General features: G+C 44.0%; 2 protein-coding genes across 4 annotated transcripts in view; both read right to left on the bottom strand.

Moving 5' to 3' along the window:
- Nucleotides 1-3840: 3840 nt before the first annotated feature.
- znf704 (zinc finger protein 704) lies at nt 3841-42490 on the bottom strand (the record flags this gene model as incomplete). Of its 2 annotated transcripts, none has more annotated exons than XM_079176492.1 (9): nt 3841-3964; nt 4601-4692; nt 4798-4932; nt 5684-5978; nt 6400-6500; nt 9553-9830; nt 11149-11252; nt 36617-36804; nt 42227-42490. In XM_079176492.1, 9 exons carry the CDS (start codon nt 42488-42490, stop codon nt 3850-3852), a joined length of 1572 nt encoding a protein of 523 aa, XP_079032618.1. The 2 variants fall into 2 exon arrangements, with proteins under 2 accessions (XP_079032618.1, XP_079032619.1); XM_079176493.1 differs by having other exon boundaries at nt 3850-3961.
- A 4299-nt stretch (nt 42491-46789) lies between these two features.
- pag1 (phosphoprotein membrane anchor with glycosphingolipid microdomains 1) overlaps nt 46790-56333 on the bottom strand; it is a 38944-nt gene continuing 29400 nt past the window's right edge. Inside the window, exons 6-10 of one of the 2 annotated variants that reach the window (XM_079176625.1) lie at nt 53683-53779; nt 53068-53246; nt 52374-52805; nt 47507-47566; nt 46790-47248 (exon numbers count right to left, since the gene is read on the bottom strand). In XM_079176625.1, the coding sequence (XP_079032751.1) occupies nt 46886-47248; nt 47507-47566; nt 52374-52805; nt 53068-53246; nt 53683-53779 (1131 nt within the window). In that variant the 3' untranslated portion in view covers nt 46790-46885. The remainder of the gene's footprint in view (nt 47249-47506; nt 47567-52373; nt 52806-53067; nt 53247-53682; nt 53780-56333) is intronic. The other variant, XM_079176626.1, reaches the window with a different exon arrangement.

The following is a 56333-nucleotide window of genomic DNA, read 5'->3' as shown; positions in this document are numbered from 1 at the left end:
TCCAGAACAAATGGTAAAACTCAATCCACTGATGAAGACTGCGTTATATACGGTTGAAAGCTCCAGAACAAGAGAGTAAATGGACCTCAACCTGAAAGTCTAGAATAAACTGTTTGCTTAGTATTGAATATCTTTGTTGTTTGGGGTATAACAAAAAAAAACATAACAAATGAGAAAAGCAGGAGAGAAAACAGAGGTTTCGGGGCGACGCCCTCACTAACTCGTGTCTAGAGACTTGGTAGGCTTGAGGCAGGGTGTTTTTATTTTCATGTTCTACAGCATAACATTGTGTACAAAATGGAGTTAATAGGATCAGATGACAACATGGGAGAAACAGCACTGGATGGAAATATAGCACCTCCATTTCTCCCCCGCCGAGGCCACAGCACCGGTACGCACAGTGTGCAAAGACAGACCTGGGCCGGGTGTCTTTATAAGTCCCTTACTGCTAAAGCTACCCATTGGCAGTAAGTGGGACCAAGATGTTCCCAGTATAACGATGCAGGCCAGGCCACAGTCCATAAACAAATCCCAGAGTTCCTGGACAGGTTTGAGAAATATGGCAGCAATTATCCTTTTGAGGATTTGGACTTGCCCTAAACAAGGGTGTGAAATTAGCTTATTTTGGCTAAATCTTCTTACTAGCCATTTGGTTGACACACCACTGAACACGAATCAGCATCAAGAGAGAGCTTCTTTTTAAATTAGCTGCCTGGGGATGCTGCCACATACAATATCCAGTCCTGCCAGAACCTTCTGAACTGAACTACAGTAGGGACTTGTTCCTGGACAGAATCTGATTGGCTGCCAGATTTTTCCACACACCAATGGAGGAGATGGTCCGAAGAGAAACACGAAGCACCACAATGATGGAGAAATGGCAGCGGGAAGTACATGGAGTAAAAAAAACCCCCAAAAAAACAACATCAGCGACATCCAGCCACTGACGTCTGGACCAACAAAAACATCCTCGAACCACAAAGTGTCGGTTTGTCAGGAGCCTGACAAGGAAACGCCACAGGCCATTTATGTGGGGGGGGGGGGGGAGCAGAGCACCGTGCTTCAGCGGCGGCCCGCATACTTTGCCCCGGGGCTCCTTCACGTTCCTATACAGAAGACGTGTGTGACAGCACACATGAGCGCAAACACACACCGGGATGTCGATCAAACTAATTGCAAGTGGGCCTGCGCGCCACCGAGAGAGGAGAATTGGAAATAAGATAACGGCTTTAATCAACAGTGGAATTCGACCGCTTAGCGGGGCAGGCAGCGGGGAGGGTGACGTGAAGGAGCTCCAGGCGGGAGCGGGCGGGTCACACTCGCTATAAAAGACAATAACAAGCTCGGCTTGCAGTGAGAATTAAGCCCAGGCTCCCTCCTACAGTTAGCCATAAAAACAAAAAAACCTTCAGCAGAACATGAAAACAAAATTCATAAACAGTATATATATATTCATATATATATATATATATATATGAAAAAAAAAAAAACAGCCAAATCAATGTCTCTTTTTCTTTGAATTTAAGTATATATAGATTTGTCTTTTCTTAAACAATAATACGTTCACATAATACAATGGCAAATCAGTTTGTAGATACTCTAAACTAAATATTTCTAACTGAAACATCAATGTAAAGACATAGAAGAAGCATAATGATTTTTTTTTTTCAGAAGTGACTTTAAGGCTATCCCTATATTCCAAACAATAGAAGCGCGACAGGCTGAATGGTACATTATTACCTCGCGCAATGTCGAACTTGAACCTGTCTTGTTCGTAAGGTTGCAAATATAACGACGGAGGTAACTGGTCCGAAACATGGAGCTTAGAGATAATACAATAATTACATGTATACATGAACAGAGAAAAACAAAACAGCTGAGCAAACATGACAGAGCTACGCTCTTACGATCAGGTGTGGAAGTACTGTGCTGTATATGAAATGGTCCAGCACGTGGGTTTATTAGCTTCTGTTGGCTTTGAATAATTCCTGTGCGTGAGACAGAAATATCACATAATGCAGAGAGTAAATGCAGAAACAAAATCACCGAGTGCCTGTACATTTCCATCAACATCAGTACATCGTAATTTAAGTAGAGCGCAGCCCCGGGTGATCCATTTATGAACATCTGTAAACTGTAAACTATTTGGCCTTGTGATTTTGTTTCCTGCCTTTGAGCCATGAAGGCTGGAATTCAAACGAACAAATCAGATATTTTTTTTACCAATACCACTCTGGACTACATCACAAGGACTCTTATGAAAGCTTTAGTCAAAGCTTTTCTTGCATGTTGCCAAGTGAATAGGTGTTGCAGTGCACATTTAACAACAAAGCAATGACCTAACCAAGTGCTTTGAACTTATCTCACCCCTTTTGCTCTTACTTCCTTTTATAACCAGTTCAGTTGGACACGAAGAGGGCTAGAGGAAACATTTCAACTCAACAGAAGTAACCAAACGTGTACCAAGTGCTCCGTTACACACACACACATACAGTGCAAGTGCCTCACTTTTGGTTTTCAGCCCCTCCCCCTTTGGTGAACAGATCATCGCACGGAAACACAAAGATATTTTCTTCCCTTTTGGGAAGGTGTACATGTTGGCAACCTGTCTCTCTCTGTATGTGGGGAAAGGTGTTTATCTTTCTGTGGCCTTGCAGGCTGCTGGCTTCATGCTTCCAGTGCTGTCAGGAAGGTCTTTTTAACACACGCTCTTTAGCAGGTGGTCGGTAAACAGTCGCCACAAGAGAGGAAAAAAAAAAAAAAATGAAAAATACATCAGCAACAGTAAACATTGTAAACACCTTAACAAAAGAAACATAACGAATAAGATATAGAGTTTTTGGTTGCAAAGTTGTGTAATGAAAGAGAAGCTATTGAGACTCTGCTGTGTTCAGTATAACTCCATGTTTTAGCTGCTGGTTTTTGCTTTCTTTAGATTCACATCCCTGATAAAAGATAAAAGAAAATGAATCAACGGGATAAAAAAGCGACATAGAAAACTGTCTTCTGCTTTGATTGTGTGGGAATACCTGTGTTTGTTTGTTTGTTTGTTTGTGTGAATGCTGTTGCGCTTCTTGTCTGGTAAATCTCGGGCATGGTCCATCTGCTTTCCCTGACTGTACATTGTATCTTTTTTTTTGATCATTCCCCATGTGTGTCTCAACCTGCCGTACATTCCCCCTCAGAAAGCTGTCAGGAGTGAAGAACAAGCGAGGAACCGGGAGAGGCTGTGATGTCGGAGATAAAAGATCTCCTCAAAAAGTCCAGAAAGACAAGTTGAAGGAAGAACAAAAAAACGGCGAGTTTTTCCTCCATGCGGTTTCATAACGTGCTTCAAAAATTGCAGCAAAGGGGCCCATTCTTCTTCTGGATTAAAAATGTGAAGATGACAAAATACACAAAAAAGCTTTTGGCCTTTTTTCTGGACCCCTTCATTGACTGGACTTTTCCTTTAAAAACCAGAGCTTTACAAAACATAGAAAGATGCAACACTTAACAAAAAACAAAAAAAACAGGAGAAACCTTAGATCTATTTTTTCTTTACACTGTTTAGCTGCACTGGGGATTCCCAAAACTGGGAATGGTGGGAATGGCGAGGCAGTGCTGGGAATCCCGGACGGCAATGTAGAAGTGCCTCTGCTGTCCTTTGGTTCCTTCCACGGCTGGAGTTCAGTGGAGGTGGAGGGGGGGGGGGGGGGGGGGGCATGGGCGGAGCCGGGAGTTGACGGACAGTTGTGACTTTTAGCTGAAGAAAACCAAATGCATGCAAAATGAAGCCCCTCCCCTCTTATCTGGCGAAAGGCAGCAGTGCCCGTTGGTGTGGCTCGCTGGGAAGTCGGTGGGGAACGTTCAGTCGGTAAATCTCTGGCAGGCCTTTTTCCAGCGGCAGGCGGTGCACCACATGTCGCGGTTCTCCATCCCGTACACCTTGCGGCACTTCTTCCCTTCACCGCGCACCTTCCTACTGAGGAGAAATGAAGAAAGACTGATGACAACTGACATGATGGAGAAGACTGTGTTTGACCTTCATCATGCGCTCTAGCATCAATCTCACAGAAACCTGTGGAAGATCGACTTAAAGAGCCAGGCTAGCCGTTTCCATTCGTTATGCTAAGCTCAGCTAGCCGACTGCTGCTTTATATTTATCTACAGACATAAGAGTGGAAATCTAACTTCTTATCTAACTCAAGAAAGCAAATGATGAAACTATTCTGTTAAGTAGTGTAGAAAGCCTTTTCTAAAAGCAGCTAAACCACCATCAACAGACAACAATGTCTTAATGTGGTAAATAGGAATCACCACATAAATCATACAGCGTCAAACAGCTTGGCTCCTTATTGAAGTGGATTAGGCAAATCAGAGGATGAACCGAGCTGATTAGTGATGACTTTTCTTTAATTAAGAGTCATTGAGCTGATTTGTGAGAGTCAATATTTTTCACCTTTTACCACATGGCGTCTTTTACTCAGTCAGGTTTAATTGAAGAAGAAAATCATATTAGATGCATTGGCTTGAATAGGAGTTTACGTTTAAGTTTGTTGGAGCTTTAATTAAAGCTGCAAAGGAGATGTGAGGTAAGCGTGCTGTGAGGATCCAGTACCTGAGGGCAGTGGTGGCTCTGGGAGGGGACGAGAGGACGGCGATGGTCTGAGAGCGCTGCTCCCCAAAGCCCGGGCTTTTACTGGGGGACACCTGAGAAAGGCAGACAAATGTATGATTAGAGGAACCCAAATGTACATACATGTATGCGGCTGAGAACAAATGCTTGGTTTTGTATGTATGTAGACGTTTTCCCACCACGGCTCCGGTGAAAGTGACGGGTGGGGATTGCCAGGAGATGCTAAAGCTGGAGCTGTTGGTGGGAGTGAAGCTGGTGGAGGCGGAGCCGGTCGAGTTACTGCTGTTGGACGGGATGGATACCGGAGCCGTGGCCTGAGGGCAGAGGTCAAAAGTGAGAAAGGGGGTATTTTCTACCTCAATAGACCATTGTACATGGACCAGGAGTACTTCTATGGCCTCTACAAATCATTTTTCATTCTCAAAACCCTAACGTTCTAAATGACGTATCTTTGTATCGTTTGTAACTGCTGCTTGGTTTGGCTCTGTGCAACGGTATCTAGTGCTGTGTATCTGCTTTTTATTTTACAATTCTTCATTTGACTTTAAAACAATTTTTCTCCCTGAAATTCATCAGTCAACTTAGTAAATACAAGTGAGCCTCAAACTGAAAAAGTGGTTGTGTTTTTTGCAGTGAAGGTTTTGAGGTATCTCACATTGTAAAAACTCTTTAATTAAATTAAGCACTAATAACTAATGTTTTGCTGTTATGTGGCTACACGCACGTTGCCGTCCCATGAATTGATGGATTGGGTCATTATTTCACATACAATTCATTGTTCAGACCTGCTGCTGTGTGTTAATATACAACAACTGTTAGCACAGCTGCTAACGGGAGCATGGGACCATTAAGTCGCCATGACATCATTTTTTTTGTCAACGCTGTGACACATAATCACCATAATGAAGACCCTGATAGTAGTGTGTGTGTGAGAGAAAATATGTGCATTTTGTGTAGCCTGATTAGTGTGTCGTGGTGTGCATATTGATCCAGAGAGGGCATCGATCGTGTTGCACACAGACCATAATCTCGCCTGTGTGTGTGTATTGCTGCACACCCGCTCACCTGGTAGGCGTGGTCCGTGTGGATGAGGTAGAGTGCGCTGGGCGCAGAGCGGCTGAGCGGGGTGGCGCCGCCACCGTGAGGCTCCATGGCGTCGGACGGCTGCAGAGGCCTGTGGGAGTCCGACAGCTGGCTGAGAAGCGGGTGAGGAGCGGGGTGAGGGTGAGGGGGAGAGACGACGGACGGGGACACGGGGGACAGGCTGCTCAGCCCGTCGGCCACCGAGTCCGTGTTGAGCTTGATCTCCGTGTAGTAGAAGTCCTCCTCGCCGTCACTGCAGTCCGAGTCACAGCTACGCCTACAAACAGACAAGAGGAAACAAGCGGAGAGAGGAAAATAAAGACAAGTGTCCCCGTGAATGCTGAATTACTCCACATCTGCAGCGCACAGCATCAGGTCACAGTGCAGTCACGCGACCCCTGCTCCCCCTTCAACATTCATGTCTTTCCTCCGACCAACTAAACACTGTCATCTGCAATTAATCAGCGCAGGACCTCAGTTTAATTGAATGTCAGTTTAAATGTGTGATTCATCCGATATCATTGTTCTCCTCCTCCTCCACCCGCTCTCCCAGAGCAAGAAGTGTCACCGTGGCGATAATCCATCAGCAATTAATCTACCCTTTTTGACAATGAAGCTGGTCGGAAGAGGGGAAGTGAAAAGGCTTCTTTCTTTGAGTGGACTTTCGCTTAGGTAGGCAGTGTGTGCTGGTGTCTTACCCCAGGTGGATGGTGCGGATGTGTCTCTGGATGCCGGCTGCGGTACTCAGCACCTTGCCACAGTTCTTCCACAGACACTTGAACATCACCTTCATGGAGTTCTGCAGGAAACACACAAAGTACGGCAGCCACAGTCAGAAAACACAGCGGCTCATGAATGGTTTTGTGTTGATGGAAATATACGGATGTTTTTTTTTTAAAGCAAACGTTTGCTGTCAAGTCAGGATTCCTTATACGGTATAACAACCGTGTTTGGTTCACGTTTAAAATAGCATTCCTCTTTCACCACAGAGTAAGTAACAAGCAATCAGATGTGTGCAGTTCAACTCCCCGAGTGGTTTTCTCATGATATATGCATTAAACTCACTGGCTCATTTCATTTAATCCATCTCTATAACACAGAAGGTGAGATATATCTGGTATTTCCCTCCAGAGTTGGTCAACTATCCTAAACTGCATCATTTCTCCCTCATTATCAAGCAGGTAGGAGAATGTTTCAGGGCTCTCAAGTGACTGCGTAACATGCAAGCATATTGATTGCTCAATGGAACTGAGGCAACTTTTCTCTCTCTCTCTCTAAGGGGGCAATTTAGAACTTTATGTATTGATTTGTTTTTTTATCTTTACTATTATTACATGTGGATTTGCTGCCATGTGTAAAGATTAGATCATTGCTATACTATGTTGGCGTATATATAGATTATTTTATTTTATTTATTTTTCAGGTGTCAATTTTCTTTGGAATATAACCACATTTTTAACAGTCCATTCATTATATTTCTATTTTTAAATGAGAAGCCAGTAGTATTTCTCCATCAATATTCTTGGATGGCGGGAATGATTCATCAAAGCCAAAGAACAATTCAAAGCGTATTGCTTTATTAAAGCGGTTGTTATGCTATTGAAACATGTGGATTATGTTTGTGATGTCATACTGCCTCTGCTGTCTAACTTCACTTCAGTACAGACTGTGAATAATCACTGTAAGCTGACGACAAATGAATGAAATAATTTCCCACTGAATGCACTTTCATCTTGAACATCAACATTACTGTAACATCTTTGTGTGAACAGGAGCTGAGTGAGGCCAAATCACAGTGGATGTTTCTCCGGTTGTGAGCTGGTGAGGCTCCTGTATCTTCCATCCGTCTACTGTAACCACACCACTGGCCTCCTAGAGAGACGGCACTTTGTTTTTCATGGAGTGTGAAGCCCTGCGTGCTTTCTTCCTGCCCTCCCGCTTCCCCGCTCGGAGCCATTATAAATGGCCCTCTACAGTAGGCCTGTCTGTCAAACTATTGTTGAGGGGGCTGATTTAATTTCGACAAGATGTTTCTTTCTTTTCTTTTTCATCCTTTTTTTTTTCTTTCAGAAACGCATCCACACACAACAATCATCTGTCGCCCCTGTGCATTGTTTTGTGTCTGGTTAACAAAAGCATGTTTTGTGTGTGTGTGTGTGTGTGTGTGTGTGTGTGTGATTCCTTTTTAAAGACGCGTTTCACAGTTAATTAAATGGTGAGCTCCAAACAACATTGTCTTGCCAAGAGAGACGCGAGAGCACAAGAGGAGCGTGTAGATAAATCTATGTGAAACCTTGGCATCATACATATACCATGTGTGTGTGTTTATGTAAGTCAACTCCATTGTTATCCAAGCTTATTAGAAAATCTGCTTTTGTCTCCATCCACACTCTATTCTCTCTTCCCTTTTTCTGTATTTACCGTCAGGCCTCCTTTAATTCTTCTTCCTCTCTCTCTCTCCTTCACACTTCTAAATGTCTCTCTCCCTCTCGTTGCCCTTCTTTGTCACGAGTCCCCAAGCAATACAGACCGATGTGGAGCTCAGCTAAGAGGCTTTATCGATTCTTAGAGGAGACATGAGGCCGGCAGGATCTTTATGTTTACTGTAGTGGGTATTAAAATCATTACTGCCGTTGTGAAGCAGCTGCATGTGAAGACTGATAAGTAATTATGAAGGGCAAATGTCTAGGGAGGACACACACACACACATACATATATATATACAGAACGAGGGGAGAGGGGGGCGAAAACATTGGCGAGAGCTGGAGAGGAAGTGGGGAAGAAAGGGGGAGAGAGAGTGAATGGAGGAATAGATGGATGATACCGACAGCCAACGACAAACCAGCAAGTAGGAGTGCTGATAAGGAGAGAGAGAGAGAGTTAAAAAGGGAGAGCAAAGCAATATAGATCTGAAAAAATAATGAGTGACACTGTGCTGTGGATGTGATGAGCTGTCAGTGGAGTGTGGAAATGAGACGAGGCAAAATGATGAGTGAGAAAGAAACAGTGTATACGTGTGTGTGTGTGTGTTGTGCTCATAACATCTGTGCAGCAAAGACAAAACGACCACTGGAACAAAAAGGCTGCGCGTCCTTTCCTGTCCCATTTTCATCTCTGCCAATCAGTCAGTCAGAGTCTCGGCTACGCCCGCAACCTCGGAGGTTAATATCACGGTGCGTTGAAGGAGGGAATCATCAAGCGGCTCGCGTGCTGCTGACAGCTCCTTATTGAGAGAGCCGCCTGTTATCAGGAGAGCTGCTGCCGTTCTCCCTCAAGGCCCTTTAATGTGCGACCACACAATGAAATAAAAAGACAATTCTTACAGTGCTGTTGCGACGCTTAAAAGGGCACATACGGTCATGATCACAAAACTATTTTTAGTCCTAGAAAGTGTGAGGACTGAGGAAGTAACTGGACGCTTTAATAGGAACTTGCAGCCTGAGAGAAAATAAGGTATATTATTTTGAAAGCTACTTAGACCGTGTCCACATTACCAAGTGTCATGTTTTTCTGCATCTACTTTTTAGTTGATTTTGTCAGACATTGTCTTTTTGTGCTTAGACAAGTGTGTTATAAGTCGGTTGTTTTATGACGGTTCAGCTATTTTAAAAAGACGCCACAAGTGATCATGAAGAGCAGGAAGGGACCGAGTGGAGGTTTAAACAGCTGAGGTTTAGTGGAGTAAGCAGCTGTGTCTGTTCCACTTCATACCAGATGATGGCCGTCATGAACAAGAACACGGAGAAGAAGAAACGTAGCCGTTTGCTTACGGTCTGGTGTTTCAGGTGTGCAACGTCATTTACAAATGCCTAATTTGAAATGCCTCCAATTACGTCGTCTACAGTATTCACCTTGCGCTTGCGAGGGATGGGCTCGTCGAAGAGCAGGCTGCTGCCGTCCTGCTCATCCAGGCTGGGGTCCTCAGGCCCTGTGGGGCCGGGTCCCACACCACCCATGCTGGGCACACGGAAGGGTTTGAAGTTGTCGGCGGACAGCGGTGGAGACGGTGTCGAAGGGTTCGACTGGTCACTGGCGGCAGACCAGCTCCAGTAGCCCCCTGAAGAGCTGTTGCTGGACGGGGTGAAGGGACCAGCTGAGCCGTTGTCCTTCCACGAACCGTTTAGGCCTTCTAAGAAGATGGACAGAAAGGTGAGAGGCACGGGGAGGGAAAGAAGGAGAACATAGGGAACAGGAAGGGGAAGTGAGTAAGATCAAACTCCTTCAGTCATATTTGTAGATGATACAACCCCAGGAAACTGTGCCGGTGTTCCTCCGTCAATGACGGGAGAGCACGACATTCAATTAAGTTCAAACCGCTTTATTTGTGCTTCACACAAAAGAGCCTCCCACCACCACTCTTGTCTGTGACACAATGAAAAAAAAAAAAGGTTACTTTTTTCGTTCTGTGTTTCCGCTGAGACACGTCCACGGTCTTGTTTTCTTAGATCAAAGAAACGTTTCTTTTGAATATCAGCTACAGAAGACATTTCACTTTGTGAAGGTTGCAGCTGGGGGAAACTTTAGAGTGTGTACATATCTGAGAAAGTACGCGTGTGTGTTTTAAAAGATATGTGTGCGAGTCAGAGAGAGCGAGAGTTAAGAGCAGACCTGGTTTGTTTGGTTTAGTGAAGCTGCTTCTTGCTTCTGTCTTCACTTTAAGTTTCACATGAAAGAGGAAGTGGCTCACCAACAACAACAAAGCTGCTCTGATATGCATTTGGTTTTGTGGTACAGAAATTCTTTTTTATTAATAAGACAACTCAAGACAGTTCAATGAGAGTTGAATTTAAATTGAAATGTCAACCATGCTGCTGTATGCATGACAACCTACTGTGTGTACTGATGTAAATACACATTGTATGATCTCCGACTTGTGTGCATCTGTTTGACTACATTCAGATAAAACTGTACAGTTGGTATTTAAAATCCACTTAGTGCATGTGAGCATGATGTATGTGATGTACATTTCACATCTGACCATGTCTGTGTGTGTGTGTAAATGTGATAACACGTGCATGGTGGTTGGAGGGTTGGCTGAGTGTCTGCTCGGTTGACTGAACGGTCGTTTGCACAGACTACCCGAGAGGTTTGCGTGTGACGGCGGTAACGGGGCACTTTGGATTTCCGCCACCGTGTTTGGTGGCAGAGATCCAGACTCATTGATGAGCGACTCCTGAAGCACAGCAGGTGGCGGTCATTTATCAACCTACGCTTGCACATGCATTCACCAGAGAACAGCTGTGAGGGAATGAAAAGTCAGTGTCTAAGCAGAACATACAAATTACAGACTTGGGCCGCGCTACTTTTTTCACGGGCTCGTTTTTCATAAAAATTCGGGGAGGGAGGGAATGATTCATCAAAGCCAAAGAACAATCTAAAGCATATTGCTCACTGTGTCAAAAGAACATCCCGCACTAACTGAGTTGTTTATTGGCAGTAATACTCACCGTTGACTTTGAAAGGTGGACTTCTGACCAGCGGGCTGGTGGAGAGACTTGTCAGCACCATGGCAGCCGTCACCTTGTCCATGTCCACCTCCTCCTCTGACCGTCTGTGAAGACAGAAACAGAGGATTTTATTGAGCACCGACTGCTCCAAATACATTATTTCATTATCACTGAAGAAGACTCCACTGTACACACACACACACACACACACACACACACACACACACACACACACACACACACACACACACACACACACACACACACACACACACACACACACACACACACACACACACACACACACACACAATGTCTGCAGTTGAACATGAGTGTGTGTCTTCATCTTTCAACTTCAGATGTTTTCAGACAAACAAAAAAAGAAAATCAGGCCCTCTGGTCTCAAACTAACTCAGCTTTGCATTCTGCAACATAAGCTTCCAATTAAATTTAAAGTTGTATATTTTTATGTCCTTTGTGGGCGACTGATGCAATCGTTAGAAAAATCAACAGCCAACAGCTGAAACGCTGCTGTACAGAATCAGAATAGATAAATGTAAGGCTAAACTAGACTGATGTGGGTCTTGTATTCAATCCCTAAAGACTATTATCAACACAAGCTCAGTGCTGTACAGTGCACACACCAGCCAATCCATATTGACACAACACACGTTTCTGTCTCTTCTAGTTGGCGCGTGGCGAACGCACCAATTAGAGGAGACATATTGAAGGCAGGTGTCTTAATCCCCTCGCATGTATTCCTCAGACAAGAGGCGATCCCTGTGATCAATACCGACAGTATACCTATGGTACGTGCTCACTATTAACATAACTGCTCACTATTAACATAACAGTGTGTGTGTCTGTGTTTTGTTCCTGAGCATGCCAGACTTTGATGGTGCGTGGAAGCCCAATGATCAAAGTCAATTCTATTACAATGATGAAATCTCCTGCTGCCGTAAAAAAAAAAATCATGGCATCCGCCATCACCGAGTTCTCACAGCCGCTGAGATCAAATGGTTACACCGCATCTTAATTGGTATAAATCCAGCAACAAGTAAAGTGAAATGCAACACATCTTTTACTCTCCTGACACCTGTCAAACAACAAATAAATGCCCACTTAGAAGTGAGGAGATCAAGGATTGTACAAGTTATTAAAAAAAAATCAGTGAGGGGATGCCATATTCATTCTCCTCCGTCAGCACTTGTGTCTGTACTTCAAAAAACATCTCCAGCACAGGTCACGTCCTCTCTTATCTGATCACACGCTCTATTAATGAAGACGCAACTAAAAAGAAGTCACGGACAAAATGTCAATTCGATCTTTCAAGTGCAGAACATCAACACTCAGAGGAAGTGTGCTAGTCAAGACTCCACCTCTTAAGGTTGGCTGTGACTGGATGCGGTGTAAAAATGTGTGAAACAAACGAGTCAAGGAGAAGATGCAAACAGATGTGTTCTCGCTCGGCTTGGTTGAAATTTTTACAAAGACTCATTCGCAGGTTACGAAAGTGATTCAACGGCAATCTTCATATTCATGAACGGCAGCAAAACAAGAGAGGGAACGAGGAATACAGGAGCACTTGGATTCCCTGGTATTGAATTGAAAAAAAACAAACAAAACATCTGTACTGTTCAATGATTGTTTCTCATAAATGTGCACAGCAAAAAGCCTTGAACGCCGACTGAAATGAAAGGTGTGGCACTGGAACCATCTAGAAACTCCCCAACAGTGTCTTCCCAATTCAAGACATTTCAGCTTGAATATAATTAAATCAAAAACAAATAACAGGAAAGCAACCACAAGGACCACATGATCCGTCACACGAGGGCTTTGGCTGTGATTACTACACTCACTGCATCCGTCTTGTAAGGCAGACACAAACAGAGGCTCCTCAGTCATGCTGTAGTTTCATTTCTGCTGCGACATCCCACTGTAAAGCATGACAGGGAACTGGGAGACATGTGATGACTTTCACCGCCCCCTTTCACCGGGGCGACAATTCACACCCCGACAGGACACGACCCGAAGCAATACCGTACAACCAAAGTCAACAGTGGAGAGGCTTAACAGCAACATCAGTGTTAAACGTGTTGAGTGGCCCAGGCGCGACCCCGTGTTTATTTTTGTAACGGCTTTAAGGCACAGATGCTCCCCGTCCAAGTTGACCGAGCTTAAGCAAATCTAGGGAAAAAGAAAGTCCCCAAAATCAACATGTGCCAAACTAACACGGATGTGTTTAAGATTACTTGGGACGACTCAAAGCCGGCAGACGTTATTCCACAATGTCAAGGAGTGACTAGAGGAGGTTTAAGTGAGACTTTTCTATAGTGGGGAACACAGGCTGTAGAGAGTAAAGCACAAGAGAGCAGAGCAGCTCTTACTCTGTAAATGGAGGTTTGTAGCTGGCACAAGTTGACACTTCTCTTACATTTTTTTTGACTTTTTTTCTCCCCCAAATCACCATTTTCAGAGCAAACGTGAATAGTTTGAAGTTTAATGAGTAGCTGACAGGGCTGCATGCCATTCCAAGAGCGGATAACTGCCAAGATAAAAAACAGCGGAGGAAGTCTGTGTGCCGATAATGAGACCAAGTAAAAGTTGATCAACGGTGTTTTCACTGCCCAGAGCACCGTTGAAGCCTGATCTTTGTGTCTCTTTATTTCTGTGCTGCTGAGAGGTTGCTGTTGGCCGTGTGTTTCTCCAGATGCACTCAGTGAGGCCTCGTTGTTGGCTGCTGGTGCCTAGTGAGGGCTGAAGGCATGCGTTAGCAACTAAAAGTTAAAGAAGCTAACGGAGCGACAGGGACTTTCCAACGTTTCCTTTTCAAACAGCAACGGGTGTTTTCAGAAAACTGAACCAGAGCACAGAGCAGTTTGTGTACAATGTTGATAAAAAAAGTGTTTTGGATCAAAATTATCGCTCGGGACAACTCAGTAGTCGCTGGGTATTGGCAGAGACATGTCCCGACCAAATTCTACGCCCTTGCATTAATGTGAAAGCTATTAAAAGTGTATTAACTTCACAGGGTTTCCGTGTGAGAGGAGATCGTTCGCTAACAAAGAAAGAGCCTCAGCCCCCATTAGCTAATGTCTCATTTATTACCCTTTCCACTGTTGAATATGATGTCATTACAGCCTCCACATAAATCAAGAAACAAAGCTGCGTACACAACCCCCCCCCCCCCCCCCCCCCCCACCACCCCACCCCACGTCGCCGTAAAAACCACTTCCTGGTCACCTTGGGAGGCCGTCATGTGACCGTAGATATTATCTCTGTGGCAACAGTGTCAGACAACGAGTACCGGGTGCTTTGTCTATCTTGAAATAAGAAATCTCAGAAAAACACATTAGGATGAGGAATAATGAACATGTCATGTATGAGCGGCTGGGAAAGGGAATTTCTCCAAATCACATTTGCCATTAGAGGTCTTATCAAACTTAGTTTTGATCCAAGTGCTTATTATGGCTCTAATTAACACACACACACACACACACACACACACACACACACACACACACACACACACACACACACACACACACACACACACACACACACACACACACACACACACACACACACACACACACACCAAGAGCATGTGTGTGTGTGTGTGTTAGGGAGACACATGATAAAGGGCATGATACATGTGACGCAGAAGACGTATTGGGACGGTTAATGGATGGGTAAGTGAATTCTGATAAATGAGTTTGGTATGTTGCCGTGTGTGTGTGTGTGTGTGTGTGTGTGTGTGTGTGAGTGTGTGTGTGTGATTTTAAATATTCTTACTTCACTAACTTGCAATAAACCATCCTCCGATATGTGACCCCTGAGGCCTCCTGAGTGGAACATTATCATGTTCATCAACAGAAAACTAGAGAGAAAGTGAGGAGCCGGCTTACTAATGCACATCACACGTCATAGATCCGTGTCGTTTCTTCCTGCTGCTGGCTATTCATAACCGGGAAATTAGTTTATCTTTAAATGCCAAACAAACATAGATGCTGTTTAAATGACCTGAAAAAGAAAAAAAAAGGCCAGTGATGCTTGATATGTATCCTGTGCAGGTAGCATCGCAATACAGTATGAATGACACCTGCCATTAACAGGGAATGACATTTATTTTCATTCAACAATGATGGAACACTTTCATTATGGCGGCACATACAGTGTGTATTTCATAAAGGTACCAGAGTAAATATAATTGCGTGTTGTTTTCTTCCCTTCTTAAACATGACTGAGCTCCATGTTTAAATGCTCTTATTGGCATTACGGAAAATAGGTTACTAATTGCAAACGCGAAGACAATAGTGTTTAATCGATAACCAAAATAGATGCATATACATTTCTTTCCATTGACTCTACCTGATCGTATCTGCCTTTAAGACAATCCATTCAAGTAGAAAATAGACTCTACTTCCTGTATGTATTTTCACAGCATTCACATTATAGAGTAGATATGGATATTTAAGTGTGTTTTTAGGGCACACTTCTATTCTCGTCTCTCATTTTGTATTTTAAAATGTTAATGCCAGATGTAAACAGGGTTCAAGAAGATTTCTTTATTAAAAAACAATTGAACTTGTTATTATATTTGATGGCCTTATCCACACTTGAATTAGATTTAGATTTGAAACTAGATCACACTGCAAGAGCTACTAGGTATATCCTTTATTGAGAAAATGGTGAACACATGTCGAACACAGATATGACAAACTACAGGAGGTAAAATTAGATTCATAGATGAGTTGGGATTCATCCCTGCGAGGGAACGGAGATACAAGTAAAACAACAGCTCCCTCTTCAGGGGTTCTGATGAGATTAGTGGGAGATATGGCTGTTTGCCAACCTGCCAAAAGGCTGTGTATGCATGTGTGTGTGTGTGTGTGTGTGGTGTGTGAGAGGAGCGTGTGCTGAAACGTGTACTTCCCTGGACAGATGTGCAAACTCCTTTTTCTAGGTACCACACGTGAATTCAACAAAACAAAGGGCCTGCATAGGAACAAGAAAGACGCAGGATGGCAGGGTGTGTGTGTGTGTGTGTGTGTGTGTGCGTGAGGCAAAGTCTCTACCATTGTGGGGCAGAGTTCAGTGTCCAGTTTCACACTAAACACTGGGCTGAGAGTGAGACAATAACAGGGGTTCAAGTTACTGTGGCCATGTTAGTTTGACAGCTAGATGTGATCCAATGAAACGTGGGGGTGTCTTGTTTTTGAAATTCAGTTTGACGTTCAGGACGGACAACGTGCAAGAGGGGGCAAATATTGTTGAGGTCAAGATGTAAACCTCTTTCTTAATAATAATAATTGAATGAATTGCTATTTTGGATGGTAAAATGCACACATAACTGCTGTCTCTTGTTTCTAGTCAGAAGTCTCATGTTCACTACTTCAAACTCAAATGCTTCAAAACAGAATTGAAAGATTCCCTTGAACAAAGCCACGGGCACCTCTAAGTGAAACCAGTGTACAAAGCCTTTGAAACAAATCATTTTCACCACTTATCCTGGAACAACTCGACGTCCGTAATGAGGGGAAACTTCTACCCAGAGGAAACAAAATAATCACAGGTCACATGCAACACAGTTGATGGTTCCCATGTAGCCACACTGCAATACTCTAAAATGCGTAATCTTTTTTTTTTTTTAAACAAACTCCCACTCCAAACTAATTCAGACTAAATGGGCCACGGTCAATCTTTATGAGTTACAGGAATTCTCGCGAAAAACAAGAGGCCATGCAGCGCTGCCCAGCACACCCCTCTCACTCCTACACTCCTCTGTCTGCACCGCGGCCTCTCGCTCCTCTTCCTCCCTTCACCCCTGCAGGACTTTAAACTCTCGCTGCCTCTCTCACCCACCCCCACCCACCCTCCCTCCCACACTTTGAGCGGCTTTGAATTTTGTTGCTGCCGAATCACACTGTGAGCAAAGTAAGTGAGAAAGAAAGACAGAAACAGGGAGTGTTGTGTGTGTGTGTGTGTGTTTGGGTTGGACTGTCTCTTTGATGGTGAGCAGTGCAGGGAGGTCTACTCATTTATTACAGCCACTAGACTATGACGCCTATTTCCTCCTCAATAAGCTCCTATAAATCAGAAAGCTTCTCCGATGCCATGTGCTTATCGGATCTCTTCCTGTCCCTCCCTCACAAAACCACAAAAGGAATCTGCATAGGACACGGGGCTAACATGCATGAAGGGCACAGCTTTTGATTGGCAGATGTGTATGAAGGAACACACAGGAATTCTTTGACATGCTTGTGTGCATCATTCGGGCTCTAGAGATGTTACAGATAACAGCCCTCGGTTGGAAAACACACATCCTATAAATAGCGTTTCTGTAAAACCTGAGAAATATGCAAGAGGGCATGTTATTGTATCGTGTTGTCTGTGAGGTGTGTGTGTGTGAAGTCTAGGCCTTCACCTATGACACACATGAGGGTGTGTGTGAGGTTTGCACAGGTGCTGCTGACAGCTGCAGGCTGTTGTTCACCTTATTGTAAAGCCGAGAACATGGGTAACAAGAAGGATCCCTTTTTATGGACGTAACAGGAGTTACAAAACTATATATATATATCTATATATATATAGATATATATATATAGACTATTTCCATGAAATTTGCTATAGACGTGTCCTTCGAAATAACTGATTTATGAACAAATACTCTGTTGCACTTCATGTTTAGTGATAATTAGCAAATGTGAGCATGCTAACACGCTAGACTGATACGATGAACATGGTTAACATTATCACTGCTAAATAGCAGCTAGCATTTAGCTCAAAGCACCACTGTGCAGCCTCATGAAGGTGCTGGCATGGCTGTTTCTGAACTTCACATCTGCTCTAGAAGACACAAACACACACACGCACACGCACACGCAGACATATAATCAAAGGGAACAACTCCTCTTCCTAGCCATAACAACATATGCACTGGCCTGGCAGCCTGCTCCTTGAAATAGGAGCCACGGACATCTTTCCCTTCACGCAGATTCCGCTTCAGCTCTTCAGAGTCAAAGTGCCAAACCTCCAGCTGACTCACTGTAACTGGAGCTTTACGATGAACTTCTCCTCCACGGCTTAAAAACATCAAGATACCCTCATTCAAAGAGATGGTTTTAAATTACAACACTTAATCTAACCAGAAACCAAACCTGCTTGTCTATAGATTTGACAATCATTTAATAACTTTATTGTTTCTACATTTTGAGAAACATGATCATAATAAAAAGCCTGGTCTGAGTTGCCAGACATAACTGCAGCAAGATATGTTTTTTAGGATGAAATCTCCCTCTAATCTTATAACAAAGACCTCCTACTGACTCAGACTCCCTACCGAAACTAAAACTGAGATTTGATTTAATTAAAAAATACCATGACTTCAATTTAGTGTTTTTTCTGTTATATTTAGTCATGAATGCATTAGATTACTAGATAATCTCTCATTGATCTTCACTGAAAGGTTGTCTGATGTTTGACACAACCATCTATCACACTGATAGTCGTGATTGATGGTTGTTACAGACACGATAAAGCAGTTGATTAAAGAAAACAGGTCAGTTTGTGTTAGTAAGATATTCACGTGAACAGACAGCAGAGTTTGAAATACAAATAAGATGAAAAATGGTTTTCTATTGTTTGGGCATTTAAGATATAGTTGCATGAATTTCTGCAACCCAAATGTTGGCAAAAGTTAGCAAAACGTCACAATATCAACTACACAAACGAGATGGGACGAGCTGACTTCTTGGTGTCTACTAAAAAAAAAAAAGACAGCGGAGCTCCTGCGAGGCTTCACTGTCTTTTGTGAAGTAGGGGGGAAATGAAGACATCAATAGGAGTGGTTGCTGACTTTCAAAGCCTTCAAGATCAAAGGCGGAAACAGGACTGTGTTCGAGAAATTGCTTTGTGCGATCAATCAAACCCAAAGAACACAGACTTCTCTGACGACATTAAGTGAAACACGGCATTGGTAGATCTTCCTTAAAGAACTATCAAGTGATTTTTCAAGTGGTTTTGTTATCCTTGAAGGCAACATGAAATATCAAACAAGTCTAAAGTTTAAATTGTCATTTTTTTTGTCCGTGATCAATCTTTTTCTGCCGAGCAACCCACCTGTGCAACCCACACCACCACCATTTTTTTAAAAAGCCAAGAAAATCCGGTGCACAATCTACTGTAATGACCTGTACAGAGGATGGCTTATGGAATATTTATATATAATATATATATATAGTTGTATAAGGTAGGTCATGAATAGAATAGGGCAGATGATGAAGACATTAAGACTCAACAACAATAGTATTGCTGAGAGCCACACTGCGTCTAATCATCAGCATTTGCTAGAAGCCAATTAGCTGATTACGCATTAGCAAGTTTTTTGCCTCTCTCTCTAGCCGTCCTCTGAACACACACACACACACACACACACACACACACAGAGCTATATACAGAAACATTTTTACACATGAGTAAGCGACAGTACGTGCAGATGGAAACAGACACACAGTGACCTCTAGTTCCCCCTTTTTTTGTTTTTTAAACACTCACAGACAGACACTCTCTGGTGAGAGCAGAACAGGGCGTGGCGTACATTAGCTTGGGCAAGGAGCCAAAGACCCTCTGTGTGTTTACTTCTTCATGTGCCTGCAGACAGACAGCTACAGCTGTACAGTAGATACACTGAATTATCCTGAGGTCGTCAGAGCGTGGTTTTATCTGCACATCTATCCATGTTTTGGTTAGCCTTTGTCCTTTTTCTGCCTCTAATGCACTGAGAGAGATTACACTGTAAATGGATAAAAGACTTAATGGTGACCTGCTGATACACACACACAATAAAGAAGCAACTCAAAAGCAACCGTACGAGGTGTCCTGACGGCCGGGGGTTTAAGATGCTGATGTTCATATTTGTTTTTGTCCGGCTTTCTCTTGTAATTCCTGCATAATAAAAAAGTCCACCAAAATGAAAAACAACCACATTAACAACATCGAAACAACACAAACTTGGACGTCAACAATGTCACAAAAGAAATGAAATGATAAAACCAAAACCCTCCAGGAATAGAAGCTCTCATATCTATAGAGATACCACGATAACAATGGGAGTAATAGGTGTAATGATGGAGACACATTTAAAATGCAAAGCGTGATGATGAGGGAGATGGAAGAAGGAAGAGGGTAGGAGGTGAGAGCAGAGATAAGCCATCTCGACACACGCACGCACACACACACACACACACACACACACACACACACACACACACACACACACACACACACACACACACACACACACACACACACACACACACACACACACACACACACACACACACACACACACACACAGTGATGGGCTTTCCCTGAATTGATGTTGCTGTATGCCCTAATGAGCAGAGGGAATACACAGGATCTCACTGCTCCAAGCTACTCATTTGGCCCCGTGTGTGTGCGTGCGTGCGACTGTGCATGTGTGTGTCACTTTTTTTGTTTCTGCTAGCAAGTACCTGCGTGTACGGATGCCTGAACGCATGCAGGCAAATGTGGCTGTATGTGAATGAATGTATGTGAGTGTCAGAGAGCGAGTCAGTATGAGCAGTGAGGGGCTCGCCCACTGATGCGAACAAAGGCAGCAGCTATGAGAGTCATGACGACCTTTATAGTGACTGGCTGGTAAACACCCCCCATCCTCCCCCCATCCCTTTCTCCTCCTTTACTTTCCACCTCTTCCTATAACCCTCCATTCTTTCACCTCCATCTCTCTCTCTCTCTCACGTCAGATCAACGCTGTTCGTCCACATGATGCGGTGCTGGAGTAAACAAAAAGGAAGCGGCTGCAGGAATGAAGTATCTGAGCTCCGTGTCAGGAATGGAGTAAATGAAGAGCCTGAGAGTGTGTAGCTGGGAGAGCAAACATCAGAGGATGTCTTTCTCTCTGCCTCTCTGTCTCTGTTATGCCCTTTGCAGGCAGCGCTATAGCATGATTTATTCGTGTTGTGGCAGGCGTACCCGGCCGGGTGTCATCGTTCTGACTCTGAATGTGTGGAACTCACTTCCTAAATTACGAGTCAGGTGAACATGGTTCAAAAGGAGCTCCGAAAATCAACCAACATCTGGAGTATTAAATGTTGCATGTTTAATATTTAACATAAATGAAATATCCGGGAGACATTAGCAATGAATATTTATAATAGATATATCTATTGTGTCATAACAGGGGACCCCGTATAGCAAATGGCATCCATGGAAATCAACGTAACTGCTACTATAAACAATAACAGAGGGTCGCCTCGCCTTTGAAATAGAAAAACAAGTGTCACATGCTGCGCATGCATTTTGTACCATAAACATTTGATTAACTAATATATAACATGGTGTTTATTAGACAGGCTGCGTAGTGAAAGCAGCCCCGTTAGCAGAGCAGCAGCTTCAGTCCTCCTTCAGCGTCTACACAGGATGCGCTGAGGCCCTACAGGGTGCTGGCTACGCACTTTTTCGCAGCACTATAACAATACACAATACACAATAACTACAGTTGCATGCAAGAAAATATATACTTGAAGCTTAAAAATGTGCTTTGGGTTGCGGTTACTCATGTAAAAACGCAAATGAAATGCAACCTTTGTGCAGCCTGTGTGGACAGATGTATTAATCAAAAATAAAAGTGCATCTGTTCCGTCAGATGCATGTGAGACGGGCAACTGAGAACCACCGCTAAGAACACCATCACGATATCATTACCACATTCACGTGTAATACTTGTAGCAATAAAACACCTTTTCAGGACAATTTCCAAGCATTTTCTAGACATATACAGCAATTCTTTGCTGGTTTGTGTCATCAAATAATATAAGAACAGGTTGATAGAGGACAATGATCTTCTAACTAAATGCAGGTTGATGAAAGGTCACCTGGGCCACCTGAGCTGGCGCGACCATCTCTAATCAAAAAGGTCAGCTTCGGCCATCTCTACTTTTTCCTCTTTTTTTACTTCCGTCAAGGATAGGGGGAAGCTGCTCCTCCAGCTACCTTACACCTCATCAGCGCATGTGTGTGTTCATTAGTGTTTATTGGCGAGTGCCGTAGTGATAATGGGGGTCATAAGAGCGGCACGAGTTAGCTCCGAGTGCTCTTTTCCCTCCACCTGCCCTCTGGACACACACAACCTGCCAATAAGTGCCATAAACCACACGGACGTAAACACACGCAAGCACCCGTTTATCACCGCTAAGCTTGATTATAAACACCGTGGCTTTAACCATAGCGGACGTGAACGGACACACACACACACACACACACTTCCATGCACAACTCCAGCCCCTCAGCTCCCAGGAGAGTGATATACACAGTGGAGGAAGGGGCCTCTTTCCCAATTACACCTCGAAAAGGGGGTGGGGAGGCCTGGGGAAGCTGTTTGTGTCAGCGTGCATGTGACAGTGTGTGTGTGTGTGTGTGTGTTTGCTGAAGGTGCTCATAAAAAGCCCCAGAGATTGAGCTGATGGAGGGCATTATAAAAGGCCTATCAGTTGGTCCAATCGCCTCACAGCCTCAAGGCAGGACAAAGGATATGCCCGCCACTTTAACATTTACCTAGAGGCCTTTTACTTCCTCCCCTCCCCCTTTACTCTTCTCATTCCTCGTTTCCTCCCCATTTGATCCAGTATTTGTGCGATTGTTGACCTCCACTCGGCCAGGACAACTCAATCGAGATGTGGTTTTTACAGCAATGCCCTTCTTCGCACTCAAGAGCCGGACATATTCACGCCTACAGGACAACTACAGTTGCTAAAGGTTGTACTGTAACCGCCTTGCTCCGCCATTGGGACCTTAATAGTTTTTGGTAAAGGACAGAGAATCACTCATTAGTAGTCAGGTAATCAATACAAGTCACAAGCGTGTGTTTAAATGACCTTTATGTTGAGTCGTTCTTGGATGATGGAAATTGTTTTGGAGAGGAAAAAACAGAAGGGGGAGTGACAAGAGGGAGAGAGAGGAATGATGTGTTTTGGGGGAAGGTCTCCATCAGGCGAGTATAATCTCTGATTAATTTACTGCTGTGTGGTACGAGGGGGTGACATCGAGCATGAAGAGCAAAAAAAATGAAAACACCACGAGAGAGGATAGAGGGAGGTAGAAGGCCAGAGAGCGAGAGAGAGACCCCGCCCCTTCCTTCTCCCCTCTCAACCATGTCAACAAGTCCACACAAAGACTCCTCCGCTCCATTATCCAACATAGAGCTACACTGATGCATCCATACAAGACAAATACTCAAAAACTTCCTAATGGGAACTATGTAGAAGCAATAAGTTATGCAGTCACTTTAATTCTCGTATAAAGAGCTCTGTGTTCAACACGTCTAAGCTTTTGTTCATGTACATTCTGGCATCGTTTTTTAGGACTCTGACAACATATTGCATCCTATGAGACTATGTCCCTACCAGCCTGATAGTGAAGGCTGTCTGTATGCAGCCTGACAAGAGGTACTCCACATAATGTGACACTTAGGGACAAAGAGGCGCAGAGCGCTCGCTGCTGTTCACAGGGTTAGTTGCTGTAAATGCAGGGTTAACAGTCAAAGGGAACTGAAGCCGCTTTCACACATGCACTGCAACCCTGACATTATCTAGGCATTACCCCGGAGGAGCTGAATGTGAGAGCGCAAATGTCCGAATCAGTCGGACCGGACATTAAACAGACTTTACCCTGCCGGCTCCCTAGTGCAAAGTCTGTGTAGTGTCCGATTGAGCTCATGTGTGAATAGAGCCGGTCATTGTCCGAGCGACAACGACGATGTTTCCATCATCCGGCTGTTGCGAAACTGGAGAATTACAAACATCCCAGGGTGAAGAGGAATGGTCATTTACTTAAAGTTGCCAAGGAAAATGGAGAGATTTGATGAGACGAGATTTAGGGAATTAGGTTAGTCAGGGCCGACGCCGGAATTGTCAAAAACAAATTCAAGGAACGTCAAGAGTTGGTTGTTTGTGACCAAATTAAGAACCGGCAACGTGTCTGCGGTGTAATCTGCGTCATGTTCTGATGGACAAGGACTTAGTTAGACATCTAGAGGGTACTCTGTGTTAGTTTCAATTGGATAGAATCATTTGAATTACAAGGACCCATCACGCTGTGTAGTAACCTCTTTTTTCAACTACCCACCGATTTCAACCTACACAAGGTTTTTTTTAAATGAGCCTCCAATTACAAGCGTCAACCGAAATAACAACACAACAGATAGCTGCTCAAAGTAAAACCCTCGAGCAACGTAAATTCGAGAGCACTCCCATCACCAGTGTATATGTGTCAGTACGTAGCGCACTTCTTCAGTGCCAACGCTGCGAGCAACCGTGGGCGTGGCCACCGATTAATGTTCAGTTTCAGCAAACCAACGTCCCAACTGTCACTTAAGATTTGGGTCACTGCTGCACACTTTGTACGTATTCAAACAGTAACAAACTCGGGCTGTAAATAAGATGAAACTCAACTGATGATTTGAGTTTCTGTTTATCTGTGTGCCATATCATAATAATTTGTAAATGTGTGATTGCACACCCAACATTATTCATTAACCTTTCCTGTAGGCGGGGGGGGGGGGGGGGGGGGGGGGGGGGGGTTAACTGCAAATGATTGGCATATTTGCATACATAATTGGAAATGTGCATGTGTGGGCGTCTTTTGTGGGTATAGAATCTGTATGCATGTTAAGTAAACTGTGTTAATTTCTAGTATATTATTAATCACAACTGTTTTTGTGCATAACTAAATTTCCCTTGTGAAAGCAGCCAACTGAAAGCAATTAGACAGTAGTGAAATCAGTGGAGTGTGCAGGCAGATTACAAATTTTGAGAATACTTTGGTGCCAAAAATCCCACCCAGTTGTTTGTCAGAGAAAGCTCAGATAAACAACTTGGAACTCACCACACTGTGGTTGTTGCTACTGACTTCATATGCTAGTGTAAGTTGGCCACTCTGCCTATTCTCCAGCCCCAGCACACAGCTCAGCAGTGGGCTAACATCTCTGTCAGTCAGAGGAAAAACACACACACACAAAGCAGGCAGCTGAGAGAGGAGACAAAGGAAGAGAGGGAGGGCTAGAGTGTGGAAGAGACGCAGCTCATGGGGGATCGAAAGGGGGGAAATGAGCGGGAAAGCAGAGATGGAGAAAACAAGATAGAATACAGTGAGTCAGGGGAGGTGAAAGCAAGAGGGAGAGAGGGAGAGAAAGAGAGAAAACGGACAGAAAGGATATTAGAAAAGCTGCATCAGCCATCTGGGCAAAGGGGGCGATGAGAGGGAGATTGAAAGAATAAAAGAGAAAGGAAAGGAAGTGGACAGTGAGAGGGAGAAGTGCACTGTAAGTGGCATAGACAGAGACAAAAGGCAGAGGAAAGAAAGGGAGAGAGAGGAAGAGGAGGAGGTTTTCAGTTTATTCATTTGTTATAGTGAAACTCAGAGAGACGTGATCTCTAACCACAGAAAAACTCATTTAACAATACATAACATTGGCCTTCAAAAATCTGTTTTTCCCCAGCACAACAAAAAGTTACACAGCTTTCCAAAATACATTTTGACATGTGCTGTACATGAACTAAAAACAGGCCGTGCAACTGTGCAACCGTCAGCAGAGGATAAAAGACGATGAGATGAGTCATTACTGCATGGAAGTGTGCGTCGATGCAGTTGCACGAAGGAGAATTTTAATCAAATGAACCAACCCTTCCGACAAAGACCCTCGACAGAGCAGCTGAGGGAAGCACCCATGTTTACATAAATGTCCACGGGAGGTCATGAATTATGCATGCTTTATGGAGGGTATGGCTGTGTAACATGGTGTGTACGTGTGTGTCTGTGCATTTAATGTTTGCAGACCTAAACTCCAGAGTATGTGTGTGTGTGTGTAATGGGGGTGTTATGTTTCCCTTCATCAAGCCTCAAATGCCTGCAAGAGAAAAAAAAGAGAGAGGGGTCTTTAAGAGAGAGCGAGCGAGCGAGCGAGCGAGAGAGAGAGAGAGAAGCCCCTAGTAAACACATCCATTTTCAGCTCATAGTGAGGTAATGCTGCCAAAGCTACCACACACTCGTGCAAAAATACACACAAAGTTCTGCAGGCGGCCCTCGAGTTTGGCAGAACATCCGAGTCCCACCCGACCCAAGCCCCTAAAATAAATGCGCACACACACACACACACACACACACACACACACACACACACACACACACACACACACACACCCCCTCACACATCGGAGTCGAGTTCAGCGTGTGGAACTCAAAATCAAAACAATAACAACCTCGTCTGCAGATGCTATTTGGCTCATGTGACCGAAGCCACTGGCTCTCGTTGTTTACAGGGAGGGACGGGAGAGAAAGGAGGAGGGAGGAGGGGGGGGACAAATCTGTAGTTCGGGCAAACTGCTGCCTTGTTGATATGAAGAGCTCCATGAAGGTGGGGGTGGTCTGTTGAAGAAAACAGGAGATGGACCTCTCCAAATGGGGGTGGATGGGGCAACTGTACCAGCTGTCTTCTGAATTCCTGTGTATACCCCCCCCCCCCCCCCCACCCACACACACACACACACACACACACACACACACTATATCAACCCGCAAACCTAAAAAGGGCCACTGCTGACTGTTTACCCCCTTTACAAGCTGTTCTGCACAGCGACAAGGGACAACCTGAAGATAAGCAGAACAGTGAGAAACTAACCTTTACCATCAGGGGGTCGTGTGTGTCAGTGTGCATGTGTAGTAACCATGTCACTGCTAGCCAGCTTGCAGGTGAAGCTAGGGAAGCTAATGACAAATGTCTTGAAAGAACAAAGGACAGCAGAGAAAGAGAGAGAGAGAGAGAGAGAGACAAAGAAAAAGTGAGTGTGTGTGAAAGAGAGCGAACACAACACAGAACCCCAACAGAAAAGAGACGGAACGATTGAAGCTTTATCTCATTTGAAAGGTTGGGTGGTGTGAGGCGAGATTATGATTGGGTACGTTTATGAAGCAGCTGGGGTCCACCAATCAAACATTGACAATTCCGGCAAAACAAAAAGGAGGTTTATGCATCTCAAGGCCTTTAAATGTCATGAAGATTTCCTGGGGAAGTCACGAGAGCCAAAGCATAAGACGTCGTTAAACAGAAGTGCAAAGTTGAGAATAGCAAAACAGGGAACCGGACAAACATCAGGGATCACGAGATTGTATTTCTCTTTTCAAACTATGAAGCCACATGCTTCATTCCGAGTCAAGTCATTCAGCACACATTTAAGGAAAAATAAGATGGGAAATAGCTGCCACCTCGGTTTCTTTTTACCGTGTATGTGCAAGTGGCCGAGTGCAAGCGCTGGAAAGCCAACAGATGATGGATTACCTTTTAAATGTTCTTTTGGAAAGTGCCTGGTCTCTTATTTATAGTCCTGGTCTGCTGCCTACTCGCAGCTTTAGATCTTACGAGAGACACCAAAGACCACAGAGCCCCCTTATTGAATTATGAAGTAAAAGGATATTCTACTGTTGTCCTATTCGGGTCCAATTTATGTAGATCGGCCCCAGCAGATGGCTGCTAGATGTCAGACTAACAAATGGCTAACTTTCAATTAACTTTATCTCTCCCCCCTCTCACAACATAAGGCCTTTCTGTTGAGGAAGACATCTGTTGGATAGTTTTCGCTAAATGTTTGGCTTATTTAACCGCGCAGTGGATTCAACAGCGTGGAGCAGAATTCGGAGGGATGCCAACTGTTGAGATGCTTGCAAGTCAAATAGTTTTCTTGAGGGAAAGATGTTATTCATGTCTAAAAATGATTCTGGTCAAAAAAAAAAGAAAAACCTTCGATGCGTGTGGTACTATCGTGACCTTAAGTTTGTACGATTGCCGATGGTGTGAAAAATGATCCGCCTTCACGGAGGTGAAATTACATGCCACCGTGCTAAACACATTACAGCCTCTCCCGCGGTGTAAATATCTTTTATACGTCTGTTAGTCCAGATGGTGGATTCCTACCACATCTGGGAATCAACAGTAGTGCAGCCATCATGCCCTTAATTCATCACTCCAGTTATAGGATCATATGAAGGTAACCTTTTAGTTGGAAAATATGTTCCATCACTTTAAGTGTTCCGAGGTTATGACTGTAAAATGTGCAGATATATGCTTCAATAGACTACCTATAAACCTTTTGCAGCATCACTTGAATCCTGACGATGTATTCGTATGCTTTCAACGTGGGCTCTTTTGATAAACTTGAAGGGCGATTTGAGGGCTTCAAGGACAATTCTCCAGCAGGATGCCATTGTATACTTACACTGCTAACTACAGTCCTTTCACTATCAATGACTCGACTGTCATTGCACTGGTGCAGACACTATTGACTGGATTGAAGGTTGTCCAAACATTGCTTGAGGAGAAGATGTTCTGAGTGGCTGCCAAACGTTTGTTGAGAAAACAGAGACACTTGTGTTCTGACCTGATACTACTCATGCAGGCAGCATGGGGAGTTATGTGGCAGAGCTGATGCAACTTGTGTGAAATCACTACATCCATAACACACGTGTGTTAATACATTTAAGTTAGAATAAATAAACACGCACAAAGTACTCTGATAGATGTACTGAAGCACGCTAAACAAGCCGCACTAAATATTTGACAGACAAAGAGCTTCACAGCATTTTTCCATGTTTTGTCCCGAGTCCTTTAGACAGACTCTTATGTGTGGGAGCTTTTGGGAGGAATCACATTGTTCCCTTTTAAAATGCATGTCTGCATGACACTATGATAAGTTACTGAAGCACACAAAATAGTTTTCTTTAAATCACCTTTTTTTTTAAAAATAATCCAGTGTCATAAATAGTACAACAGCAAAAGGCCCCAGCATTACAAACATATCGCGAGCAGCTGGGAGGAAGAGATATGTTCTGTTCTTGGATGGTCCCGTCTTTGAATTTAATTTGCACTTCCCTCCTTGGATTATGATAAAGAATAATTAATGTTCTCACGCGAACTGTCACGGAGAAAGAAAGGAAGTCGTTTCAACAACTCGTCTTTAAAGCAGGCGCTGCCGACAATCTGAAAAGTGGAGAGTTGGCGTCAAATCTACTGAAAAACCTGTACGTACACAAGCGCACACGTGTCACAGGAGGGCACCGCCACCGTAGCTTCGCCCACCGCTCGGTCACGCCGTGCCCACTCTGCTAAACTGCGATAAAATTGATGAGTGACACTCAAATTAAAACGGGGCGAAAATTATGACACCCTCATGCCTCGCTCTTAATTAGTACATCTCCATTTTAATTAATAACGGCCGTCAGCCTGACAGATATCAATAATTAAAAACAGACAGGTCAATGGAGCTTCAAAATTGATGGCCATAATTAGAAATAGTGTGGGGAGGAGGTACTTCTGCCGGGCTGGGTTTGTTTTTAATAGCTTACACCTGAGAAGCATGCCCCCCCCCCCCGGTGTGTCACAATGTCTTTGCCCCAAACCAAAACTTTGCCAGGGTCAGTACAGTTATATTAATACTAAATTATGGCACGCAATTAATCAACTTACAATCCCTTTAGCTATTTTGTACTCAAGATTTATGCTTTTATATGAACACTTAAGCTTAACTCTATGCAGAGCTTAAGGTGAAGCGGTGGTTGTCCTGCATTTAACTAAGAGCAAGCACAAAAGATAAAACCAATACAAAAAACTGCTAAAATACCTGTCTCGAATAAACACAAATGGCTAATTTTGATGGAAAAACAAGTTAATTGACTTCCATTTAATAGGAAAACAAAACATGAAACACAAATAAAAATCACTAGGTTCAAACATCAACCTACATGCAGGTCCGACAGCACCTAAATAAAAATGACTATATAGCAACATTCAGTTGCTATATATTGACGGAGCTTTCTTGTCTGTGCCTATAATAACAAGTGAATTAAGATTATTTCAGTTATGAACAAATCTTACACAAATAACAGTTTGTGTCGTCAATCTGAAGGCAAGTGGCGTTTTTCAGGCGTCGTTCTTCTCAGTTCAACGCACTGACTGTGTGACATGGTCGTCAATTGGCCTCCGCTCCTAAATACCGTGGACGACCATAATGCACGTCAGTCGATAGGATCAATTAGAGCTTTTTTTGTTTTCCTGTAGCACTCTGTGCCATCGGCCCATTACAGCCGGGGACTATGGATTAGTGCGAAGCAGCAGAGGGCCCACAGAGCCCGCTGTCACATAAACATTGGCCTTGCACTACGCATTATAGAAAGCACGCCGGGAATTAGTGAACACAAAACTACCATACAGACACAATCGCATCCATGTGGGACAAATTAGCGCATTAGCGACATTTTCTGTGAGGCTTTAGATCGATTCATCGGTTGATTCATGCCAGCGCTGCTGTCAGGCCGACACATTTTGTCAAAATCTCGTGACATCGAAATCCTTAGAAGCAACGCTGTATTTATTTACAACATCAATAGCTGCAAATAGATATGTGCAAAAAGACACATGATGAGTCAATTCTAATGCGAGCATCACAGTAATCAGCATTGAATTACTCTGCTGCCAAATACACTACTTAGATCAACTGTAGACTTTGTGGATTTCATTTAAACTGCATGCAGTCAACCGTTGATGTCAAAAATGGTAAAATCTTTCTATTCTCAATAACTGATGTTGTAATTAGCACGCCAGATGTACAGCACTGGACAAAGTGTCTCTGAAGTCTTTTGCTGTTGAAGTGAATGTAAATCCTGGGTTGTGATCACAACAAACATACACACACATTGCCTACACATGCGGCGCCACGGTCCAGCGCTTTGGCAAAGGTTTGCAGTGAATTTAGGCCGACCGTCTGCTAATCCACGGTTTAGCTTTCCCCCCACCCAACACTCACCGATATTCAGCACGCTTAATTAAAGACTCAATTTGCATATAAATCTAAACTCGCAATTCCACCCATGCGGCATCACAGGTGGTCGTTTTTTTTATTCCAGGAGTTAGAAGTTGTCGAGCGAGCCAGCGCAGAGCAACTCGATGCGGCTCGTACTGGCGGGCCGCGGGTATCGACAAAGAGTGAGTGCTTTGTCTTTGATTAGTAGTCCGTGTGCAATATATCTAATGCTGAGTTAACAGCGGGGTGGGGTGGATCCAGGAAGACTCCACAATTGTATCTGAGATTAGAGGTTCGGTGCAATCAACCGAGGAGGTTTTCAAGACTCGGAACAAAGCAAACTCCAGCGAATCCGGCTAAATAGAGCAATCCAAGTAGAGATAGAGAAAGCCAATAAAAACTGATATGATATCTAAAAGATTCACTTAGACCACCGTGTAATGAGCCTCGAGAAAATCGCAATGACAATCTACAGGCACACAAGGTGATTTTGTCTTATCTGGGTTTTCTTCTGTGCATCTTTCATTTTGTCCCATTATGCTGGAACACGAGATGGAAAGTGGGAGTTAAGAGAAAGGCTCCGATATCACAACGGCGTAACCCCGACTAAAATGAGATCATATCACTCTAATTCCCGCATGTTCGCACTGGTTACCCGACACTCCCAGAATTGATTTTAAGATTTTGCTGATCCCTTTTTAAAAACACAAATGCACCTGGTGCCAAGATATGATCGCAGACATTTTAAGCTCATGTGAGCCCGGCGCAATACGCCTGCTCGGTCCCTACTGGCTTTACTTAAGCCAAGATTTAAAAGAACATTAGGCTTTTCTAGACAACGAAACAACCTGTTGTGATGAGCTCGCGCTGGCTAAATCTGTACATTAATATAAATCTCTCCCCGGAAACTTAAGATCCATCTTTACCGATCGAGTTCATAGCTTTTAAAAACTGTTGATTCGATTTGTTACTTTGCAAAGTATAAATTATTTAGAAAAAAAATCAATTTCTAGTCACCATTCAAGTTTTGAGCACGAGAACAAAGAAAACAGTGTGTTGGAAAGACCCATTAACACATACACACACACACACACACACACACACACACACACACACACACACACACACACACACACACACACACACACACACACACACACACACACACACACACACACACACACACACACACCACTTGTTTTAAATATTTTCATCCATTCCTGCCTGCTAAAGTTGTCACTGTGACAAATCCCATAACGTCTGGGACTTTGGGAGCCATTATTATGGCTCAACAACAAGAACCCTCTGTTATTATTGCTTTATATAAATACAAGCACATTTCTGTTTGATATTTTTAGCCGTGTGTAGTTCGGTCAATCTGATATTGGACTGAACACACATGGTTTGGTCAAGTAAAGTGTTGCAGGATAGACTTCAATCAGATAATAGTACATAGAGTCCTGGGGAGTGAGACGGTGAATTAGGGAGAAACGAGAGAGAGAAAAGAGAGAGAGATCATCAGAGCTGTCTTTTCAGATGGTAATCGCATGGTTTCTGAACTCCACTGGCATCCAAACAAGGAAAACTGTTTTCTTTGGCAAACGCCGAGCATCTCTCTCACTCTTTTCCCTCACTCTGTCGTTCACTCTCTGGAGAACTCACACTGCTCTCATGCACACACTCTCATGTTAAAAAACTCCCTCCTTTGCCACAAACACGTTGTGCAAAAGGAGTAATATCACTAAAAGTGCTTTCCGTAAAGGTAAGATATAACCACAAAGGCAAACAGAACATTGAGTAAAGGCCAAACAAGGGGATTGTGAAGCCATGGCGCTTTATCAAAAGACCAACGGTAACTTGAGAGTCCCTTTGGGCCTCTTTTGTGCTGAGGATGGGGAGTCTTTGGGCTCGTTCCATGTCAGAGTTGGCTGATGCGCCGGGCTCCGAGTGTGGAACACATGGTTGGCTCAGCACAGTGAACTGGGTGATCTGCAAATACACCGATCAACAATAAAAACAACAAACGGTTTGGTTTTGGCATCAAATTGGGTTTTGAAATCAGCCCCTCCAGCTTTGGTTTACAGCTCCGTGGAATGGTCATCCGAAACCATAAATCAGATGAAATGTGGTCATCGTGTCGGACTTAAGTATTTAAAAAGAGAGAAGAAGAAATTACAACATCATAGAGGAGCAGCAAGGGGTCCAGCTATTTTCAGAAACGTGAGAAACCCTGCTTCATGCTAGAGAGGGATTGTTGACTGCTGGCGGTCTGAGGAGGAGGAGATTTGAACCCTCAGATCTGTTGTTTTGGGGTTTTGCAATAATAAGCAGAGCACTCTCTTGATTCCCCCCTTTAACTAAGGTTATACTTCACTTCCCCTGCTAGCAATTAGTCCCCAGAATGCTATTTGTCAAAAGCCACGCCATTCGTTTCCACTGGTATGCCCCGCCAGCTCTTGTTACAATTGACATAAGCTCCTGGAGGAAGGTGAAGGCCCAGCAGCTGGCTACAACCCACAACACTGTGACAATGAAAAGCGAGAATCAGACGATAAATGTGGTGTAAACAAATCAGAAATCTGCCACAGCCAGCAAATCCCTGCCTCTGTATTTCACCACACGGCACATTTAAAAACATTTCATAAAGGAAACCATTTATTTGGACATTTGGGAGAAAATAGGTCAATTAAGGAGTGACACCCATTGATTTTTTGGAGAAATAACTGTCAAAATGCGGGTGAAGTAAATGTGCTGCAAACAAATGAACGATGACGGAGGCTACTCGATAACGTAATGAGCGCTGGACCAACTGACAGAACCGTAATATGTGGCAACACAAAACGCCCCCGAGGTCTAACGTCTATACGGCACATTGTAATTTTTCCTGTTCCTTCCCGATGATTGTGGACGAGGCATCGAGGTACTTCAGTGGCTCCCAGTGAGGTGGGGAACCTATTGTATCTGGGTTTCAAGGGACCTGGAGAGCCATCAAACAGCCAGACATTTTCTTGGTAAATCACCAGCAGAGAGGGAACTTTTCAGAGTGCAATTACAACCTCAAGGTCAGGCTTCTCTGGAGAGTTAGCTCTGGAAAAAGAAAGAAAATCCTCAGGCAGTCTCTCTCTTTCGTCTCCTGCTGTTTTCCTCACAGCTACACACACACACACACACACACACACACACACACACACACACACACACACACACACACACACACACACACACACACACACACACACACACACACATGCTCTCTCCATCTCCTTTAGCCTCCTCTCCACACTCATACATTTCCTTCACTCTTCTACCTTGTTACTCCCTCGTCCCTCTCCCTCCCTCCCTCCCTCTTTCTCCCCCCTCGTCTCCATGACGGATAAACGTTATTTGGTGGTCGGCGGCGACACCCTTTCCTCCCCGGTGCCAGAGCGGCGCTGAAAATCGGTCGCAGGTGTGCCGACGACGAGAGCCGTGGATCTTAAGGCAATGATGGCGCTGTGGTCAGGGATATCTGAGAAAGGAGCTCGGGGGTCATACCTGCTCTCAAAATGTGAAGAATGAATTTACCATGTTCTTGAATGTGTGAAAACACTTTACAAAATGGACTTTTTTTTTTAAAGTCCCGTCTTGCAGTTGGTGATTTAACACAATAGATCGCTGGATTTTGAGTACCAGGCTTTGAAGTGTTGCACACAAAATAATGAATGTCAAGTCCCGGCTGTTGGCTAGAAACGGGTATACACAGGTTGTACCCTTTGCTTAAGGTTTTGCGTGTTCCAAGGGCCTCCTCTCTACACACAGCTTACCGGGCAGGAGATGACTAAATCCTTCAGGTAGACAAACCTAAAGAGAAAACTCAGCTCGAGTCTGCAGCGCACACTATTGAAAATCAAACTCTGAATTCACCGACAGCTTCTCAGCTGGCACGCAGCACCGTCCGAATGTTTCCGAAGGCTTTGGATATTTTCTCATCGTGCTGATATTTAATCAAAGCTTCCTCTTTGGGTGTTTCTGCTTATGTGGGGCGCTTGGCTGGCAATTCTTGTACCGATGATGCTCCACAGACGCCTGGACAGGCAAAATAAAAACACAACATACTTTGGCACGTTGCTGTTGGAATTTTGGCGAGAGAGACAACTTGGGTGTGTTATTGAAATGTTGTGTGTGTGTGTGCGCACTAACAAGTTGAAGTATGTGAAGTTTTTTCAAGGTTATGGTTTCTTTTAACGATTACATCAGGATTATTGTATGTAGTTGTTTTTATTAGGAGGATAAACAGGAACTTGGATTATAAAGTGATCGTGCAACTTGTGCGAGGGCATTGAGATGATCAATAAGCCATTTCACCATAACCCTATAAATATATCAATGTTACGGCAATCCCTATGCAAGGAGCTAATAAGGATGGGACTGTTTTAATACTTATGTCGATTCCATGCGATAGATTCAGTTTTAAAAGGAGATTCCTCCTCTTAATGGGCAACAAGAGAGAAGCAAATCAATGACTAAAAAGCAAATAACTATTAAATGTACAGCGGGGCTCAGGGTGCCGTGATAAAGCTACTCAGATGGGCGACTTTACCTGTACTTTCCAGCAAGTTGCCATCGATTGGACTCGTCCAGCAGCACGGGGATAAGTAATGGGGAGTGATGTTCGCTAACAGCGCGGTGCTTCACGAGGTAGGAGTGTTTCACTTTTAATAGTGAAAGTGTCTTTATTGGCTGGCTCTTCATTGCCATGGACTGCTGCCTATTAATGTTTAATTATCCTGTTGTGGACCAGCTTCAGTGGCGGATTATGCTGACCATTTAAAAACAATTTGTGTGTGTGTGTGTGTGTGTGCGATGTAAAGAGAGTCCCTGAATGTGTGATGCATCATAACTGTTTTGTGTTACATGAAAGCTTCTCCCACTCAAATTTCAAGCGTATTTCTACTTCTGGCTATAAAGCTACAGTGTGTAACGGTCTTTGCTACGGAGCAGGAACGAGGGCAACGATGCAATTTTTGTTTCTTTGTTAGTCGACTTGCATGGCCTTGATGAGTTTGCGTCGCACCACTTTTACCATTTGGGAAACCCACCAGAGGCAATGCCATTCAAATAACCATAATTACTTCAGCGAGCTAAAGCAACAGCATGGGATTCTTCCAATGAATGACATTTTGCACACAACACCTTTAATATTCAGGGCAGGAATGAAATCTTAAGACTAAACTCAATTTGGGTACCGGACTAAAAACGCATTCATCCCAACACACAGACACCACTGGTGTGAAGTGCAACATGTATGGCGGCATTTAATAAAATATCTATGTAATGTAATGGAATAAAAGTGGACTCCTGTCAAATTGCATTCAGTGATCTGATCAAAAATGGCCTTAAGGACCACATGCAAAAAAATGGGATGTCAGCCCATATTAACTATGTCCTATTTATGAAATGACATATCTATGTCATAAACCTTCTATGAACCTTGCATGTGGGAACTCAAGCCAAGCCTCCTCTGAGACAGGACTTAGACTCTCGCTGTCAAAGAACTGGCACACACACACACACACACACACACACACACACACCCCTACCTGGCATGAGGGACATCGATGCTGGAGGAGACCACTTTGCGTTTCTGCTCCAGCAGGGACACTGATCGGGTGTCATGGTCCCGGCCCACGCGCCTGCCCTCTGAAAACCGCTGCTCCTCCACGGCCTCTGGGCTGAGGGAGCCGCCGTCCACCTTATGGCTCTCTGGAGCTCCGTTACTGAAGCTATGCTGGAGAAGGGGTGCAAAGAAGATTAAGTCAGTGGATAGGTGGAGAACCATGTGGGCAAGTTAGGAGCAATGCTGGTATAGGAATACACCATGAGAACCGTGGATGATGTGCAAAGTACAGAAACAGGCCTTTTTATCAACTGTATTTAAGTTGCGGTCTGGGCTTGTAATCCAAATGTTGGAGATTTTCATGTTTATATATCAAATGAAGGAGTACATGGTCCAACATGGTTTCAGACATTTTTCCAACCTCTTGGGCTTAAAACAGCCGCTCCAAAACAAATTGGATAAACTAAAAAATGCACTGCGGTCAGTTATGAAACAAGGCTGTTTTTATTTTTAGCTCCCGGAGAAGATTTGGAGATATGAGGTTTTCAAACCGAAAACCACAAGTTACTGTTGACAACTCTACTAAAGAAAAAACTCTCTTCTCATGAACAAAAATAAATGAAACTTTACACAAAAGTACTGTATGCATCTGGGATACGAGACCTTCCTCGATGGTGCATTTATTTGAAAGCTCAAATCTTTGGAAACTGATCAAATGAAATGAATCATGTTAACTATCAAGTGTTCCTACCTCATCGGAGGAATCATCTGTGCTTTACTTATTAAAGGAGCCCTGTGGAGTTTTTGACCACCAGTCACGATGAAGCAATGTTTTTGGTTTGACACTATTACATTGATCTACAGTTTGAGGCAGTAGCGCACAAAGAAGCATACACAGTAGATATATGTGGAAAGGCAAGGAAGGAGGAGATGGCAAGCTAGCAAACATTGTTGTAAACATTGAACATTTTAAGAATATATTAAAAATTCCCATGGATGACATTATTATATTTTTGCTGTTTTAGGTGCAAGTGGTGCTCTCCGCCATTTAAGCTCAACCTGATGTGTCTACAAAGTCCCAGGGTAGCACTGCAGGTGGGTTGTGGTTGTTGTGTGAAGTAGCCAATATTGTGACATAGGCTATAAGGACTGGGTGATGGTGCGTGTTGTCGGTAACCCACCCATCCCGTCTTGAGACACGGACTCAGCCTACCATGGACAGCAAATGTATGGATTTTTAGTGTTGTAGTGTAAAACACAGGACTTGAAGTGTAACACAAAGGATTTACTGGCTTACAACCAAACTGGTTTATAAGTGCAGATTGGTTAAATCTAGCAGAAATTACATTTTTACAACGGAATGGAATAAAGTTCAAGGCAAAGTTGTCAAAGTGGGGAAACCACAACTTAATAACTCAATAATAAACACAATCACACGCTCCATACAGAAAGACTGCAATACACAAAATAACATATCACTGAGCCAAACACAGTTACCGCCAAAATAAACTATTCACTGACAAATAATCACAAAACAAAAGCACTTCTCCCATCTGAAAACACCCACCTGTAGCAATGTAAAAAAAAAAAGCCTAACATCATTTCTTCTCTTATACAACAGCAACAAATGGCATGCTTCTTCACATGAATACCTGCATGCACCTACGCTCTCTCTCTCACACACACACACACACACACACACACACACACACACACACACACACACACACACACACACACACCTCTGTAGGTAACTAAAGCCATCAGGCTCTTAGAAAAAGCCAGAGTGACACACGCGGCTGCCCATGCCAATGGAGCGTTGAGGAGTACGACATGCAGGCCAGTGTGTGTGTGTGTGTCTGTGTGTCTGTGTGTGTGTGTGTGTGTGTGGGCATGTCTGTGTGTGCGCGCGTGTGTGTGTGTGTGTGTGTGTGTGGGTATGTGTATGATCTAGATCCTTATCTCAAAGCACTGCAACACGATTAGGATCGACTGTAGAAAAGGCAACGGCACCGTAGTCAATCACCCACACACACACACGCACACATACACCAAGAGAACAATTTACTTAGATTAATGAGGTAAGAGAAATGAGTATTGAGTATCGCTCATGATAGAGGCTGGTCGCACAGAGACTCGGTGGTGCGTAAAGCCCTCTGTGAAAACACAGACTTGAGTAAAACAACAAGATGGATTACAGCGGCTCGGGAAAGATTAGGTGTTGTGTGTACGACGAGGGTCCTCCTCGGACAAAACCAACAGTGATTCCTTCCTTTCACCGGGCTTATGAATGATGGCCTTTCACACAGCCAGGATATTGTGAAGCATGCCAAATCGGTTGTGAAATGTGAGTTGCATGTGTCAAAGCTGATGCGTGCGTGTGTGTGCACACATAATAAATACCCTGAGTGTCCCGCATATCTCCCTTCTCTTTATCTCTCTCTCTCTCCCACTCACACAGAAACTCATAACCTCCTTGCTTTGGGCCGTTTGTCAAGCGTAAAGAGTCTTGAGCCTTTATGGGTCAGAGGTCATGGTGAAGTAGGCTGACACAGACCATAAATTGAATCCCACGGGCCGACTGCGTCTCTTAGCTCCCATTGTTCTTCGTTTCTCGGAAGTATTTTTGCAGTAGCACATCTAATGCATGTGACCGGGATTAGGAACGTTAATGATGGCTCGATGATGATGATGTCACACTGGATGTCACACCAGAGCTGAACCATCGTTTTTTTATATTGAAATCGCAGTGTGAAGAAGTCGCAAAAGCTGCAATATTTATTTTGAGAACTGTTGCCAGCAAATTGACTTTGTTGTAGCTGATAGCTAATTAACATTGATATCATGAATTACCCAAACTACATGAAACTCATGTAGCCTACCATGGTTATTTCATATAAATGAATGATATTAAGTATTATATTACTGTGATATTTACTTAAATATTAGCTTAATTGGCCCTTGCAGGACCTCAAAAACAAGTAACTGCATTATTGCATCTGAAACTAAATACAGGCCTTGTGGTTACTTGATAAAAAATAAATTGTGGTTTTAACAGCAGTGCTAGTCAGAAAAATTAGAACTAGATATTTTCATTCAACCCTAAATCGTAGGACACACATAAGAACAAGATAATGGGATTAAACATTTATATTAAACCTATGTTTGTGCGATAGCACACATGACGCGTACATAAACACATCTTTGACCTTAAAGGATTACTTGTACACCCTCAGGGGCAGCTTCCAGACTTGACCCCGCGGTCACGGTGCTTCATGCTGATGCTGCTTGGCCAACCAATAAGGACAGCCGACGCCGGCCGGCCCGCCTGCCTGCCTGCCCGCCTGCCTGCCTGCCTGCCTGGGACCCCCGCTTCAGAACAAAGAGTCACTCAGCTCCCGTCAACAAGCTTGCTCCATTGACTCCCACGTCTCGGGCGTACGAACGCAATCAACAACGCCGAGGACAACAAAAGGAAAAACCACAACAAGTAACGCCTCTTTGTTAGCAGCGAGGGATCTGTGCAACACTGCTCACACAACACACACTTGCACAAACCAACGGGTCAACAAGTGGTTTTCTGTGTGTAGCCCCCCCCCCCCCCCCCGGTTCCAGAACAGGGGGCATTCGTTTGCCATACTGGGCAATGTGCCGAGCGTCCAGATTCTTTGGAGCGTGACACCCGTTGCCAACCTGGGGGTGCCTGCTTTGTTGGCCGTACAGCTGCTGCTCAAATAGGGCGGCATGCCCTCACAAACAACCCCCACTCCAACACTGAAAGTAGTCAGCTCTAACGCATTCGACATACAAATACACACATGGGAGCAAGCACATCCATGCACGCATAATAGCAACACTGATGCACATGTGAAAACACACACACACACACACACACACACACACACACACACACACACACACACACACACACACCTCACCCCCCCCCCTCTTCCTCCTCATTTCATGGCTTGTTTTCGACCTCAGTGGGAATCGAGTGCTGAAAGCGTCTTGACCATTGTGCTGACGGGGCTACGCTCTCAGCCTCAGCTGCACTACTCCAGCCTGCACCGGAGACTGTATTGTGCAACAGCTTTTTGTTGAGTGTGCACCACTGCATACACAAACGTGCAAATGCAAAAACAAGAGAGCCCAAGTTTACAAATGCATCTCTCCATCACTGCTCTGACAGCTCTCCGTGCAGAGCTATTGCATCTCTCTTTGTTACGGTCTTACACGTCTGAGAAGAGTTTTAAAGATTCATTTTCAACTTCATTTGAGATGTGCAAGCATGTCAGAGTGTTGTTGCTACACCCGCCCCGTATCTCACATTCACAGAAAGGAAATGTGAGCAGTCCAGCACGTGTGGTAACAAACAGCGGCTTAACGTTTCCGTTTTTGGTTACTGAAATAAGACTTAAAAAAAAAAAAAAACAGCCAGTAAGTTACTTCATCTATAAAATGTAAAAACATAGCACACATGAATGCAAGGAGGAACAAAACCACACTATTCAAAATAAATCTAAATCAGGAGACGAGCGAAGAAGTAAACAAGCCGTTACTCGGTCACATGCATTCCTCGTCACTCCCTCACTATACAAAGGACAGAGCGCGCACACACACACACACACACACACACACACACACACACACACACACACACACACACACACACACACACACACACACACACACACACACACACACACACACACACACACACACACACACACACACACACACACTTCCCCTATGTCAAAAACTGTGTTTCCATCCAAGAGCTGGATTTGCACAATATATGCACACAATCTTTATCTGAGGCCATGTGACACAAAAGCATACAAGTTGGAAAGGAAGGCAATTAGGTCACTGCTAATTAGGCCCATATCAGGATTACACATTTGGACATGATTGGAAACTTAAAACATTCTGCCTCAAAATGTCACAGGAAGCCCCCCAAAAAAACATCTATATTTAGCCATTGTTAAACAATAACAGCTCTGTTGTGCAGAATTAGTTCACATAAAGCCATATAATATTCAACAGGGCGACAAGCTGCAGCATCATCCATCAATGAAAAATATAATACATTCTTTCAGTGCATTTGTGCAATTAAAAGGCATGATTCATAAAAGTGTCTGTATTAAATATGATGCATAAAAATCATCAGCCGAAGTGCAAAAAACCTTGGACCGGCTACATCCAAAAACGCTGCAGTCAGAGCGTGTTTGTTTGCCTCGGCTTATACCCACCCACATAAACATTGCGCAGGCCCTATCACGGCCTTTGTCCCATATATATATATATGCACATGATGTCGCCAAATGTCATAATAGTCCGGTATTTCATGCAATATGCAAACGAATTTGCATTATCTCGATTGTGAGTTATGGTGGTTTTGTCCCCGCTGGTTAAATTTAACTAAAGTGGCTGCAGCTGCAGCAGCGGCGGCGGTGGTGACACCGTTAAATCCGCTCCGTGCAGGAAGCGGTTAAACGCTGCAAAGCGCCGCACAACAACAACAACAGTGAAGCGCTGCCTGCCGGTCGGGACGCTCTCTCTACACACACACACACACACACACACACACACACACCTTCAAGCTGGACTTAAGCGGTCCTTTGGCTACAATGTGGTTGATCCCCGCGGCTATCTCCTCCTCGGAGAACTCCTTGAGGCTCCCGTCTTGCATGAGCACGGTGTAGACGCTGAGCCGGGCTCCTGCGGCCGACGACACGTCTCTGTTTTCCTGCTTGACAGCCTGGACCACCCCGGTCACCGGGGCACCGTCCCCCGTCGGACTCGGCGCGTAAACGCGGCTGCCGAGGATCGACCGCTTCACCAAACGCCTCGTATGCATGTCGAAAAAATAAAAATAAAAGTGTCTCGCTGAATTCAGAGCCGGCAAAAAAAAAAACGCTGAATTTAAATCATTAAGCGTCGAAATTAAAACCGGTAAACAACGTCGAGAAAAACACAGAACCGCAGCGGGTAGACTACGCGCTCCAACAGCCCTGATACAATGTTAGAAAGCGGCAACATACTAGGGAGGCGAACACTCCAAACAGCGGCCTAAATGCACCGAAAACTGAAGGAGAACTTTGAGTTAGCACCCAAACAAAACACCGACAACACGACCACGACTCATTTGCTGTTGAATAACCTCCACATCTAACCGGCTACCAATCTCCATCCGTTCGACCTGTTTGTTTTCCCAACTGCTCCCTGCGAGCTGAGGGGGCGGCGGCAAAACACGGAGGAGCCGCTACTTTCGGGACCCGAAGAGACATTTGCACACGATTTGACAAAGTTGCGGCTTTAATCTTGAATTAGCGACTAAGACATCAAAGGGCGGAAGCAAATACGTCGAATTATGTCACTTCGCTGGGCCATATACATTGTCATCCATCCGCAGAGGCTAAAAACGGTCGAAAACACGGCCGTTACGTGACTCCGGCTCCGGCTCTTTTGAACTCCAGTCCGTGCGTTGCTCCGACCGAGCAGAGCCTCTACCGGCGGAATGCTGCTTGTAAACATGTGCGGTCCGGCGGCCGAGGCGGGCTGCAATTGGTCGGTGCAGCACACGCCTCCACCAGCCTCCACCGCTCCACCTTCCCCTCCGACAGAAGGTAATGCAAGCCGGGAGGATGCCACATTCAAAACAATGACGCAAGGATGGAGAGGAAACGAGAAGGGAGGGGGTATAGCAGAAGGGAAGAAAGAGAAAAGGGTGAATTGAGGCTACAGAAAAGAAAACTTTGACCAGACAGACAGGCTTTATGCTATAACCTAGTTGTTAAAGGCATGTAGCCTACTTTCCAGGTGCCATGGGACTTCTAAATTACTATGATCTGGTTCTAAAATTAAAGAGATTAACTGCACTGGTCTCGCTTTACTGAATGTAAACACAATATATTTTTTGTTTTGTTTCGTTATGTTGTCACTACTTAATGTTTTATTCAGGCACTGGGGTGAATATGCTTCAACATCAAACCTGTACAGGTATCTATCTGCCCGGGCAAGAGCCAACCAAACCTTAGTCAGCCCCGTTATATAATTTAGATGATGAAACAATGATATAAATTGCATCATGTACAAACTTTAAATATAGCTGAGATATGCAAATATGTATGAAATGCAAATATATAATGGTGAGGTCAGCCTTGCCAGAAGTACTGCGATACCTTTATTTGACGAGCCAGCAGTCTTTTTTCTTTTCTTTTCACTGTGCTCTTCATTTCAACACTGCTCATAACAGCACCCACAGACAGCTAACACGCTCATGTGAGCTAGACTCATTACTAAATAAGAAACCTAAAGTGTGATCTCACAATGCGACTGAAGACGTCGCTCTCTGAGAAAGAAAGATATGGCGGATAAATGTGTCCGTTTTGATTGGAAAGTTCACAGTGCTGTGATAAATCAAGTTCAGCAGGAGACTAATTCACTGGTCGTGATTATTGCCCCACTGTGGCAGACTGACTACACCAACGGATGTTTTCCCAGTTACAAATAGCCTCATTAATGTCAAACCTAATGTTTTTTTTAAAAATCATATGAATATTACGATCTTTCTACATGACAAAAGACACAATGACACAATGTATTATATATATATATTTTAATAGAACAATTCATGTCATAAAATATTTACATGCAGAGAATGGAAACGGGACAGAGTGGAGTGACAGATAGCGGCCATAGCTTCCAAAAACAGGCTTTGTCCTGTGATCAAAGGCAGGTGTCACCGCAGAGTTGTCTGCTGGTTGTGTGGGGAACAAATGGTCTCATTATGGGAGTAGTGGAGCTGAAGGAGAGGCAGCAAGGGAGCATCTCCGAACCTCCAACACACCAATTCCCTGAAGGAGAATGTGTGTGTGCGTGTGTTTGTATTGACCAAGATAAACAGTTAGAGAGAATAGGTGATTCTAGCTAATTGTCTATGAAGGGTGTTTGTGTTTACCTGGTTAGATTTGGCACTACAACACCTAATTTAACAGATAATTTCCTTAAAGGTCATTTATAGCATTCTGTGAAAACCATTATATCCAAATAATGGCACCACACAGCCACATTACTTGGTAGCCACAATGTACTCATATCTTGGGAGTGTAAATAATGACGATAATTACCTCTTTAAAGAAATTATCTTTTTTTTTATAGGCTTTGTTCATTAAATACTGGAAATGGACTGCAATTAAAATCCTCTTTCCATGTAGCATTGCTGGGAGATGTCAGAGCATCATTTAAGAATCTAATACCAGCCAGCGCGGGCAAGCTGCGTTTGTCTGAACCACCAACAAGCTCCTGCAAGTCTAATAAAACACGAACGAAGGCTGGAGAGGCTGAAATATTTGATGCGGGCGAAACGGGTGACACAAATTGTTGTGGAAAGACGGGAGATACAGTCGCAGTAAAATATAATATTTACAGCAAAAAGCATTGGCCCTGTTGGATTTGAAAACAAACATCAAACAACAGTATTGACACATTAACTCAGTTTAAAAAAATAAATAAAAGTACCACAACTCCATGTTTCTTAAAATACATGTACCACAACATTGTACCATATTTCTGACATTTGATTGGTTACTACTTCTCAGGACTCAAAGGCTATTTGACAGCATGTTTTCCTCAAGACAAGGCAGACATACATCAGTGCTCTTAACAGACTCATTTTAAAAATTATACCACTCTGGACATTGTACAAATAAGTAAAAGCTCACATAAAACCTTTAGCGGGTAACAGTTGGTTAAAATAGTGCTCAAAGTATATACAAGCCTTAGTTGGCATGTCGTCAGTACAAGCTACAAACAGATATGTTTTTTTTCTCATAGTGCTACTAAGTTAAAAAGCATAAAATATTCAAATTGTGCAGAGCTATAGCTGGATTGTGATGATGCGTTTGTGAAGCTGTATATAGATGCAGTACCATGACATTAAACCTTGTGCTTAAAAATCATCCGGGACACCAACTGAAGGCTGCACACTGTACCAAGAGCAGGCTCTAAAGAACATGACAACCCCAAAAATACAGTTGATCAATAGGTTTGTATTAATAATGTTATGTCATTTTATCACATTACACCTCATTTGAATTTGTTTCGACTTCTGTGCAAAATGACGAGAAAAAAAAGAAAATATGTTCACATAATACGTATTTTTTCCAAACAATGAATTCTTTAAAAAGTCAGTGGAAAGCGTACCTTCATATCTGCCATCACTTTCATTTAATATCTAAATAAAATTGCTCGAAACTTCTAGAAAACCCTATTTCATTTTCCCTCACAGACATATTCTGTAACATTTCACAATTACACAACAATATGCGTCTTAAAATAAATACAAATTTCACAAAAGAAATGTGGACATGGACTGTCGAACGTATAAAAAATGCTTTCAAAATGTATTTGTGAGACCTCGAGTGTGACACCGCCTCCCCTCCCCTCGGCTCTCGATTGCAGTGAAATGTATGCGGCAGTCAAAAAAGTCATCATTTCTATTTGGTGGCGTCGTATAACGAGTTGTTTCAGCTAACTATTAGGTCACAGATAAGACCGGCTTTTGCTTTCAATGCCTCCAAGCCATTCACATGATGCACAGTGGCGGTGCTGCTGAACCTGACAAAGAATAGCGAGAAATACACCATCTGACACCTCAATAAAACATGACACTGAGTCACCCAGAAGAAGCTAGAAAGACACTAGCAGCTGCAGAAGGGGCATACAAATAATGTTACCTTCATAAGTACAGTAAGTGCATGAATTACATGATTATATGGCACTGAATTCTTTTTTTTTCTTCTTTTTTTACATCACAGGCACTGATCGTGTCCTCAGCTAACCTTTAAAATGCTGCAAGTGTTTTGTGACTTGATACATTTATTTTATATTATTTTATTTGTATTTATTTAATCTTTTCCCACAATCAAGTGTTGTTAAACGTCTCCATGATGTGCACTGTCAGAAAGACAAAAGAGGACTTTAATGACGATCAAAAGTGCAGTCATCCACATGATTAATGCCCAATGACTGAGGTACTACAGTTCATTTTCTACCAGGCCGACCAGTACCAATGATATTCACCGTGGTTGATAAATTAAAAGTTCAGATATGATAAACCGTACCCAAGCATGCATTGATGATGGATGCTGTGGCACCACAAAGCCTGCTCACTAGCAGGTTCAAAGCACCGCAGTGACGTCAGAGAGGGGGCTTCTCCCACCACGCATGAAGACGACGGGGAGGGAAAAACTCAGAGGCGGGACGTTTCCCGGCCCAGACCCAACTCTCCGACACTCTCGTAGTCGGGCTCTGCCTTGGCAGCGTCTGAACCCTCCGCTCCCGGCCCGGCCCAGCGGTCGTCATCCGGGCTACTAGTCTTTGGGATGCGGATGGTTTCGTAGCCGGGATCCGTGCCGTCCAAGATGGGGTCCTCCCCCGGCTGGGACTCGTCGGGTTGGTCGTAGATGTCTCGGACGGTGGCGTAGAGGTCACTGGAGGAAGAGGCCGAGACGAGACCTTTGAGCTCCGCGATGCTGCTGTAGTCGTGCTCTTTGTCTTCCTCGTTCTCAGCATCGTCACAGTTTGTTTTGTTGACTGTCGAGTACACTGCTGACTGAAGGACAGAGAGGAAACACATATAAATTATAAAAGGTGTCCAAAAACAGTCTGTGATGAAAGTGTACCAAAAGATCCCTGCTAGGTTTTCCCCCCTCATTGCGTATTGTCTGATGTTGTATTACTATTACACCAGTTTCAACCTCTTTTTGTTTCGTTTCAGTGCTCGGAGCTTCGGCATTCACAGAGTAAAGCGCCGCTGTCTCGAGAGACGAGACGGCAGTTTGGGGAATAAGGGAGTTTAACACACACTTACCTCATTGTCTGACAGAACGTGGTTGTCGAACCCCGGTGCAGGAGACAGAGGGGAGTGTAACTGGAGGAGAAAAGAACAAAAAGATAGATCTAGATATGGTTCATAGTGTACGAAAAAGACTGAGGACAAAAACGTTTAAAACTATAAAGAGGATGCTTACTCCTGACAGTGGCTGTTGGGAACATTTGAGGGCTTGTCCTACATTTCTATTTTTTAAGAATTTTAGTGGTGTGTTCCTGTTGTAAAAATAAAGACGTAATTTGTAGAGTTTAAACAGTTTCTCTTACAATCAAAAGCATCAAGCTGTGATGCTGAAACTTAATGTCGCAATAGAGTGGTTCCAAACAACGTTGGGGGAATGCAATTGAGGAATAGTTGCAGTTCTTATTGCTCTGCATTACTAAAACATGCTGACAAACTATTGACAAGTTTTCCAAAACATAATCACCAGTGGAGAACCTCTTTGACTGGCTTAAGGAATTCGCTCGGTCGCCGATCGATGAAGTGAACTTCTAATCTCAACTATTCCCGGCAGTGGGAGAGAAACGAGCTCTGCATGTGCCGCGTCTGCTGTGATACATGTGAAGCTGAAGGTGTATATAACCACCCATTCATTCAGAAAATGACTGAGTAAAAGTCAATATTCAAGAGTGTGTGATGATTTTTGTGCACAGCCTCGGTCCACTTCGCCTCGTGATCGATGAGGGGGGCCGTTAATCAACAAAGCGCATCTGACAACAGCGCCAAACACCCCGGGAGTCTAACAAGAACCTCGATTTCTCCGCCAGCGATGACTAAATAGTTCACATCACGCTGATTTTTTTCTTTTACACACCTTTCGGAGAGGAAAACATTTCTTTTCGTGTTGATTTTCTGACTCAATGAAAGGAAGACATTCTGATTTACTGAGTCCTCAGCCAGATGTACCAAGGTTACTGCTAATGCATTTGGAAAAAAAAGGGAAAGCTGTCCACTTGTTGAGGCACACAACTTGGTGCTTGTCAAGGGCACATCCTCACACATGCTCCGCTCTTATGTACTGAATAAAAAAAAAAAAAAAACGTGCACAGAGATCATCCATCAAAGTGCCAGCTCCGGCTATGTGCCGTAGTATCGCTTCGCGCAGACACGTTTCTCTGTCATTTTCTCAAAACGCCTGAATCAATATCATTGCTCTATGGATAACGCATGATTGGAGACGTGATTACATTTATAGATTCGACACACACACACACACACACACACACTCTCTGTAACACGGCCCTTTTTCATTTTGCTTCAATTAGCCGACCAAATTAGGCAGAGTGCCCCGGAGGAGTCAGCGTATGAAACATGGACGCAGGTGACTTGACCCGGTCGCTGCACCTCTGAGTGCGTCTCACAATATTTGTTGATCTAATTTGCAGCCTCCGGGTTCTCGGCAGAGGCGTCGTTGCAAATTGAAGAGAGATTTTCACTTCGTCAGTCACACAGTCAGCAATAACACACAGTATTTAACCCGTTTGATGCATATGGGCATTAAATTTGAGTCTTAAAACTCTATTTCATGCATATTTAACTAACATAGAGACCCATTAAGGGCGCGTGGATGGGCGTTTGTCGTCATGTCGACACACATCTGACAGATTCATATTTTTGACGTGTTACAATAAGACGCGATGGGTTTTGCCGCGTGCGTTTGTGTAAGTGAGACAGGATTATGGGAATGTGTTCATGCGTACGTAGGAGAGACACAGTGACGTACAGGACGTGCGAGAATGACAGTAAGCTGATTACAGCGGCCTCAGAAGATGGACGACTCAGGTGTCAATGTGTCAATCATGCTGACGTGCATGTTGACACACGCACATACAAATCAGTACGAGTACATCAACATCAAACAACTCCAAAGAAATTGTAGATATAGTATATATAGACCGCATGAACACCAACTCACATGATGACATGATATCACACTAACACACACATATTACATACTGAAAATCCTCTATCTAACAACAGTGATAAGCGACTCAACGGTGCTGACTATGGCAGTTTACCTGGACCGTGTCCCCGGCGTAAATCCCTGCAGCCCACTGGCTGGGTCAAACTCATTTCCTGCGCCTGCACATGAGTCGCCCACAGGCGACAAGCGCGCAAACGACTGCAACCAAGTGTTGCGTGCCGTTTACGGCGGTTCAATAAATGCGCGGGATCAGAGAGGCGGTGAATGAAAGGTCACAAAGAGAGGAGCGAGTGTGCGTTTGTGTGCGTTTCTGCAGTGAATGTTGGGTTGCATGCATGGGGAAATGTGTGTGTATTAGAACGCCTGCCTCTGGGTGTGTGAGCCTCATTTGCCGAGCCGCTACCTGAGGGGATTCCTCTCGGACATTTACATGCAAGGCTGTGTGTGTGACAGAGACAGAGCGAGGGTTCCTATAGCCCATATCATCCATCATAAAGCCAGACTGTCATAGTGATAGAGGCCAGCTGGCACTCACTAGGCTCACGCACGCATACACATGCACAACACACACACACACACACACACACACACACACACACACACTCGGCCTGACAAGACAAATCACCGACGGCTCCTGGTCATATACGGGCGTAAACAACGGGGAGCCGGGAACATTCAGGGTTAACCTTAAATCAGCCCCGGGGAGTCTATGTGGAGCAGAATATGTGTAAACACACACACACACACATGTCGTCGTCTGTTGTGTGTGTGTAATGTGGGGGATGGGGAGGAATAACAGAGTTAATGCTGACTAGACATGCCAGCGAGGTACACGTGGGTGCATCTATAAATGAGTACATTTATTTAGATATATATATATATATATACACGACAGCTCAGTGTATCAAATCATAGATTCGGGGGGGTCAGATGAGGCTACACGCGCCTGCTGTCCAATTGAGCAGCAGCGATTAACTAATTGGCTACAACAGCAGACACCAAGGAGAGAGAACAGAGATGTGAGTCAAAGAAGAAGAGAAATATGGCGAGGGGGAGGAGATGAAGAGAGGAAGAGAGAACCAAGTAAAGGATAGTCTTAGTCCATCGGAATAAGAAAGAAGAGTCCAGACAACCAGACCGGTTTTAACCGGATTATCTAAACCACTTTATTTGAAGATAGAACCAGAAATGAAAGCACCATCTGAACTGTTGGTACTAAATCCTCATTGCACAGCTACGGCCAGTACAGTAGGTCAAAGTTGAACTAGGAGGCCGGTCTGTTGACTGTGATGCTAGCAGCTCTTAGCTGCACTCAGGCACTGCTAAATGCTAAACCACCGCATACCAACATGAAGATCAATAGTTTTGCAGGTATTTGGTCATAAATCAATGACCAATGAATGCGTGAATGTGTGTACCAAAGTTCATGGCAATACCTCCAATAGTTGATATATTTAATACAAAATTCAAAGGAAAAAACTAAAGGACAAGCCAGGGGGTCGATAGAGTGATGAAGATTCATCCTCTGGGCACCACGAGTATCTACACCAAACTTTACAGCGATCCATCCAATGGTTGTTGTGATACTTGAGTCTGAAACCAAAGTGGGTGACTGGCAGACCAACCACCACTGCCACCCTTAGAGCCGCGCCATTCCATAAACACCCTTTAAAATAGGAGAGGGGAAAGTTATGCCCCGGGAAGAGGAGGACGAGGAGGAGGAGCGTGAATATGAACAGACCTTAAGAGAGGAAGAGAATCTGCCTCATGCAGCTTTGTGGCAGATTGACTTGTCGGCTTCTAACAGTCTGATGCAATTCTTTCTGAGCTGTGAGAGTGTGTTAGTGTACGTTTGTTGCTTTGTGTGTGTTCCTCTGATGGATCTCGGCATGTGGACGGCAGCATGCTGAGAGCAGCAGCAGCAGCAGCAGCAGCAGCAGCAGCTCTGCTCTGTTCAGCGCATGACACCTCACCTCTTTACCTCCCCACCTCTTTTCTTTTGACTCTTCTTCGCTCTCTTTTCCTTTATGTCTCCATCTCTCACCTCTTTTTCTGTCTACAAGACGGTTTCTTCTTCATCATCTTCTCTCTACTACAGATGGCTTCATTTGTATGCCGCTGGGTTTCTTTTTTTTGTTGTTGCTTTATTTCTCTCTATCTCACTGCCTCTCACCCTTTATGCCTCAGGGTCCTCTCAGCTCTTTTTGAGTTTATCTCTCCCATCATCTCACTGTCACTATCTCTATTCCGTCTATTACTCGAGCCTGCTTTTCCCACTCCAGCTCCCATTTTCATTCTTTTCTTCTCCCTTCACTGCGACACCATTTCCTCTCTCTCAAACTTCAGTCTGTCACCCTCCCGAAAGCAGCACCGAGCATGCAATTTAGCAGATGATAATTGTGGTGGCGACACATCTCATCGTTTTCTTTGTTCTCCGCGGTTTTTGTCTCGCTATGTTGATCTTGAACACAGTGTTGTATTCGATGACGCACATCATGAACATTATGAATGACATTTATATAAATGCCAACTAAATTGAGTCTTTTTTTTGTATCTGGATTTTTTACCATTAGCTACCTAGACAGCTAATTACACAGCTCCTGCTACTGTTGGAAAACATGTTAATATGAAGGAGGTTCAGGCTTCCAGCAAGCTGCTGAACATTTTAGGGAGCTGCTGCTAACTGGGTTTGTGTCTGTTCGCAGATAGAATCTCATAATATGCCTGAAAATAAATATTTCCAATGCTTTGTTATTTAAAAAAGTATTTCCAATTGTGTTTTTAATTAGTTTTCAGCTTCTGCATTGCTCTTTTAACGGAGGTTTTATCTGTTCTAAACTACAACAACTTAAATTAGGAATCAATCTGCATTATGCAAATGTTGACCGACTCAACACACACACACACGCACACCATTCTCACCTCTCCATTGTGCAGCCCAGCCCCGGCCAGCCCATTCATCACCACTGGCTGGTTGTCATTTTCATCCAGAACCTTCTCTGGTACCGGCGGAGGTAGGTCCTCCTCCGGTTCGTCCAGAGGCTTGCGGGAGGGAACGCCAGCGCTATCGGGGCGCCTTTTGGCCTCCATGTCGGCGCTGTGACGACTCTTCTTGTTCAGGTCGACGGAGGCGTACTCCACCCCTGCGCACAGGGGCCCCCGCTCAGGTGTGCAGGGGCTGAGGTGGCCGTTGAGAAGGGCGGCGGGGTGATGGGGAGGTTCGTCGGGGCTCAGCTCGATGGTACCGTTGGGGAGGCCGAGCTGAGCGGGGGGGTCTTTGAGCTCCTTGACCGTCTCGTACAGGGAGTCTTCAACGCTGACGTCACGGGATGCCACCGCAATCTCCTTCACCACCTTGATATCAGACGCACACGTTAATATGCTTGTACATAAGAAAATACAGTTAATGCTACTGTTTTATTCATCTGTAAACTGAATAATTCCATCAACATCTTGTGGAACAATTCTTTCCCTTATTGTTTTGAACCTGAGCTCAATCAATCAAACCAACAAACTGCCAACCAATCACAGCTTTACTCTCCTGTAACAGCCACATTCGAGCTCAGTGCAAGTAAGAACATGATTGGGCTGCGGTAAGGTGACTTTAAACATTGACCTCATAGGTGCTGTCCCCTGAGGCTGGGGGTCTGTCCCCAATAAGGGCGTTGTTGGGAGGAATGCTCGGAAGCTCACGGTCCTGAGGACACTTGGAGGACCTGAGCTCTGATTGGCTGGAGAGCATCTCCTCTGACGGCTGGGGACTGGCGTCCTGTGTGTCCGTGAGGACTGGTGGACCAGAGGGAAACAAAACAGAGGGAATAAGGGCGAGTAAATAGCTTCTCATTTGGTGACTTTCAATGGGTTTTCTATGAGAGCTTTTTTATTTTAGCATTTTCTTGAAATTAGACACATTTTACTTATTCAACACTGCAGAATAAATCCATTTCTATTTACAGTTTTCTGTTAGTGATATTTAGTAACCACCCACGTATAAATGCCTAGGAACAACACATATATTTGGGCATGAAAACAAACACCTGATGAGGTTTTAAGTGAACCAAAGCTGAAACACCAGCTGCTACTGTTATCATCATGCAGCTGAATTCTGAAGGTAGGACAGCAGCGACTGGACAGCAGCGACTCTGATATCAGTACCGTAGAGTTAAAATAGTTGACTAAATGCACTACACAGACACGACATGCTACGTTAAAGCTAACTCTCTTGGCTCACTTGTACCGCTGGTGAGAGGACCGTTATGAGAGCTGCTGATGGCCACGTCCGTTGCTGGACTGTCTGCTGATTGGCTGATCGTCTCTCTCTCTGATACCTGCGCAACAAAAAAAAAAAAGGGTTTGTTTGTCACTGCTGGCCTGAGTTCAGAGGCTGGCAGATCAACTCGGAGCTGACACAAAGTCTTAGAGGTTATTTCAATTATACATCACACAACACTTCTTACTTTCGAAAAGGAACTGAAACCAATCTGCACTTTTACACCTCTGTGCAACACAAAAGCCACTGTCAGCAGATTGTCATGTGTTTGGGAAACAATCTTCAGGATTTTGGGGAAATGTCTTATTTGCAGCAGTGATTACAATTTTCACGCTTCCTTGTTCTTTATCTCTGCTTTTCTTAGCTTTGCCAATCAAATTACTGATTACTTTCCGCTCATGAGTATGTTACGCATGCTTAATTAAATGTGGTGTATTTTTAACCCACCAACAAAAGTCATCGAGAGACAGCTAACACTATTCACGAGAGTAAAACAAAACGGATGAATGCCTAATGAAGTTACAGTGCTGTTTATTCTTATATCAGTCTCCTTTAATTGGGTTTGTGACCTAACATCCGTCTTTCAATAGGAAGCGGTGAAAAAAGGATTGCATGGACACATTTCACTTCATGTTTCTAATGTCACTTATGTTCTTAATAAGAGACACTGAAACCAAGTCAGGACTTTAAGCACGCTGCAACTAAGAATAAACTGACAGGCATTAGTAGAGGCACAAGAGTAAAAATGAAAGCCACAGAAGAGGATACTTTGTGGTTACCCACGGGGACATTTCCGTATTTTTACCATCCCTCCGTCTACAGAAGAAGGCGAAGCTACAGAACACTGTAGGGAATAACTGGCAGGGATTCAGTCTTGCTGAAGGACAAGGACATATTTTTAACACTGAGTCTTTGAACCACGTCCTCCAGTTAAAGGCTGTTTTCCTATTTGCTACGTCACATGGCGAAGTCAGCAGCCAAATCCGCTCCACCAGTGAGAAACTACATCAATCAACACCGCATGTGCTGAGCACCTGCCGCACTGAGGCGTGATTCATCAACACGCACTTTGAAAGAGAAACCGTGTTGTTTCTGAAGTTAAAGATATCGCTCCATCACTCGCTACTGAGAGAGAAAAGAAAACGGTGAAAATACATTAACTACTGCAAGTCAGGATTCTCTTTGTTCAGGTTTGTTGTTTTCCTTCTGTGTGAGCAGGAGGTTGTGTATTAGAAGCCCCACGACCCCACCTAGTGGCCGAACGCTCTCATAACTATTAGGGTCCATGATGTAATCTTTTAACTATTTTGTGACCCCAATATCTCGAGTCATATCTTTCCTTTCTCATTTTGTTCCACATTCAAATCCAGACCAGGGTCCTCACGACAGAGCGAATGTTAAACTCAACTTTAGAATGAGTCTAGATCAAGACTGCATGATATTTAAACACATTTTAACAACTGTGGGAGGAAAGGGAGAGAGCTCCCTCACCGCGTTGGGACGTGGCCGCGGGGAAGACAGTCGGGTGAGCGAGGAGAGCCAATCTCCTCATTCGCAAAAAAAGACAAAGAACCCCATTTAACCCATCGCGCTGTGACAAGGTCCGTCATTTAAATGGGCCCCTGCTGAAACAATCTGACCACCGCAGGTTAGAGGGAAGATATCCATCAAACGCAAAGAGGCTCCGAGGAATCTGCATGTGCACATGGGAGCATGTAAGGTGACACACACACACACACACATATATATATATATAAAGCCCCAGAGGGAGTGACAGGATAAGAGAGTAAAGTGGATGTCACTTAGTCTGTGAAAGCCGGGCAGTTGTCACACTTAAATGTTGCTTAGTTACTGAAATGTCTGTATCACGGGAGTTGGTAATAACTATGACACGACGTTCAAGAGGACATAGTGTCATTATGAGGAGCACATACATAGAAAGGTCAACCCTGTAAATAGTGCGAATTATATTATCTTCTTTCCGTTGACTTAAGAAAGAGAAAAACAATATTATAACGACATGATGTGAAAATAGCAGATTTTCCCACGAGTGCTCATTTCCTCGTCATTGAGAAACAATCTCACTAACAACTGGAGGCTGTCAATCAGCTGTGTGTGTGTGTGTGTGGGGAGGCTTTGCTTTGTGTATGTTTCTGTGTCAGTGTGATGGAAGTGGGTTAGAAGGCAAATGTCAGAGTGTGTGTGTGTGTGTGTGTGTTTGTGTGTCATAGGATATGCGTGTGTTATTCAGGCGTGCAGCCAATGTGGGAGCTCTATCACTCATTAAGCGGTGGTTACACTGCTTGATTACAGACACGTCACTCACACACGCTGGGACTAATGAGGACTGTGTGTGTGTGTGTGTGTCTCGCTGTGTATGCATGCTTCCATCTGTAACACAACGTAATTGTTTATTAAGAGAAGGAACTGATATGAGTAAATATTTTTTCCAGCGATAACATTTAATTATTGATCTTGAGTTTCCTAGAATCCCCCAAGATGTTATTGAACCCCGACCTAATCTTTAAAAAAACACACACATCTACACGTTTGTTTGCATACGTGTGTGAGACTGTGAAGGTTTAGCAAATGTATGCATGCGCGTTCACACG

Source organism: Pholis gunnellus (genome assembly GCF_910591455.1).
Source record: "Pholis gunnellus genome assembly, chromosome: 16".
NCBI classification, from domain to species: domain Eukaryota; kingdom Metazoa; phylum Chordata; class Actinopteri; order Perciformes; family Pholidae; genus Pholis; species Pholis gunnellus.
Note: the sequence above shows the minus strand (reverse complement) of the source record. Positions and strands in the feature narration are given on the sequence as shown.